General features: G+C 42.1%; 1 protein-coding gene across 1 annotated transcript; it reads left to right on the top strand.

Annotated features, from left to right (window-relative positions):
- Window positions 1-37,559: 37,559 nt before the first annotated feature.
- LOC131756848 (neurofilament heavy polypeptide-like) lies at window positions 37,560-38,972 on the top strand. Its single transcript, XM_059063933.2, has one exon. The coding sequence runs from the start codon at window positions 37,560-37,562 to the stop codon at window positions 38,367-38,369; it is 810 nt and encodes a 269-aa protein (XP_058919916.1). The 3' UTR covers window positions 38,370-38,972.
- Window positions 38,973-72,089: the final 33,117 nt, after the last annotated feature.

Genomic DNA, 72,089 nt, shown 5'->3' with positions numbered 1-72,089 from the left:
AAAAGCAAGAAACACTATATAACCCCCGGCTTTCTGTCTATAAGTGCCATGTTCACTCCATACCACGCTCAAGGATGGAAGAAAAACCACAGGGATATTTGTACTTCAGGGCAGTAGATCCCAATCATTTTAGTATGGAGAAATGTTTTTAAAGTCAAAAGATTTTCAAAGATCTGCACTTCAAAATAGGTATACGTTTTGGGGTTTGTTTTTTTTTTGTCGGTACACAGGCCTCTCACTGCTGTGGCCTCTCCCGCTGCGGAGCACAGGCTCCAGACGCGCAGGCTCAGCGGCCATGGCTCACGGGCCCAGCCGCTCCGCGGCATGTGGGATCCTCCCGGACCGGGGCACGAACCCGTGTCCCCTGCATCGGCAGGCGGACTCTCAACCACTGCGCCACCAGGGAAGCCCAGGTATACTTCTTATATTCACTTACTGAGAAAAAAATCAATGAAAATAATTATAATAATGTCAATAATGCTTTAAAATAAGTTTTTATATTATTAGCCAATAAAACAAATTGAAATTTTTGTGTTTATGTATGCTGGAGTAGGGGTAAAAGAGAGAGAGAGAGAAAGGATGTAATTGAACAGCCACCCTATTTTTTTTAATTTACTCTACATATAGTGGCTGGTATACTTAAAGATTCAGGATCCCTATGATTAAACCAAGATGTCCCAGAGAACCCTGGCCCTTAAGAAAAAAGCCACTCCAACACAGAAAACTGTTTCTAATTTCAGACATTTCTGAAGAGGTTAATTTTAGACTCTTCAAAAATGGCTTCATTTAGTAAAAATGTTTGGAGACCGCCTTGCCTAACCCATCTCTTCCTAAGTAGGAAACCTAGATTCGGGATTTTCTGGGTAGGGGAGGAAACTTGGGTTTAGTGCAAAGGGTTTAGTCAGGAAAACAGAAGCCACTCAAGATATTATAAACAGGAAGGGATTTCACAAATGAATCAGAGGCATACACAGTTTTCATTAGGGCTGAAAGAGTAAAAGTCAAGGAGGCCACTGCTGTTTTTTGGAAAACCCAGAAGTGCATGAATCACGAGGAAGCTGTCAGCAGCGATTACAGCTGCCTGCAGCAACAAGAGGATGCCCAGAGCACTGGCTAAACCAGCTACCTGCAACTGCTGTGCTTGTGCACCTGCCCACAGCTGCAGCCAGAGAATAAGGGCTTCTCCTCCCCTTCCTCTTCTGAATTTCATGGTAGAATATAACCTGGAATTACGCTGATAAGGATGCTGGGAAATGTAGTTCTCAAGTCTTCTTTCCTGTGATTATATAAGAGGGAAGGCTGATGTTGATTTGATAATAGATTACCCAGTAAAACCTACCTCTTTTCTCAACTCAAATCCATAAAACCCTTTTAACCCATGTTTATCTTCTAACCAACATTAGCAACAACCTCATGTGTGTCTGCCTAATATGAGGCATCTGCCTCTCACACGAATGTAGATGCACTCATCCTCTCCTGCAAAAGGAGAGACTCAAAGTTCCTTCAGGAACCATATCCATCTCTGAGTAGTGTTAATTCCTCTTCTAGTTTGGTCACAATCTTTCTTTGGTAGCCAGTAAACTAAGGATTAAACTATAAGATTAATCACAACTAACACATCTTATATAAAACTGTACAGAAAAGAGAGAAGAAATTGGTATATGAGACATCTGGATCTCATATATCTCAAAGCAAATGTCTGTATCTCAAATATGTACCTCAAAGCAAAAAAAAAAAAAAAAAAAAAAAAAAAAGATAAAACACATAACTAACACAGTCCTCAGTTTGCAAGTGTTGACAAGGCCATGAGCTTCCTTCTTCTACCACCCATTCCATGTTCCCTTTATAATCAATCAGCATCTAAGCCAGCCATATCTGTTTATCTGCTGGGATGACCAATCTTCATTCCTGAAGGTGCCCACATCGGGTTGCTACAGACATCCATTAAATTCTACCAGTAAAATATGTAATATACCCCAGTAAACCCCCTAGGCTCCAGACACTGTGCCATACCTCTCTATGTAACAGCAACCCCAATTCCCCTTCATAATCAGAGTCAATCCATACCTCTTTACGTAACAGCAACCCCAATTCCCCTTCATAATCAGAGTCAATCACCAATGATACACTAACTCTTTCCTTTGTCTCTTGGTTCAGTGGTGCAAGGAGCCCTAACTGGTCAGACTGTTGCCTCAGCTTCCAGTGATAATTAATGTCATGTCCCCTGGTGAAAGGATTCTTTATTTGGGAACTAAGAGTTCTAAAAAACCAGAGTCCAAAGGTGTGAAGTTGGGAAGCAAAAATTGGCTTTCTAGACCCATATGTTCTGGCAATGGGATAAATGGTATCATATACAGGTTGCTGTTTTTGAGTATTCAGTGCATCTTGCTTCTGAGTGAATGAGGGACATGATAAAACCAGCCAATCCCATGAATGCGACTCTTTCCCTCACTCTCTTTTTATTTATTATTTTGGCTACAAAATAAAATTCCTCAGTCAGAATAAAAATATTGTGTGTGATACAAAGACAGTGAATAATGCATTCAATAAGTCCACAGATGGTGGTGCTGGCAGAAACGTTGCTGACAGAGAAGGCAGACCCATATCCATATTACGCATCTATTCCAGGGAGAAAAAAATTGCTGTCCCCTCAATAATGGAAGGAGTCTAATACAATCAACTCATCACCAGGTGGCTAGCTGGTCCTCCTGGGGAATGTTGCCATATTGGAGCTCAGCTTTGGTCACTACCATGGACATGTTAACATGGTGGGCACTCAATAGTAGCAGCCAGAGCAGCCTTGATAAGAGAAAATCCATGTGGTTGAGCTTATGCATAACATCTATCCCTATTAATATGGTCACTTTGTTGATGAGCAAGTTGTGGAGTAGCTGGGGGAAGAAGCTGACAGCCATCACAGATCAGGTCATCTAGTCCCTGTGATTACTGAGAGTCTTCTCTGCAGCAGATGCCCTTTGTTGAGCAATCGCATGGGTAACAATTATCCTTAAGTCTATGCCCATTCCAAAACGTCCATCTACATACCTCTTCTCCAGAGTCCTCTGTCCCTAAACCTATAACCTTGATATCCCCAAGTCTCTGATCATCCAGCCAAAGTTTTTGCCACTGCCTAGTATAGACCATCCCTCTGGCTAGCTCTTTAAGTCCTTCCCAGAGGAAGGTTTTCCCTTCCCTACTGTCCTCTAGGGCCACCCCTGCAATGTGACAGCAATCCATTCCGTGTCTGGTATTGGAACATCACACAAAATCATCTATAAACCCAAGGCCCCAGGTTTTCCCTTCTCTAGTCAAATGACCATAAGCAGCTTCCCATGATACCACAGGTGTGGGATGAGGGGGAGGCAGCAATACAGAAGAAGATTCCATGGGAGTCCAAACCACTTGCTCGAGCAACTTACTCCTGCTCCCCAGGGCTTACTCAATTCCAGTCTCATCCATACCATTTCCACTTGATTATGGAATGCGACAGCACACGCCCAACATCATGGCTTGGTTAACCAGATAACACTCAATAGATGGTGGGCAGTTCAGGTTGCTTGGTCACATGTTGTCCAACAGTCAGAGATCCAGTCTTGGAAGCAAGCATGGAATTGTTTTCAACATGGTATGACTTTACTTTATAACCCTAGGGTCTTCACTGTGATTCTCTAATCAGAGTTTTCCCGAGGATCCAGAAAACATTCCTCTCTGTCCCAGACAACTTACTAGGTCTGATTTCATAAGGCTCAAATCACAGAGCACCTTGCACTACAGCCTGCACATGCTGCACAGCCTCCTCTTGCGGGGCTCCACTCAAAACTGGCAGTCTTACGGGTTATTTGATAAATGAGTCAAAGTATCACATTGAAATGTGTTATTCAGAGAAGCTGACTAACATTGCACTTCTCTGTTGTGAATGGAGATCCAAAATGCGGCAACTCATCTCTCATGTTCCAGAGGGGACAGCTCAACACCCCAGACCACTGAACTCCTATAAACTGCCCTAAAGTGATAAGCTCTGACTTTCCACGGGAGATATTTCCACCCTCGTGCACAATGTGCTGATGAAGACACCTAGAAAACTGCTACTCACCAAGGATGATCGGTAGGATGTCAACAATGTAGAAGACCAGCATGATGGCCTGTGGGTTAGTGAGATGATCAAGATTCCTGCAGACTCAATAGGACAGAGTCTGAGAATTGATACTGATGTGAGGTAAATGAAGGAAGGCAGACTGCTGTCCCTGTAGGTGAAAGAAACAGCCTCTGGTGGTCTTTGCTATTGACCAAAAACAACTGATAGATCAGTGGCTACATAGAAGGTACTAGAGACAAGATGGTTAGAAACACCAGAAAGGACAAGGCCAAAGCCATAAACAGAATGAAGATACCTGCTCCTGGAAAGAGACCATATCTAAAACTTTAGCTGAGCCTGGAGTTACCACACCTAATTAGGTTTAAAAGAATCCATTGTCTTTCCTCAAGATCTAGCTGTGTTCTATACAGGATAAATATACACATTGAATGGTGATGACATAAGAAGCACACTTTTGCATCTTTCGATGTTTTTTTGATACAACTAATTTTGTAATTTTCCAAAGGGAATATAGCTTTTGGTTTATTATTTGTATGGGAGAGACAATTCCATGGGCTTCTGTTTGGCTCTTCCTGTGATGATTGCCCTAAGTTAGGCAGCCAAAGAAGGGATTTCCCAGTGGCCAAATGTGTCTTCCAACTATGCATCTAGGAACTGGAGAAGTAACCACAGGGTGGTGTTGTGGATGCACTGCACTCAGTCTGAGATTGACTAAAGCCAAAAATCCACATATTATCTGACTTTATAAATCCTTACCCTGACTGGTGGACCACAGAACTATACTGGATCCCCAGGAGCAGCATCAATTGAGAACTAAAGTCTAGGAATTACAAAAAATACGGGTTTGGGGCTTCCCTGGTGGTGCAGTGGTTGAGAGTCCGCCTGCCGACGCAGGTGACACGAGTTCGTGCCCCGGCCCGGGAAGATCCCACATGCCGCGGAGCGGCTGGGCCTGTGAGCCCTGGCCGCTGAGCCTGCGCGTCCGGAGCCTGTGCTCCGCAGCGGGAGAGGCCACAACAGTGAGAGGCCCGTGTACCGCAAAAAAAAAAAAAAAAAAAATACGGGCTTTCTCACTTCTCAAGGGTAGAGTCTTTGAGAAATGGCTGCATGAGCCTTTGGGGAAAGGCCAGAAGGACTGCTTACAATGTATATACTTGTGGCAATACTGTAGGGTTCTTCCTCAAGAGGAGACACTTCCCTTTTTCATTCAAGCATCTTTGGGTCAACTACTTCCAGCCCGGAAGTTGTGTGAGAGAACTTTAATCACCATTTTTATGAAACAGATCAGAGCTCTCTGTTCACTCACACATATGGTTTCTCAGTTATTCAGATCAAATAAGACTCTAGGAGGCTTCCCATCTATTTCAGTCATAAGGATACCAAGATCAGTGACCTATTCCCCCAAATCTCTGCATGTAAAATCATTCTGATTATTGCTCTGGCCCTGCTGCTCACTACCATCACCAAGAATCTCTTTTCTTTGGTAGTTAAGCATTATCATTTGTCCTCTGTCATTCCAGGATTCCAAACCCCCATTTATTTAAGGGAGCTCATTTCAATCATGGCATCTGCCTGTACCATGCTTAGCCTGTAGAGAACAACAATTAAAGAATTTTTCAAAGATACCGTTGTTCCCCTCACTAATGCCATTCCCCATGTTTCAGTAAAAAGAATGTTATCTAGGCCCTCCTGATGAATGTGAGTAAGGGGGTCATGTATGATAAACCTAATCCAACATTTCTGCCTTGCTAAGCCTTTAGATTCATTCCTCTACATTTTACCCAGGAAAGTCTAACATCTCAACTTCACTTACAACAAGCTACAATTAAGTCCACATTTATGTCCACCAAGTAAGCAACTGTTAGAGTCAGTTTCAGTTGTTTGAGATAAAACTTCAAATACATTTTGATAAATTCAGCCCAATCCAATGCTATTTTATTTCCTCCTTGTATATAAATTTTAAGAACCTATTGGTAAAATCTTCTCTTGGTGAATATGCAATCTCCTCCAAGTTTGGATTGTGTCCTCTTATCCCTGGAGGCTGCTGAGATCCAACATTAGTTTGGATCTGGAGGCAGTAAGAGAGAGTGGGGGTGAGCCTTAAGGATAGTCAGCTTCTCCTACCTGCCTTAGTTCCTTTTATTGCAGGGTGTTTAAAAATGAGGAGACCAACCACCTGAAAGATAGAAAAAGGAACTGCTTCTGCTGACAAGGAAATTCAGGATGATTTGGGGTTCAAGGTCCAAATATTCAACAGACTCCATCCAAAAGTCCCATTCTAATTCTAAGGATCCCAGGCCTTCATTAAGCTTCCCTATGCACTGACAACCACTCATCCCATAGTTCTACAGCTTGCTATTTCCTTCTTAACATTCTATTACATCAGTCACTTTGTCGCCAGAAGCATTATGTCAAATAGACACTTAATTATGGACAAATACAAATGAAAATTTAACTAAGTTTTTAACTAAGTTTTTACATGAACTACTAGAATCCCAAGTTTCCCTGGTCATTTCTCATTTGAGTCTAACTAAACCAGACAACCTATCCCACATTCCATATGTGAAATTCTGTCTCCTGGATCCTAAAGCTTTACATCAAATAGGCTTTCATCAGTGTGCTGGTTCATTTTATGTGTTAAATTGGAGGATGCTTTTGGATGAGATTACAACTGAAATTGGCAAGCTTTAAGTAAACAGACCACCCTCCATAATCAGGAGGGGGGGGCCCTCATCCAATCGGTTGAAGGCCTAAATAAAACAAAAAGACCCAGCCTCCCTTGGCAAAAGTCAAATCTCCAGAAGACTACCTTTGGAATTTGTCTGCACCATCCTCCCTCCTGGGTCTGGAGGATGCCTGCCTTCATACTGGAACTGCACCATTGGCTCTATTAGTTTCCAGCCTGCCAGCCCACACTGCAGATTTTGGATTCACCAGCCTCCACAATCGTGTGAGCCAATTCCTTAGAATAAAATTTTCTCTCTTTCTATATACGTACACATCCTTTGGTTCTGTCTCTGTGGAGAACCCTGACGAATACAGTCAGGAAATCAGAAACTACTCAAGAGGAAAGAGATTTGATATAGACTTAGAAGTTTACACAACTGTTGTAAAGGTTGGGGATGAGTCAAAGGTCAAGGAGGCTGGTGCTGGTTTTCAGACAATCTAGAAGTACAAGAATCACAGAGAAGTCACTGCTAATGGTCTCAACTGCCTACAGCACCAAAGCAGGTGATTCTCAGGACAATGCCCAGAAGCCACTGATATGGCCCCATGTCTGCCATCTGCTGAGGCCCACACGATGTCTACAGCTGCCTTGGTAACTCATGACTTTTCTTTCCCTCTGGCTTCAAATCTTATACAAGTACCTCTCATCGGCCAAAGCCACCACAGAACCTGCTGAGAAGGGAGTCTGAGAAACGTAATTCCAAAGAATCAGAACCATGGGATCATGGTGGGGAGAAGGGGGTGGTCGTAGCTGTTCGTAAGGGGGCACAGATGCTGCTGAGTTGACAAGAGAAACAGAGAGCCTGTGCTGTGCCTACTGAAGACACAGGACCCCTGTGACAAAGCACAGCTCAGAACAGTTCCCAAACAAGCTACGGGAACACAGGAAGTCAGGGCTGAAGTCAGCTTAGCAGTCACGTGACCAGCTCCTAATTTGCAGGTGAGGAAAGCTAATGCTCAGAAAGGGGATGAGGCTTTCCTCGGGTCACGGCGCTAGCTCCTGGCAGACTCAAACTCTGAACCCAGAAATCATTTCACATTCTTTCCACCACTCAGTGGTTTGCATTTTGAGTTACTCTCTAAAGCCTCATCAAGTGCATAAGATGTTCTCTCTCAAACACCATGCTCCTGGGTTCACCATCCTTCATCCCAGCAAGCTGCCCCCCTACTCTGGATAATACACCCTCCCACCATGTGCACATTTACAAATCACACCCTGAAGATCTGCACCCAAGACACATGACTTTTAGTGGGAGATCTTATAGCACAGGGAACTATACTCAATATTTTAGAATAACCTACAAGGGAAAAGAATCTGAAAAAGAATGGAGATTTTACATATATATATATATTTATATACACACACATATATATATACACACATATATATACACACATTTATATAAATATATATATATCTCGTCTGAATCACTTTGCTGTACACCTGAAACTACCACAAGTATACTTCAATTAAAAAAAGAAAAGATTCAGACATCCAAATAGCTCTCCTTTTCCAGTTTTCTTCCTTATTTCTTCTTTCTTCTAGCCTCTGCTTTAGGACTCAAGTCTTCTGGTCACCAGAAAAGAACATTCTCTCTTCTAAAGTAAAACTCACTTTCCATTTATCTATAAAAACAAATCATGACTCGACAGCTGCCCTGGACTCTGCCCACAAAAATCTCCCTAAATCAGGCTTTCCTTCCTCTTGGTCTACAAGCATCCCAGTAAGAACCACAAGCCTTCCTCTGAGTCTCAAATCCTTTTTTTGGTCCCCTTACAAATCTGTTCCCACAGCTTCACCATCCTGGCTTGTAATCTCTGCCCAGATAAACATCAGCATAGCATATTATCATATCTAACACCCAATCATACTTCAATTTCTCCGGTTTCAGATTAGAATAATTTAATCCTTTTGCAGAGGAGAAATTTGGCAACATTTCTGCCCTTTGGTGATAAAAGCAGCATTGTGATTTTGCCAGGCCTACAGGAAGGATAAGAAGGCTCTGTTAAATCCTACTTTGCCAGGCACCTGTACCCACCAGCCCTCGGGAAGGTTCAAAGGAGCCTAAGGAACAGCAAACAGACAGGAAGCATAGTGATGGTCAGGGCCAGGTGCTGCAATGCAAGAGTAGCGCAGGCTTTCTGGAGAAAGCAGGGCTGGACCTCAAGCCCTGTATCTAAGAGCTAAGTGCTTACTATCTTCTCCCTGGACACATGGATGATCTTGCCTCAATGGCATATGTGCAGAGACAGGCAGAGTAGGAAATGCCCCAGGAAAGACTCAGACTCAACTTAGCAACCAGCTTCATAGCAGGAGGTCGTGGAAGACAGAACAGAGGACACAGCTGTCTGACGTGAACCCCGCCAACTGCTAAAGGCAGCCTAGAAACCCGGCCCCTCTGATTAGCTGCTCCTCTTCCTCAGGGCCAAAGGGGTGGCACCAGGAAGACCCTCACCACCCACAGAGCAAAGGTCAGGGGTCAGAGTGAATGGGCACCCCGAGTTTGGTCTTTGCTAGACATGCCTCCCTTCTCCCTACAACAAAAACCACCAAGTCTTCTCTCATGCCAGGTAGTTGCTGGATTAAGGTGACTTGGCTGAACTCAGGATGAGAATGGAGTGTCTGCCAACACTTGTTCCTGATTCCTCTCCAGAACTTGTCCATTTCCCAATAGAACAAACACCAAAATAGACAAAATTTCACAACTCTCTAACTGACAGGAAGGAAAAAAATGTCCCTGTTCTGTTTAAAATGGTTTAGCAGTAAGAGGCTCCAGAGAATTCTCGAAGAGATTGGCGCTGGCCATGCGTAGGCCAGAATGTACACGTTCCAATTATCTGACATCCTCTTCCAACACATCCAGGGCACTCTCTGCATCTCATTTGCATCAAGCTCATTTTAGCACATTTTTGATTACTATTTTATTATTCCCTTTTCAATCCCAAACTTTCAATAGCAGAGGTTTATTATCTTAAGTAGTTCTTAGGCTTATAAGCAACCTTTACTCCCTACTTCCCCTCCAGCCCTAGTTTCCACAAACTACCCTCCCTCCCCAGGCCACTGCACACACGTAAGTATTCCTCGTTACCACTCCTATTACTGGAGTGAGGTATTTCAGATAAAATCATCAAAACTTAGACAGAGCGGTCAGTCATAGAGGGTGAGCCTCAAACTTGCTGAGAAGATATTCTTTTCTTCACACTCACCATTCCTGATGTCAAGAGAATTAACTCTTTTATATAATCCTCAGTAAAACAATTCATGTGATCACTATCACAACAGTGAAACATGTCCTCAGATTTTGATGATTGGGTCAAAGGTAAAAAGCAGGAAAAAAGAAGACTAGGGCAGTAGAGAGAATAGGACAGGACAGGAGAGTAGAGGAAAAACGTGGAGCAAGACCAAGAGAAAGTACTGGAAGGGCCACGGGATCTCTCTTTAGTATCCCCCAAGGTTTAGTGTTCCACAGTCAGCCTGCTGATCCGCCCCTCGTAGACATAATAGGATCCTGGAGATCACACATCCCATATAGGAAGAGAGAACAAGGGACCTAGGTGCAGTCAAGTTGATGGCCACAGCCATGCAAATTTTAGTTTCCGAAACCCTACCCAGCTATCCATATCCCTGTGTCATTCCCATCTCCCGAACACGTCTAGAATTTTGAAGTTTCTCACTAACCTTTCCTGGGCTGGTTGACCCACGTGGAATTTTCCACTATGGTGGGAGAACTCCCCACTGAGAGAGAATTCCAAGTTCACACACAGAGTAAAAACCACCACGGGGAGAGGGCAATGGTTCCCGCTGCATCTTTCACACCCAGATTCTAGAACTGAGACTAGAGGAGTGAGCAGATGCTAGGCTTTGCCAGACAGGTAAAAGATAAGCTGTGAGGTGTCCCCTGCCAGAGGAGGCAAGGCCTTTGGTTAAATCATAACAGCACAGCTGATGCCATCTCAGGAGGAGGCTTGTCCCACTAATCCCTCCGGAGAAAACTGTCCATGTATGACGTTTCCACCTCATTAGAGCTTCAGTTCTTTTATTAAATAGTGAGCACATCAGATAGTTCTCTTTGGTGTGGAGGAGCAGAGTCCCTGTTCTTGGAGGGGGATGCTGTGTATCCTCCGGAGAAAGTCCAGTTGGCTGTGCTAATTGCTAACAGATTTCTCACACATGTTATTTCTTCATCTGCCCAGGAAGTACATGCTGCACCACAGGAGATGTGGGACAGAACTCTGTTGCTAGGAATCTAAATGATAGTGGCAATTAATTATTCACACCGGTAAAAGGAAGAAACTTAATGAGCAGCCCAACAATGAAACCTACTCCAGGAAGTTGAGTAAGATGAGGAAAGAGAAATCTCTGGTCACTTAGTCCCTCAACTGATCTTTAGGTGGGACGGGACCATGTTCTATGGCAGAACTAGAAAGGACCTGGTCTAAGTCCTTCATTTACAGATAATGAAACTGAGAGGTGGAAGAAGGAAGTCACTTGTCCCAAACACAAAGAAAGTGACGTGGCCGTGAGCTCTTACTATGTGCTGTGTTCTAAGCATTTTATATCTACGTGCTCTTTTAATACTAACAATTCTACAAAGTAGGTACCTTACAGTGAAACTGGGCTGACTGTCAGTTGCACAAATGGTGCAGGAATGCCCTGCTCATCTGGAAACTCACCTAAGAGAACCTTCCCCCAACTTAAATTTCTACAGCCAGCTTGCCTTTTCCCTGGACATTGCTACCTAAACCAGCACACACCAGACTCAAGAGGAACCAACCCGGAGTGAGCCCAGGCACAGATTTTTTAATATGCCTACAGAGTACTGAAACCATGAGACAGGAGATAAAAGAATCCAGTTAGATGAGAGACAAAGGAGGTAGCTCCATACTATAGTATGACATTCTAGATTCAGTGTTCTTTCGGCCTCTGTTGCCTACCCTTGAATGCCTGTGATCAGCAAACTCAAATTTCTTTTCTTAGGCAAGCTTGAGTGAGCTTCTGCTTCTCACAATCAGAATTTCCCTATCAAAGCTAGCATGCACATGTGTGTGTGGGGGCGCACGTGTGCACATGTTTGCTTGTACGTGTTCATAACCACACAATGAACTGAAGCATGTCAAGTAAAAGAGGTTCTACTGAGAATATGAGAAAAGACTTGACTGAGGACTTGGAAGGTAAAATGTCTGTCCCACTGGCAGTCACAGGGTATCTTCTGATCCAGAACCAACAATAATAATCAAAAGTAATGCCAATTAATACTAAAGTAACATCTGAGCTCTTCCTATGTGCTAGCTTCTAAGAATTTTACATGCATGTACTCATTTAACCCTAACAACTTTGTAACATAGGTACTATTGGTATCCCCATTTTATAAACAAAGAAACGAAAAGAGAGGTTTAAGTAACTAGTCCAATGTTCTACAGTAAGTGACAGAGCCAGGATTTGAACTCACAGAGTATAGCTTCCTAGCCTGTGGTCTAGGTGGTGGATGGGCAAGAAAGTCTCTAGGTTCCTCCTTCTCTTTAAGGGACCACAAGCCCAACAAGGGGCTTTCATAATTCCAGAAGGGAAAGGTGGGCCTCAGCAAACAGGTCAGCCTCCTAGGTACTAGGCAAGTAGAGGGTTTAGGATAAAAATTTTGCAAAAATAATTATTGCTTCAATTTGTTAGCCCTCGTGATTTAAACCACTGCCTCAGCCATCAAACGATTCTGACTGCATTTTGATTTTCACCTCAGTGTTAAGTCCCACAGATCAACAATGTAACTGCATCAGCCATGAGTGAGAGGCCATGCTCAGTCTGCATGGAGCCAGTGAGGATTAGTGGTTTGTGAGGAGGTGGATACTAGCAATATTTCATATCGGCCAGTATGACCAAGTATTTAGCCTTGTGAAAAACAAGATTAAAAATAAAGTTTGCAATTTTTAAAAACCCATATGTCATTTTAATTGTGAAGAATTAAATTATTTGGGTTGTTTCTCCATGCCAGGAACCCAAAATCAGCCTGCAAACTTATCTTGCAATTCAAACCAATTCACTACTTAGAGCCAGTCCACAATCATCTGTCTTACCTTCTCTTAATTCTTGAGTAGAAAAGATGTAACTCCTTCCCTCCCGACTGGCCTAAAGGGCTTATGTGGATCAGAAAAGAGGGATGGTTGCAAAAAGCAGAAGACACAAGACACAGAATGAAAGAAGCATCACTGTAGGTTATTGAAAAAAGAGTCATAGGCAGAGCTGGAAAGTCATACAAAATATAAACGGCCTAAAGAAAATAGATATTGGTTCAACGGAAGCTTCCCAAGTTTTGTCTTATGTTTGAAGACAGAAAAGGAAATACATCCAATTTATCCGAGTTCAGGGTCTGAAGCAGCTGGCTCACAGGCTTGATTCCTATGAAACCTGTTCAAAGGAATAACCTGTTTTCCTGCTCATTAGGGATTGCAAACCAGATAATTCAGTTTCAGCCACCCAACAATACTTTATAACCCAGAGAATATGAAGGAGAGATGGTGTTGGGAAAGCAAGATAGAAGAAGGAGCAACAGTCTCTTTTTGTGAAACAACACAGAACACATCATTTTTGACTTCAACAAGAAATAAAAGAGAATAAAGAATCTGGAAACCCAGAGCTTATAAATCTTTTTCCATTTCCTTCCTGTCCTTCATCTATTCCAAGGTGTTTTGAGAAACCAGGGCAATTACTAAAGATTATCTAGATCCCTAAAGTTTGCTCAGAGTCTATATTCATGAGGAAAAAATTCTAGGAAGGGGAGAGAGAGAAGACAGAGCATGCACAAAGATTCTAGAAAGGAGAACAAGTCAAAGTTTAGGACCATCAGCCATGTGACAAATACAGCACTGACCCTTACAGAGCAAGTTTTTAGTGACCCCCAGGGAACTAATTTAAAAACATTTATTTAATATGTCCAAAGTCCACACATATCTCCTCATTTTCCTCTATGTTTGTTCCTATCCATGTAACATATAGATATCTTATGCTTTCATAATACTTTTTGATTTACAAAGCACTTCCGCATTCATTAGGTCTCTTGGTCCTCCAAGCAATCCTATCGGCAGACACCATTACAGATGGCAACGCTGAGTTTCACAAAGACTGAAACTTTTGCCCAAGATGTGACAGAGCTCTATCTGGCTCTATCTGTCCATATATTAACTCCCTCCCTTCTCTCTGCTGCTTTAGCTGCCAGAATCCATCAACTCCTTTTAAAATAATCAAATGCAACATTTCATCTGGGTAACTAGTCCCTCTTTTTCTCTCAATCCATATGCTCCAAGTAGAGTTGACTCCATCCCAAGTGTTCTGACTCAGATCTGTCCTATTGAGTATCACATGCCCTTGGGATGGGGGAATAACCCAATGAGAACTAATAAGATGCAATCATATTTGGTTTGGTCTGCTGTAAACAAGAGATGATCTCTTTTCCACTGGACTTAACACCTCACAAGATGGAGGCCTGGTGCTTCTAACAACTATCATATGGAACCTGATATTGGAACCAACTCTGAAGGTGAGGAAGGCTGAGGGATGGTGGGCAACCAGATCCACATGGCACTTTATGAGCCCCTGGATCAAACCACATGTGATGGGCAACCCTCCATCTTTTCAGTTAGGTTAAACAACACATTTCTTTTCTTTTCTTAAGCTAGGTTGAACTGGGTTTTCTCTCATTTGTCCTAACTGATACATTACCCAATGCATTGGGTATATCCCTCCCCAAAATATTCCTCAAGACAAAGAGGAGGATCTTCCCAGATAGAAGACAAGTACATAAAAGGTCACATAGCCAGGACTCCAAGCTAAATACTCTCTCACCAGCTACTGAGCTATTTTCCCTGGCATCACAGTATCTGGTACTTAATTAAGACTGTTTTGTTATTGTTCTTGTTTATAATTTTGGATACGTTATCTTTCCAAATAGATTCTTAGGATGGAAACGTGTTCCTATACTACACCTGTAGCCCTCACAATGCCCTGAACAATATGTACATAGCACACATTGTTTTTTTTAATTTTATATATAGTATACAGCACACATTATAAATACTCAAAACCTTTTTACTGAATTGGCAAAAGGAAATACAAATGAGGGTAGGGATGACATAGCAGCAGTCAGATAGCCAAATGATAAAAGAATGAAGAGATGATAAAGTTAATTTCTATGATGTCCTTAATGTTGGCCTTATGATTCAATATAAACTTTAAGAACTTTTTTTCAAAAAAAAAGCAGCACATAGTTTAAAGGTGGGCCTCTATATTTAAAACTGAGAAACCAATAGAATATAGCAGAGTTCTAACCTCACAGTAGGCTTTCAACAAACTTTCATGAAATCTAATCAAGAGTCAGGCCCCAACCCAAGTTACTATGTCATGAAATATTCCCAGAAGGGCTTTCTTAATGATAATAAATAATCCAAAACATTTTTTCATGGTTTATTTTTTCATGTTTTATTCATATGTTAAAGAATAACAAAAATTGTAACAACTATTTTGTCAAATATCTACTATGTGCAAGACATTGCCAGACACAGAGAGATATTTTTCATATATTTACCCAGTCCTTTAAAAAATCTGCAAAGTATGTAGTACTATTGACTTTTTAAAAAAATTTTAAAAAGAGTACCTTAAAGAAGGTAAGTGGGAGTTCTGTTTGGGGAACTAGAAAACCAAATAAACCTCCTTACCAAAAATCACATAAAACTTGTAACCAGGGATGTGTCTCTGTGTGTTGAGTGTGCATTTGCCACTCTCAAGCTCTAGGAACCATGAAAATGTTTTCTGGCCTGTTAATGCCCCTAAAACACCTGAAAGAAAAAAAAAAAAAACTTTCTAAAGGGACATGCCCTCAACTCCAGCCATCTAGGATTCAAACAGAAAAAGCACTGCTGAATTAGCTTATAATCCAAAATTGTAAAACAAATTAAAAATGTCTCCTCAATAAACAAAAGTCAGTACATAAAACATATACCAGGTTAGACTCCAATATCTTCAATTGATGGACCTATCAGGGAAACTGCAAGATAAATATTTTAGATGGTTAATACAGACGGAATGGAAAATTATAAAAAAGAAAAAAGACCTATAAATGAATAACAGAAAAGTCTGAAAAAGAACAAAGTGGAACATCTTAATTTAGTCACTTAAATGAAAGGAAATAAAAGGTATAAAGATTTTGTTTCTGAAGCTTGATGGTGAGTTCCCAAACATTCATTACAGTATTCTCTATATGTTTTGTGTCTCTAAACAAAATAGTTAATTTTGAAAAGTAAAAAATTAAACAAACTCAGTGAATAGGTTAAACAGATTAGTTATACCTGAAGAAAGAATAATGAACATGAAAGTAATTGTAAGGAAATTAACCCAAAATTAAGTTTAGAGAACTAAAGAGATAAAAAAAATTTAAGATTGTGTTGAAGGGTATGGATGACAGAATGAAAAGGCCCAACATATGTCTAATAGGAGTTCCAGAAAGAGAAAATAGAGAGAAATGGGAAGTGTATTAGCTTTAAAGATAACAGCACAGGATTTCCAAGTATTGAAGAAAAACATAATTCAGGATGCAAAATTATTTATGAGCAAAATAAGTAAAAATAAATCCACACCTAGATACCCATTGTGAAACTCCACAACACCAAAGAATAGATCTTAAAAGCATCCAGAGAGAAAACCTAGGGTACCTTCAAATGATAATTAGACAATAAGAGATTTCTCAACAGCAACAACAGAAACAAGAAGACAAAGGAATAATATCTTTGAAACATTCAAAGGAAATAATGTCAACCTTGAATTCTTTACCAATCTAGATCACCATTCATAAATCATAGTGAGATAAAGACCATTTCAGGCACACTACATCAGACAGCTTTCCACTAACAGATACTTGCTCAGAGCACCAATAAAAAATGTACTTTAGGAAGGATTCTTAACCCAAAAGAAAAGGTTGAAATACATGAAAGAATAATGACCAAATAAAATTGTTTAAAATGTGGTTAATCTAGATAAGCATTAATTGTAAAATCAATAATAACAATGATAATTGGTGAGTATAAAACCAGACAAATCTTAAATATTGAACAATAAAAGGTAAAAAGAGAGAGGACAAATAGATTATAAGATTCTTGTGCTGCTCAGGAGAAGAATAGATCTTTGTTAAGCCAAATATACATGCTAAAATGTTAGGTGTGACCTTTAAAAAATGAAAGCAGAAGGCATGAATTTCAAATAGTAGAAGAGGGAAAATGAATAAAAATAACAATATAAGGCAGTGAGAAAAGGGAAAAAAGCAAGTAACAGTTGAGCAGTGAGTTAGACTAGTATTTCTCAAACTTTAATAGAGAGGAATCATCTGCAGTTCTTGTTAAAAGGCAAATTCTAATTAGTAGTTTGGGGCAAGGTCTAAGAATATGAATTTTGCATAAGCTCCTGGATGATGCTGATTGATTGGTCTATAGACCACACTTTGAAAAGCAAGTTGGGAGATTATATTATTCCCCAAAATGTGCTGCTCATCTCTGGGCTGGATTATACTTTCTCCACCCCACTGATGGTCAGGCTTGCTCATGTATGTTGCTTTGGTCATGAAATAGGCAGAAGTGATATGTGTTATTTCCTAGGAGAGGCTTAAAGAGCCTTCATGTGCCTTTCCACAATTTCTTTTCCTTCTGCAATCAAAGTAGCAAAAATCAGATAGATGTAACTCAATCAGCCTGGGTCTGGGAATAAAGACACACTGAACAAACTCAAGCTTGCTGCCTGGGTGAGGTAGCACGGGTGAGAAGTAGAAAAGCTTCACTGATGTAACACACTGTGATTTGGGGCTATTTGCTACTGCAATGGAACCCAGCATATTCTGATTAATACAAGCTGTGCTGTATACTATAGGTGTGTTACACTGAGTTTAAAGAATCACCTTCCATCACTTATTTGACTCGGGACTTTGGTCAAGATATTTAACTTTTCTGGACCTCAGCTACTTCATCCACAAAATGGAAATAAAATTTACTTGCCTGAAGATAGGATAAAAACACATAAAACACACAGAAATAGTCTGCTTATGAATGAACTAGGTCCCAACAACCGCTCCCAAAAAGAAGAAAATGGACAGGAGAGGACGAGAGAAGAAAGATGAGGAGGAGGAGGAAAGGGAGGAGAAAGACAAGTCTAAATGACTTGTTCAAGATAATATACCTAATAAGGTAGTGGAATGATACACCAACCCAGGCAGTTTCACTCCAAAACCTATTCCTTTTCTACTCTGCCACGCTGATGAGGCCAATCTGAATGAACAGATTTCGTCACTTTGAATAGTGTTTAGTTTGGAAGGGCTGCCCCCAGCCCTGACCCTCTATCTCTTTAAGAGCTCACCTTCATTCATCCCCAACCTATTTTCTCCCCATCCAGTTTGACCGCTTCTTCACCCTTCCTAATCCCAGAAATCAGAAGCAGATGCCATGGCTTTGGCAAAAGAGTCAGAGTGAATACCACTATGAATTTTAATGGACGAGGGCAGATGGAAATCAAAGGCAAGAGCATCCTCAGAACGCCACTTTCTTATACTTTGCGTCTGAAAATCTGCTGTCTCCACTGAGGAAATCATCTAATTACACCTTCAGCTTATTAGTCAACAAATTAATAATATTTGTCAAGTGCTTTCTCGGAACCTACAGTTGTGCTCACAGTTGCATGGTCTGGGAACAGGAAGAAATTAGACAGTGATGCTGATAATACTGGATGGGAAAACACTGCACATGATGAAAATTTAGAAATGGAAAACAAAACCCTAAGCCTTTAAATATATAAAGAAGAGATTGAACTTGAAAAATATGCAAACTGTATGTAAACTAAGATGCATCAGCTTGGGAAAAGTTATTCCAAAGCACAAATATTCATTGAGAAGAAAAAACAGATAGGCTATGTAAAATAAATAGCTAGCGGGAAGCAGCCACATGGCACAGGGAGATCAGCTAGGTGGTTTGTGACCACCTAGAGGGGTGGGGTAGGGAAGGTGGGAGGGAGGGAGACGCAAGAGGGAAGAGATATGGGAACATATGTATATGTATAACTGATTCACTTTGTTGTAAAGCAGAAACTAAAACACCATTGTAAAGCAACTATACTCCAATAAAGATGTTAAAAATAAATAAATAAAGTCATTTGTGGAAAAAAATAGGCTGAAAGGGACTAAGGAATGAATGAATGTTGGTGATAAATAGGAATAAGATATGAAATCTCAATGTGCTAATCCAACAAAAAGGGCCATTTGTTTTTGATTATGTAAGAAAAGGGCCTGCATCCCAGAAAAAAACAGATCATCATTTATCTTTAAACAACTGATTAAACTGTACCTAGAATACTGCATACTGCATTTGTAGTAGCTTGGAAACTATTAATTAATAAGACAGTGGAGGTTGTTCTGAGTAGGATGATCCGGACAGTGAATGGGTAGGCAACTCAGAGCCACAACTAACACTTGCTCGGTGCCCAGTGTGGGCAGCTCTGTCTTGAGTCAAAAGGTATAAAGGGTTTCCAGTCTAGTTTGGTTTCAGCCCTGACTGGACTCAAAGGAAAGAGCATACATTAACTTTACTATTTTTAGCCCTGGACAGGAGTAGAAAGCTTCCAAAGAAGCATAAATCACACACACGTTTTTCTGATTTACTTTTAATCTCAGGAGCTGGCTACCTCCATCACGAGAGCCAAACCTGTGACACTGGCCTTCATCTCCGCTGCCTTTGTCAAGCGGGCTCAGAAATATCAAGTGAGTGATTAGAAAGAGAGCCCCTTTACTTTGAGAATCAACAGCATGGTGTGTTTGCAAGGCTGTCTAACAGCTCTCCCCCAGTCTCTCTGCTGTTACTAGAATCTGCTCTTTCAAATCAAACTGCTCCTCCACCAAGGCCCTGCCTCTTTTCCCTAAATGCTACAGGGAAAGGTAAAAAGTTTCATGATGCCTCTAACCGACAGCACAGTACCATTTATAGTGGAAATTTTCCTCACAGCCTCTACCCAAAGTGCAACCTGGGACATTAGCCACGACTATCCTCAAACTAAGACAATGAAGGGAGGTACCCGTCGGGGGCCTAATGAAATCTCCATACAAATAGGGGGATAGTGGTACACCTGGGAATGCAAAGGGAAAAAAAAATGCACAGACACAAGATGGAGAAGTGGCTCTGTGTAGGAATGAGTGAGAAAGACAGCCTAGAAATCAGCAGGGATCACAATCTGAGCAAGAAATAGCCACGTGTGGGCACCAGAGTTTAAACGGTCTGGAACACGGGTCAGTTCTAAGCTTAGCAATATAGAAGAGTTAATACAGCTAATACTTTTTTCACACCACGCACTGTACTAAGTGCAATGCAGACATCAATTCACCTGATCTTTAGACCACAAATGGATTATCATCATTCCCATTTTAGAGATGAGGAAATGCCACAGAGAAAGATAAACAAGGTGGTGGAAGGTCACAGGGCTAGAACTTCTGCAGAAGTGAGATTTGAACCCCGGTGGTCTGACCAATGACACATGCGTGAACACTGCATTCCGCGGCCTGCGGCACTTGTGAGCACAACATGGTGACTAAAGGAAGAGCCACGGAGATGAAGGAAAGAAGTTTTTAAAGTAAGGGTTACCAGGTTAATTTTTTTTAAGTCAGTCTATTTATGCTGGGGGAAAGAAAAAGGAGGAAGGAGTACTCCCTGGAGGAGAAAGAGAAGGAAGAAGGAACAAGGTGCATTTTTTATTCATTTGCAACCCTTGCATTCCAGCAATCTGCTTGAAACAGGCACATGGGTTTTTACACAATTACTTGGGAAGTTTAAATGAGTTGTTCCAACTGACAGATTAACAAGGTAGGCTTGTACTTACTTGAGCATGTCAGAAATAATAAATAAATCCATTTTCCTATACTGTTTTATGTTTTGTAGGCAAAAGGCATTTGGGGAGGGATGTATGTCACAAAAAGTAATAATGCCAAGAAAAAAAGGAACCTTGAATAGAAGCACTTCTGGCTTCCACATGATTATCTTCTCTTTCTGAATGTCCACTTCCTGAGCCGTGACCAGGGCCTCAAAAGACATCTAATAGACATCACCATGTATCAGATGTTATGCGAGTTGCTCAAGACACATGATTCCTCCCCAGATGAGGCCACAATCTCACAGTTCAGAAAAGAAAAATGTAGAAATAAGAGAAACATAAGGTAGAAATAACAAATTCCAAAAAGTGGGGGGGTGGGAATTGGCTGCATAAATTTAAAGGACAGAAAAATTATATCTGATTGGAGGACTTTGAAGAGGTTTTGAAGGGAAAACTGAGATTGGATTGAACCCTAGGGGGGACTGTGACCAGGAAAAGGCATTCCAGGAAAGGGGATCAGCGTGAATGAAGGTACAGTAATAGAAAATAACAATGCATATTTGAAAAATATTGAGGGCCATAATCTGGCCAGAATATAGGATGCTTACAGGGTAGAAATGGCCAACAGAGGTGAAAAAGTGAGTTGAAACCATACTGTAGAAGATCTTAAAATTTTAACTTTTGACAAAGATAGCTATTAAGGTTCCCATGCAGGAGAGTAGCAAGGTCAGAGGAAAGATGCTGCAGAAAAATCACTATGCTAGTAGCAGTACTAAGCATGGATTGAGTAAGAAAGAGACCTGAAGTAGGGGGCTGAGAAATGTTCACCCCTAAGCTATGAACTATGCCCTCACTCATAGATGACACCATTTTCAAGGCCTGCCTTTGCTCATGTAAGGGTTAAGGCAAGAGAATATACATGAATCCACGTGTCCCACGTGGAAAACACCAAGTCCATATGAAGTAACATATGAAGCTGGCACCACACTGCCAGCCTGCGGGGCAGTCTCTGCCATCTGTCCTTAAAATTAAAGGCTTCCTCCTCACCCTTTGGTTATGGTTCTTGAACTCAGATAATCTTTTCCGATTCTGTTTCTGACCCTCTGCTAAAGTTTCAGTATCTCTCCCCATTTGTACCTTATTTGGTTGCAGACTGGTACTTTTGACAAGACTCCTAGACTCTTTATTCCAATATTGCCCTGGGATGGTGCTTTCAGATCTATCATGGTCCCATACTCTGCAGCCAAGGGGCATTCCAGCCCCATCCTTATTCAGGCCATGATCTGAAAGCTCTCAGGTCTGGAGCCCCACTGATCGTGAAAGATTAATAGACACTGTTGCCAAAAAGGAGAAGTACTTTCCAAGTATCTCCATCTCCCAGGCTTTATGAAAAGGACTGAAATCATCCTAGTGATAGTAACCAGGGTCATGAGTTCCTAAGATTCACAAACAGGAAGACTCTTGCAAGTCATCTAGCCCCATCTTCCTCAGTTTATACAGAACAAAGTATATATTAAGAGGCTTATTCATAGTCACACCAAGTGTCAACCAGAACTAACATCTCCTAACTCAATCCAATAGATATTTGTTAGCAGTTAGAATGTATAAAGCGTTATCAATCTAGATTATAGACACAATCAAGACCACAATGACTGCGTAATTTTTATCCACATCCTATAGCACTTTATTATATGACCCTGCATTGCTCATTAATTGCTTCATTCAATCATCTTGGCTTTCCAAATGGATTAAAATTCTTGGAGGGCAGGCATTAGATTGTCTCCTTGCATTTTCAGCTGCCTGGCATGGTGCTAGACACAAGGTAGACCCCCAACAATCACCTAATGTGTTGGCTGATTACAAAGAAGTGGTGAATTTTTGCACCCTCTGTATTTAAATATATGATGTTGTATATCATCAGTGTTCTCTTAGGAGGGAAAGATTATGAACTGGTTTTTTACTTTTTTTTAATGTTCGTAATTTAGATATTAATATTTTAATGAAGTAAATGAGAACTAATATCCTCATCTACCACCAGCAATTAAGGAAACCTGGGGTGACTCCTATATCTGTAGATGAGAAAAACAGCTCTTGAATCATATCTCAGCAACAATGTCTGATCCTTTATTAATACACATTTCCTTTGCTGAATTAAACATGGTGTCTCCCCTGTCTCTTTCTCCGTATTCCCATTCTTTACCTATAACAAATAAAACTGCAGGTGTAGAGGAGTCCCCTTAATCTAGAAATTGGTACCTCGAGCAAAGTGGAAGTTATTTCCCCTTTAACATCCACAGAATAATGGCCTCAATGAGATTTCCCCAAAGTTGGGGAGAACCAATGGAAGAATTGTTCAATTCTGTAAAACCCATTATGAATTAGGACACTGATGAGTAGTGGTCTGAACTTTTTCTTCCAGTTCTAAACATGGAAGTTTGAAAAATCCTGTAGTTGAATATAGTAATTTTTAAAGAAATTTTGGAGCAAAAGGATTATTAATAAATATTAGTACTAATCATATTTACTACTCTTACAATTGTATTCCATTTTTACTCAAATTGCTCTGGAAACCTTCATAGTTAAATATAAAAAACAAATAAAAAAACAAAAGCATCCTAGCACCTTCAGCATTTGAAAGTAGAATTTGCTGGGCTGTAAACCAGTGAGTTATTTGTCATGCAGCTTAATTCTGTCATGAAATTGCTCATCAGCCTTTCTGTCACTTTGCTCTTGCCCCATATCTTTTTATGAGAACATTAACATGGTTATTACAGAGCAGAGACTCATGGCTGCAAACATACTTACCATTTACGTATATTTTTGTCCAAAAAAAAAAATTGTTGCCACCAAGAGTCCCAGACTCCTAGTTAACCATAATCCTGGTTTCTGACATGGAGGGCTTGAGGCTGCTGTACCATCTGGATGACAGTATCAGGTAGCCAGGGCCGGGATCAGCTTCCTCTTGCTCTGACCATTCATTGTACAGGGGGCAAGCTGTGAGCTCTTCCTCCTACAGAAGGGGCAGCTGAGGCTTCTTTTGCAGAGCTGGAAAAAACACAGGCTGTATTTTAAATGGTTCCTTTAACAGTCCCTAGATGGAAAAACAGACGTTAGAAAATAATTCCCCAAAGGCCTTCAGGGTTGGAATCTCTTCCCAGAAATTGAAGCAGTAAGGACCCCAGAAAGCCTCCTCTTACACCTGTGCAATCAGCAGTCCAAAGCAACTCACTAATGAACAGCTGTAGGACTGGGTAATTCTTTCCAACACCTTTAAGAGGGCCTTCACCAGGGCTGCCAAGCATCTTCTTATCTTAGTAACTTATCCTGTGGCCCAGGAGGAAGCTATTGTCCTGCAAAGACATGTCTTATACCACAAAATATGGGCTTTGACCTGGGACAGTTCTGAATTTGAATTTTGGCCCCACTTACTCTGTAGCTCTCGAGTCACTTGTCTTTTCTGAGCCTCTAGATTCATTGCTGTTATTGTTTGTCAAGTTGTTGTAAAGATTAATGTCTGAAAATTACTTAAAAATGATGGTAACTATTTATGACTATCCTTATTACCACTGCTGCTATTGACTTTCCATCAGAACCAAGTTTGGTGTTCAAATGCATTAACTGTACTCTAGTATGATTCCTTCTTTCATCTAGATTTCTGAGCTCTCTTAGTTTATCTACAACTTAACTCTCCTATTCTCTATATTTTAATCTAGGCTGCCTCAGATCCTCTTTGGAAGTAGAGTAGACATTATAAGTAAATGTTTCGTTATCTTGTCCAAAAAGTAAAGAGGGTCTCTAATATACCTGATGGTTCAATTCTTCCTTTTTGAGTCCAACTAAGGTAAACTAGGTGGTATCAGAGAAATCAGTCTTCGAGAACCACCTCCTTCTCCCCAGTTAGTCATGAGCCCAGAGATCTGTAATATAAACTCCACTTTGCCTAACAGCCAGACATCTGGATCAGTTATTCTCATGTTTATTTATTAAACCTGATAGCTCTGAACTTGGATGAAAATGGGCAGAATGAAACAAGACTCATTAGTCATTCTTGTGTTTAGTGATCTGCAAGCACGCTACTCAGATGACTGAAAATATTTTCACTTTCCATCTGTATATCTTTCAGACTATACAGGTCTACCCTAAAGTAGAATAATAATGATGACGATAATGGCAGTAATAAACCAATACAGACATGTCAGGAATTATCAGAATTACCAAACTCATCAGAGCAAGAGTCCACAATAGACAGGCTGTCTCCTCTGTCATACTTCTCTTCTGCTGCCACCCAGCCACTCATGGGGACAGTTCAGGAGCATCATAGTGGGGAAAAGCCTAACAGGAAGCTGGAGAAACTCTGAGCTCGCCCTTGCATGGGAGCACTCTGAGTGCTCCCTGTCTCTCCTGTGAGTGGCTGTGAGATGTCTAGGCAATCAGAAGTCGATTGTCATCAAGAAGAAAATTCCTGTAAGAGTCACTTAAGTTGTGTCACTCAGGAGGAGAAATCAGTACCAACAATCTCACTGACATGCTGATTTGGAAGTCTCCAATCCCCTCACCACTCACACTAAGCAGCTATGTTACTGCATTTACTTACGTAGTAAAAGAAAATGGAAAATGCAGTCCCACCACTGAGCAAGCTACACCCTCACCCCAAAGCCTGCTGGCTCTTCACTTACTCCTTGACACTCTCTCTAGTCATAAAAAGCAGCCACAAAATGTTTCAGCAGATAAGTCTAGATGAATTTTACAATTCCTTTTTCTTTTAATGTAAATGAATTCTCTTCTGTCCTCTCTTCAACTATCTCACTCTCCAAATGCAAACTGAGTTCCCTTTTTTTTTTTTTTAACTAAGCTTTCTTTTCATAAGGACTCACAAAAGGTGATGCTTTGCAGATGGGACCTGGTATTCTTTCCTAGTTCTGACCCGAGTCCAGGAGACAGAAATTAGTATCAGTAATAATAATAGGCCACAGATGCAGGCTGCTTAGCATGGATGGTCTGGCAGTTATCCAGATAAGCAGACCTGATCTGGGAGAAGAAGATGTTACGTGCTGCTGTATATTCTGTTCTCATGAAGAACTACTTCCTTGTAGGTCAATGTCTGCAAATTTGCCTTCTCCTCAAATTACTCAACCTCTCCATGCATACAGGAAATTAGGTTGTTTGGATTTTTTGCTTTTTTTTTTTTTTTTTTTAACTTTTTGGTAGTAGATCTGTCTGTGGACTAACTCTTGAGAAAGCTCCGAACAGATCATATATTTAAGACTATCCTTTAGATACGGCAGAAGCACAATCTGGAATGGATGGTCATCCTAATCAATCCTAGTAGCTCTGAACTCAGAAGAAAATGGGCAGAAGGAAGCAGGAAAATAAAGATAAAAATAAAGGAAAATGATAGTGCATTTCATAGTTTATAAAAGAAATACTGAGTTTGGCTCAGCTCCTACTGAACTCACTGTCAATCAGCACAATAAACCAAACAAAAAATATTTACACACACAAATGTTTAAGGAAAAAGACACACTGATGAAACTTTAAGAACCAATTTTAGCCAAGTCTCCAAAGAAATCCAAGGTCACAGTGTTCTCTGGCTGACTACCTGACCCAACCCTAGGGCAGAGAGTATAGTGCAGGGCAATCACTGGAGCTACAGGAAACAAGACACTGACTAGCAAAAGACATTGACTCTTAAATCATTATCTCTGTAAGAGATTTCAGAAATTATCAAATCCAACCTCCCTCACTTTGTAGAAGAGGAAACTGAGGCTCCAGTTGTTTGAGACTCTGACCTGAGAATACTCAAGTTAGTAGCAGAAATGTACAGCAGCAGACAAGAACTCAGGTGCATGACCCTCAGTCCAGGGCCTTCTCACATCAAGTACCAGAGAATCAGAAAGGGCAGGAGGAAAGTATAGATGGCTAGTGATACCACCAAAGACTGAGCCCCACAATCAAATCCCTGGGATGCATGCGCAGCCAGTGTCTTCCTTAACAAGGAGAAAGAGGGCCAAATAGTACTGTACAGGTGGTAGAAATCTTTGTTTTCTATTTTGGTAATTAATCTTTAATATTATTATATTGGATTCTGAGAATGTCGTCTGTGGCTCTGAAAATGTCTGGAATCTTTCTTTAGGGACAACATAGTTCCACTTTTGCAAATGTTCCACAGCACATGTTCAGAAAGCGTTTTCTCTGTTTTCGGAGTACGGTACACTATAAATTGATGCAGCTATATCAGTTAGGTCTACCTTGTTAATTATGTTTACTAGGTCTTCTACATCTTTACTTACTCATTTGTCTATTTAATTTGTCAGTGAACTGAGGAAAAGTTATTAAAGTCTACTTGTACTAATGTGTTTTGGTCTATTTCTCCTTGACAGTTTTTGCTCTATTTATTTTGATACTATGTTATTTGATTGAATGACTACTTAATCTTCACTAAGAATAGTGTCTTCATGATTTTAACATGTCCTACAACACCAACCAGAGGAGTTCAAGGTTCTTCCCATATAAATAAGAGAACAATAGTTGGAAAATTCAGTGATATTGGAGAACTGAGCCTGACTTGGACCTACCTCTTTTATAAAGCCATCCCCTAACTACCAGGCCAAAGTGACCTTCCCTCCACTGAAACCACAAAGCATTTGAATTACACCTCTCTCATGGCTCTTAAAACCCCCTGCCTTATGATAGTTTAAGAGCAAGTTTAAAAACTTACCCTAAGGCTAGAAACTTCTTTACCTTTGTGGTCCTCATAGCACTTAGTATATTTCATTGCTTTGAGTCTAACAGATGTTTAATAAGGAGCTGATGAACTGCACTGATTAATCAAAATAATAGTTTCTATAGCCTCTAAAACATGCTCCATGAATACAGGGTTCTCCAGAGAAACAGAACCCACAGACATATAGTTATACAGATACAGATACTAGTACACATTATTCCAAGAAAGGAGATTTCTTATAAAGAATTGGCTCACACAATTATGGAAGCTGAGAATTCAGCAAGCTGGAAACCCAGGAAGGTGGTTATACAGTTCTAACCTGAATCCAAATCTGAAGACAGAAGAAGATCAATGTCCCAGCTTGAAGACAGTCAGACAGAACAAGTTCTTCCTTACTCAGGCTTTTGTTCTATTCAGACCTTCGAGGGATTGGATGAGACCATGCTGGGAAGGATAATCTGCTTTACTCAGTCTACCAATTGCAGTGTTAATCTGGCAGAAGACCACAGACTTCCCAAACGGCAAGAAACTCCCCAAGTACCTGGGTGGGGCAAAAGAAAAAACAGAGACAAAAGAATAGGGACACGACCTGCACCTCTGGAAGGGAGCTGTGAAGGAGGAAAAGTTTCCACACACTAAGAAGCTCCTTCACTGGTGGAGATGGGGGGTGGCGGGGGGGAGAAGCTTCAGGGCCACAGAGGAGAGCACAGCCACAGGGGTGCAGAGGGCAAAGCAGAGAGATTCCCACACAGAGGATCGGTGCCGACCGGCACTCCAGCCCGAGAGGCTTGTCTGCTCACCCGCCAGGGCAGGTTGGGGCTGGGAGCTGAGGCTCAGGCTTCGGATATCAGATCCCAGGGAAAGGACTGGGGTTGGCCATGTGAACACAGCCTGAAGGGGGCTAGTGCACCACAGCTACACGGGAGGGAGTCCAGGAAAAAGTCTGGACCTGTCTAAGAGGCAAGAGACCATTGTTTCGGGGAGCGCGAGGAGAGGGGATTCAGAGCACCACCTAAACAAGCTCCAGAGACAGGCGAGAGCCGCAGCTATCAGCGCGCACCCCAAGACGAGCATGAGACGCTAAGGCTGCTGCTGCAGCCACTAAGAAGCCTGTGTGCAAGCACAGGTCACTATCCATACCTCCCCTTCCGGGAGCCTCTGCAGCCCGCCACTGCCAGGGTCCTGTGATCCAGGGACAACTTCCCCGGGAGAATACACAGCGTGCCTCAGGCTGGTGCAACATCACGCTGGTCTCTGCTGCCACAGGCTCACCCTGGATTCTGTACCCCTCCCTCTCCCCAGCCTGAGTGAGCCAGAGCCCCCTAATCAGCTGCTATTTTAACCCCGTCCTGTCTGAGCAAAGAACAGACACCCTCAGGTGACCTACACGCAAAAGTGGGGCCAAATCCATGCTGAACCCCAGGAACTATTTGAACAAAGAAGAGAAAGGGAAATCTCTCCGTGCAGCCTCAGGAGCAACAGATTAAATCTCCACAATCAACTTGATGTACCCTGCATCTGTGGAATACCTGAATACACAACGAATCATCCCAAAATTGAGGCAGTGGACTTTGGGAGAAACTATAGGCCTGGGGTTTGCATTCTGCATCTAATTTGTTTCTGGTTTTAGGTTTATCTTAGTTTAGTACTTAGAGTTCATTATCATTAGTAGATTTGTTTATTGATTGGTTGCTCTCTTCTTTTTTTTAATATATAGATATGTATTTTTTTTCCTTTTTCTCTTTTTGTGAGTGTGTATGTATATGCTTCACTGTGTGATGTTTGCCTGTATAGCTTTGCTTTAACCATCTGTCCTAGGGTTCTGTATGACCATTTTTGATTTTGTTTTGTTCTTTTTAGTATAGTTTTTAGTGCTGATTATCATTGATGGATGTGTTTTTTGGTTTGGTTGCTCTGTTCTTCTTTTGTTCTTTACCGTTTATTACTTTTTAATCTTTTTATTTTTAATAAATTTTTTATTTTTTATTTAAATAACTTTATTTTCTCTCTTTCTCTCTCTCTCTCTCTCTCTCTCTCTCTCTCTCTCTCTCTCTCTCTCCCTCTCCCTCTCCCTCTCTCCCTCCCTCCCTCCCTCCCTCTCTCCCTCTCTCTCTCTCTCTTTCTTTCTTTCTTTTTCTCCCTTATCTTCTGAGCCATGTGGCTGACATGGTCGTGGTGCTCCAGCCAAGTGTCAGGCCTGAGCCTCTGAGGTGGGAGAGCCCAGTTCAGGACATTGGTCCACCAGAGACCTCCCGGCTCCACATAGTATCAAATGGCGAAAACTCTCCCAGAGATCTCCACCTCAATGCTAAGATGCAGCTCACTCAATGATCAGCAAGCTACAGTGTTGGGCATCCTATGCCAAACAACTAGCAAGACTGGCACAACCCCACCCATTAGCAGAGAGGTTGCCTAAAATCACAAGGTCACAGACACCCCAAAACACACCACTGTACATGGTCTTGCCCAACAGAAAGACAAGATTCAGCCTAATCCACCAGAACACAGGCACTAGTCCCCTCCACTAGAAAGCCTACACAACCCACTGAACGAACCTTAGCCACTGGGGGCAGACACCAAAAACAACGGGAACTATAAACATGCAGCCTACGAAAAGGAGACACCAAACACAGTAAGTTAAGCAAAATGAAAAGACAGAGAAACACACAGCAGATGAAGGAACAAGGTAAAAACTCACCAGACCAAACAAATGAAGAGGAAATAGGCAGTCTACCAAAAAAGAATTCAGAGTAATGATAGTAAAGGTGATCCAAAATGTTTGAAACAGAATGGAGAAAAAACAAGAAACATTTAACAAGGACCTAGATGAACTAGAGAGCAAACAAACAATGATGAACAACACAATAAATGAAATTAAAATCTCTCTAGAAGGAATAAATAGCAGAATAACTGAGGCAGAAGAATGGATAAGTGACTTGGAAGATAAAATAGTGGAAATAACTACCACAGAGCAGAATGAAGAAAAAAGAATGAAAAGAATTGGTGACAGTCTCAGAGACCTATGGGACAACATTAAATGCACAAATATACAAATTATAGAGGTACCAAAAGAAGAAGAGAAAAAAAAAAAAAAAAAGGACTGAGAAAATATTTGAAGAGATTCTACTTGAAAACTTCCCTACTTTGGGAAAGGAAATAGGCAATCAAGTCCAGGAAGCGCAGAGAGTCCCATACAGGATAAATCTAAGGAGAAACACACCAAGACACATATTAATCAAGCTATCAAAAATTAACTACAAAGAAAAAATATTAAAAGCAGCAAGGGAAAAGCAACAAATAACATACAAGGGAATCCCCATAAGGTTACCAGCTGATCTTTCAACAGAAAATTTGCAAGCCAGAAGGGACTGGCAGGACATATTTAAAGTGATGAAAGGAAGAAACCTACACCAAGATTAGTCTACCAAGCAAGGACCCTATTCAGATTCAACAGAGAAAGTGAAACCTTTACAGACAAGCAAAAGCTAAGAGAATTCAGCACCACCAAACCAGCTTTACAACAAATGTTAAAGGAACTTCTTTAAGTGGGAAACACAAGAAAAGGACCTATAAAAACAAACCGAAAACAATTAAGAAAATGGTAATATCAACATACATATCAATAGTTACCTTAAATGTAAATGGATTAAATGCTCCAACCAAAAGACACAGGCTCACTGAATGGATACAAAAACAAGACACATATATATGCTGTCTACAAGAGACCCACTTCAGACCTAGGGACACATACAGACTGAAAGTGAGGGGATGGAAAAAGATATTCCATGCAAATGGAAATCAAAAGAAAGCTGGAGTGGCAATTCTATCAGACAAAATAGACTTTAAAATAAAGACTATTACAAGAGACAAAGAAGGATACTACATAATGATCAAAGGATTGATCCAAGAAGAAGATATAACAATTGTAAATATTTATGCATCCAACATAGGAGCACCTCAATACATAAGACAAATGCTAACAGCCATAAAAGGGGAAACTGACAGTAACACAATCATAGTAGGGGACTTTAACACCCCACTTTCACCAATGGACAGATCATCCAAAATGAAAATAAATAAGGAAACACAAGCTTTAAATGATACATTCAACAAGATGGACTGAACTGATATTTATAGAACATTCCATCCAAAAACAACAAAATACACTTTCTTCTCAAGTGCTCATGAAACATTCTACAGGATACATCATATCTTGGGTCACAAATCAAGCCTTGGTAAGATTAAGAAAATTGAAATCTTATCAAGTATCTTTTCCAACCACAACACTATGAGACCCAATATCAATTACAGGAAAAGACCTGTAGAAAATACAAACACATGGAGGCTAAACAATACACTACTTAATAACTAAGAGATCACTGAAGAAATCAAAGAGGAAATTTAAAAATACCTAGAAACAAGGGACAATGAAAACACGACAACCCAAAACCTATGGGATGCAGCAAAAGCAGCTCTAAGAGGGAAGTCTACAGCAATACAATCCTACAACAAGAAACATCTCAAATAAACAACCTAACCTTACATCTAAAGCATTTAGAGAAAGAAGAACAAAAAATCCCCTAAGTTAGCAGAAGGAAAGAAATCATAAAGATCAGATCAGAAATAAATGGAAAAGAAATGAAGGAAATGATAGCAAAGATCAATAAAACTAAAAGCTGGTTCTTTGAGAAGATAAGCAAAATTGATAAACCATTAGTCAGACTCATCAAGAAAAAAGGGAGAAGACTCAAATCAATATAATTAGAAGTGAAAAAGGAGAAGTAACAACTGACACTGCAGAAATACAAAGGATTATGAGAGATTACTACAAGCAACTATATGCTAATAAAATGGACAACATGGAAGAAATGGACAAACTCTTAGAAAAGCACAACCTTCCGAGACTGAACCAGGAAGGAAGAGAAAATATAAAAAGACCCATCGGGCTTCCCTGGTGGCACAGTGGTTGAGAATCTGCCTGCCAATGCAGGGGACATGGGTTCGAGCCTAGGTCTGGGAAGGATCCACATGCCGTGGAGCAACTAGGCCCGTGAGCCACAGCTACTGAGCCTGCGCATCTGGAGCTTGTGCTCCTCAACAAGAGAGGCCACAACAGTGAGAGGCCCGCGCACTGCGATGAAGAGTAGCCCCCACTCACCGCAACTAGAGAAAGCCCTCGCATAGAAAACTAAGACCCAACACAGCCAAAAATAAATAAATAAAAAATACAATAAAAAAAGAAAAGACCCATCACAAGCACTGAAATTGAGACTGTGATTACAAATAAATCTTCCAACAAACAAAAGCCCAGGAGCAGCTGGCTTCACAGGAGAATTCTACCAAAATTTAGAGAAGAGCTAACACCTATCCTTCTCAAACTCTTCCAAAATATAGCACAGGGAGGAACACTCTCAAACTCATTCTATGAGGCCATCATCACCCTGATACCAAAACCAGATGAAGATGTAACAAAGAAAGAAAACCACAGGCCAATATCACTGATGAACACAGAAAAAAATCCTCAACAAAATACCAGCAAACAGAATCCAGCAGCACATTAAAAGGATCATACACCATGATCAAGTGGGGTTTATCCCAGGAATGCAAGGATTCTTCAATATATGCAAATCAATTAATGTGATACACCATATTTACAAATTGAAGGAGAAAAACCGTATTATCATCTCAATAGATGCAGAAAAAGCTTTTGACAAAATCCAACACCCATTAATGATAAAAACCCTCCAGAAAGTAGGCATAGAGGGAACTTACCTCAGCATAATAAAGGCCATATATGACAAACCCACAGCCAATATCGTTCTCAATAGTGAAAAACTGAAACCATTTCCTCTAAGATCAGGAACAACACAAGGTTGTCCACTCTCAACACTATTATTCGACATAGTTATGGAAGTTTTAGCCACAGCAATCAGAGAAGAAATAAAAGGAATCCAAATCGGAAAAGAAGAAGTAAAGCTGTCACTGTTTGCAGATGACATGATACTATACATACAGAATTCTAAAGATGCTACCAGAAAACTATTAGAGCTAATCAATGAATTTGGTAAAGTAGCAGGATACAAAATTAATGCACAGAAATCTCTTGCATTTCTATACACTAATGATGAAAAATCTGAAAGAGAAATTAAGGAAACACTCCCATTTACCATTGCAACAAAAAGAATAAAATACCTAGGAATAAACCTACCTAAGGAGACAAAAGACCTCTATGCAGAAAACTATATGACACTGATGAAAGAAATTTAAAATGATACAAACAGATGGAAAGATATACCATGTTCCTGGATTGGAAGAATAAACATTGTGAAAATGACTCTACTACCCAAAGCAATCTAGAGATTCAATGCAATCCCTATCAAACTACCAATGGCATTTTTCACAGAACTAGAACAAAAAATTTCACAATTTGTTTGGAAACACAAAAGATCCCAAATAGCCAAAGAAATCTTGAGAAAGAAAAACAGACCTGGAGGAATCAGGCTCCCAGGCTTCAGACTATACTACAAAGATACAGCAATCAAGACAGTATGGTACTGGCACAAAAACAGAAATACAGATCAATGGAACCGTTTAGAAAGCCAGAGATAAACCCACGCACATATGGTCACCTTATTTTTGATAACGGAGGCAAGAATATACAATGGCGAAAAGACAGCCTCTTCAATAAGTGGTGCTGGGAAAACTGGATAGCTACATGTAAAAGAATGAAATTAGAACACTTCCTAACACCATACACAAAAATAAACTCAAAATGGATTAAAGACCTAAATGTAAGGCCAGACACTATCAAACTCTTAGAGGAAAACATAGGCAGAACACTCCATGACATAAATCACAAGATCCTTTTTGACTCACCTCCTAGAGAAATGGAAATAAAAACAAAAATAAACAAGTGGGACCTAATGAAACTTAAAAGCTTTTGCACAGCAAAGGAAACCATAAACAAGAAGAAAAGACAACCCTCAGAATGGGAGAAAATATTTGCAAATGAAGCAACTGACAAAGGATTAATCTCCAAAATTTACAAGCAGCTCATGCAGCTCAATATCAAAAAAACAAACAACCCAATCCAAAAATGGGTGGAAGACTTAAACAGACATTTCTCCATAGAAGATATACAGATTGCCAACAAACACATGAAAGGATGCTCAACATCACCAATCATGAGAGAAATGCAAATGAAAACTACAATGAGATATCATCTGACACCTGTCAGAATGGCTATCATCACAAAATGTACAAACAATACATGCTGGAGAGGATGTGGAGAAAAGCAAACCCTCATGTACTGCTGGTGGGAATGTAAACTGATATAGCCACTATGGAGAACAGTATGGAGGTTCCTTAAAAAACTAAAAGTAGAACTACCATACGACCCAGCAATCCCACTCCTGGGCCTATACCCTGAGAAAACTATAATTCAAAAAGCGTCATGTACCAAAATGTTCATTGCAGCTCTATTTACAATAGCCAGGATATGGAAGCAATCTAAGTGTTCATCGACAGATGAATGGATAAAGAAGATGTGGCACATATATACAATGCAATATTACTCAGCCATAAAAAGAAACGAAACTGAGTTATTTGTAATGAGGTGGATGGACCTAGAGTCTGTCATACAAAATGAAGTCAGAAAGAGAAAAACAAATACTATATGCTAACACATATATATGGAAGCTAAAAAACAAAAACAAAAACAAAAAATGGTTCTGAAGAACTTAGGGGCGGAACAGGAATAAAGACACAGACATAGAGAATGGACTTGAGGACATGGGGAGGGGGAAGGGTAAGCTGGGACGAAGTGAGAGGGTGGCATTGACATATATGCACTACCAAACGTAAAACAGATAGCTAGTGGCAGGCAGCCACATAGCACAGGGAGATCAGCTCGATGCTTTGTGACCACCTAGAGGGGTGGGATTGGGAGGATGGGAGGGAGACGCAAGAGGGAGGGGATATGGGGATATATATATATGTATAGCTGATTCACTTTGTTATAACGCAGAAACTAACACACCATTGTAAAGCAATTATACTCCAATAATGATGTTAATAAATAAATAAATAATGGGATATTGTTATGGTTTGTTTCTTTCTAGTGGTACAAGGGCCAAATAGATAAAAGTTTGGGGTTTTTTTTTAAATGACTATTAACAGAACATCTTATCCTCTTGCTTTAATTTTTTAAAAAAATGCTAGAGGTAAGACTGGCAGGAGGTGCTTATTTTGTTAACTCTAAAAGTACCCTTAACTACAGAAAGGACAGCCCAGAAAGGCCCTTCACTCTGGTAGTGAGACCAGTGCAAGGTCATGTTCTGATTAGTACTGAAGCTAGAGAGAATATGCTGATCTATGTCTAAGGTCTACAGCTTCAAAACTTGCTTCAAATTATATTTTCATGAAATGGAGAAATAAGCAATCCACATCTGTCCACATCTAGTCACTTTTTAAAACAGCATCATAGTTTGGTATTCAGAACAATGTCAAATGAACTGTAAACTTTAATTATGCTGAAGCAGCTGGGCTGGGAACTCTTGGTGTCCAGGTCAGTGTTCCAAGATCTTGTATGACATGGTGGAAGCTGCTGAAATTCCAGGTATAGCTTCTAGATAAAAAATAATTCGTTTTTACAACAGTATTTCTCAATAGATCTCTGGCTAACGGACAGCTTTCGTGGTTGTCACTGTTGTTGTAGTTTTAATGTTCAGCCCACTATAATCCTACTGCACATGGTCAGTGGGTATCTTGCACTAAATGCAACTGACCATGGGTGTAACACAACCCCTGTATTGGTCTAGGCTCTATTAAATGAGACAAGGTCAGTGATCACCTGCATGGATTTCACAGCAACATCAAACTGCTATAAAATGTCTAAATGCTCTCAATCTCTGTATTTTTCTTACCAGAGACTAGAAACAGTTCGCATATTGGCCCTGGGCTACAGAAGTCACTTTTGGAAGCACTGTATAGACGTGCCTTGACCATCTGAGTCACTTTCAGTGGCCGTGAATATACCATGAGGTGAGACGAAGAAAGAAAAAGAGGCCACTGAGTAGAGACAGAGGGAAGGTTCTCTGGGAGAGGAAAAATGGCTGAATCAATACTTTCTGTCAGCACAGCCAAGCAGAATTCCAGTTCTGTGAAAAGAGGGCCCCTCTCCCAGGCCTCCCATAAGCAAACGCCAGCTCCAGCCTGCAGCAATCACACTCCAAGTGTCTGCAAACATAGGGTCCCATGGCCAAATCCATGAGGAACTCAAACATATGTGAAATGGTTTTAGGCTCACTGCCTTTTTCCCCAAGCTGGCTTGGCCTGTCCCCAAAAGAGAGTCAGAAATCACTCAGCCATAGAGATGTGTTTGAAAGCACTTCAGGGGAGCCTCCATCCTTCCCAAAAAAGCTGAGGGCTTTAGGGGAGAAAAAAAAAAAAAACCTCTAAATTCATTTAATCCTCCTGAAGACAATTTTTTCTACATTTTATCATTTCTGAAATTGGTATGCATGTTATAGCCAATGTGTACACTTAGTACAGCAGTGTTCCATTTTTTTGCTCCTACTGTTTTTAAATTGATATTTTATATTGAATGGTATTTTTGAAATGGAGGAAATTAGGTATATAATTTCATTGTAAATCAAAAGCCTATGATATTTTATTTTGCTTAAGCAGACTTGTTTTAGGGAATTATACATCAAGAAAATGAATGAAGGCACTGGTCAGCCCATCTGACAGATTTCAATAATATGAATGTATTTATTGAGATCCTGCCATTTGTCAGGTATGTAACAGCTTCACCTGTATTAACTCATTTAAACCTTATATGACCTTCTGTGGTTGGTGGTCATCTTACAGATGAGGAAAATGAGGCATAAGAGAGGTTAAAATTTTTTTCCCAAGATCATACAGCTAGAAAATGTTGGAGCCAAGGTTCAAACCAATGGTTCAAACTGATGTTGATTTTGGACTTCTCAATAAAATCACCTAATCAGCTTACTGATAAAGCAAAGATGAAGTTCATCACTTACTATAATAAGGAAGAATACACCCTTGACAAGAGTCTTATTTTCTAGGAGGGATATTTATGAGGTTTGGGAGTCTGGTTTAAGGCAAGTATTTCAATGCAGGAGCCAGATTCAGATTGGCCCAACTTTCTGAAGTTGAAGGAAGAAGCAAAGTCCCCAGAGAAGGCCAAAAGCCCTGTCAAGGAGGAGGCAAAATCCCCAGAGAAGGTCAAGTCTCCTGTGAAGGAGGAGGCCAAGGCTCCTGCAAAGGAGGTCCCAAAGAAGGAAGAGGCAAAGTCCCCCGTGAAGGAGGAAGAGAAACCCCAGGAGGTGAAAGCCAAAGAGCCCCCAAAGAAGACAGAGGAAGAGAAAGCTCCAGCCACACTGAAAACTGAGGAGAAGGACAGCAAGAAAGATGAGGTGCCCAAGAAGGAGGCTTCAAAGCCCGGGGTCCAGGAGAAGAAGGACCCTGCTGTGGAAAAGCCCAAAGAACCCAAAGCTGAAGCCAAGAAGGAAGAGGCTGAAGATAAGATAAAAGCAACCACCCCAGAGAAGGAGGCTGCTGCCAAGGGGAAGGAAGAAGCCAAACCCAAAGAGAAGACTGAGGTGGCCAAGAAGGAACCAGATGATGCCAAGGCCAAAGAACCCAGCAAAGCAGCAGAGAAAGAGCCGGAAAAGCCAAAGAAGGAAGAGACGCCAGCGGCACCTGAGAAAAAAGATGCCAAGGAGGGCAAGCCCACAGAGGCCAAGAAGCCTGAGGAGAAACCCAAAGCAGAGGCCCAAGCCAAGGAGGAGCCCAGCAAGGAGGCCTCCACACCAGGCAAAGCCAAGGCAGAAAAGGCTGAGAAATCCTCTAGCACAGACCAGAAAGACAGCAGGCCTCCAGAGAAGGCCACAGAAGACAAGGCCACCAAGGGAGAGAAGTAAGGCAGGGAGAAAGGAACATCCAGAGCAGCCAAAGAAACTCAGGAGGGTCTGGGAGCTCAAGGGTTGTGTAACGAATTTTCATTTTTTCTCGCTTTTCTTGAAGAAGAAACTCTGCTTAGACTATGGGCCCTCCTTCACCAAACAGGAATTTCTATTAGCAATGTGTTAGCAAGAGAGGGTCCTCCCAACCCCCGGCCCCACACCCCAAACCCTCCCTAGGCGATGAACAATTATATTATGATAGCTTATGTAGCCGAATGTGATATATGCCGAATGCCACATGTAAACACTTGACTATAAAAACTGCCCCCTCCTCTCCAAATAAGTGCATTTATTTCCTGTATGTGCAACTGACAGATGACCGCAATAATGAATGAGCAGTTAGAAACACATTATGCTTGAGATGTCTTAACCTATTCCTGAATGCCTTCTGTTTTCCAAAGGAGTGGTCAAGCCCTTGCCCAAAGCTCTCTATCCTGGAAGAGCTGGAGCAGGTGGGGCTGGGCGCTGGCCACTGAACCATGCCAGGGCGCACTTTTCCACTGGAGTCCACTTTCAATTGCTTCTGTGCAATAAAACCAAGTGTTTATAAAAAAAAAAAAAAAAAAAGAGTTGGTTGACACAGCAAGGAAATGGTTCCAAGAGTCTTAAAGCATCAACAGTGGCTCGATGAGTCTGATAAAGTGATTTATATTGTCCTGAAAGGGGGTTATTTCCTCTGATGAGAGATGGTTGAATCATCTTTTTTTCATATAAATGGATTTTCAGGAAGTTCTTTAACCAAATCATAATTATTTGCAACATCATGTTCCTGGGTAAAAGTCTCCAGAAATCAGGTGATTTTAACGCAGACAGTGAGCTGTGTGGCTGCAGATGGTCTGTGTTCTCACCAGGTGGTTACCATCTGGTATGGACTGAAATGTGTCCCCTCCAAATCCATATGTTGAAGCCCTACCCTCCCACCCACCACCACCACAAAGTGACTGTATCTGGAGATAGGGTTTTTAGGGGGAATTTAGATTAAATGAGGTAATATGGGTGGGGTCCTAACCAGATAAGATTGGTGGCCCTAGAAGAGGAAAACAAAGAGATATTGTTTTCTCTCCCTCTTCCCCCCCTTTGTCTCTTTCCCTCTTTCCCTCTCCCTCCCTCCCCCTCCCCCTCTCTCCACCCTCTCCCCTCTTCCCCCTCTCTCCCCCTCCCTCTTCCCCTCTCCCCCTCCCTCTCCCTCTCCCTCTCCCTCCCCCCTCTCTCCCTCCCCCCTCTCTCCCCCCTCCCTCTCCCCCTCTCTCCCCCTCCCCCTCTCTCCCCCTCTCTCCCCTCCCCCTCTCTCCCCCTCTCTCCCCTCCCCCTCTCTCCCCTCCCCCTCTCTCCCCTCCCCCTCTCTCCCCTCTCTCCCCTCCCCCTCTCTCCCCTCCCCCTCTCTCCCCTCCCCCTCTCTCCCCCTCTCTCCCCTCCCCCTCTCTCCCCTCCCCCTCTCTCCCCCTCTCTCCCCTCCCCCTCTCTCCCCCTCTCTCCCCTCCCCCTCTCTCCCCCTCTCTCCCCCTCTCTCCCCCTCCCCCTCTCTCCCCCTCTCCCCCCTCCCCCTCCCCCTCTCTCTCCCTCTCTCCCCCTCTCTCCCCCCTCCCCCTCTCTCTCCCTCTCTCCCCCTCTCTCCCCCCTCCCCCTCTCCCCCCTCCCCCTCCCCCTCTCTCTCCCTCTCTCCCCCTCTCTCCCCCCTCCCCCTCTCTCTCCCCCCTCCCCCTCTCTCTCCCTCTCTCCCCCTCTCTCCCCCCTCCCCCTCTCTCTCCCTCTCTCCCCCTCTCTCCCCCCTCCCCCTCTCCCCCCCTCCCTCTTTCTATGTGCACTGAAGAAAGGCCATGTGAGCACACAGAGAGAAGCCAGCTATCTGCAAGCCAAGAAGAGAGATCTAACCCAATCATGCTGGCACTCTGATCTGACTTCCAGCCTCCAGAAATGTGAGAAAATAAATTTCTGTTGTTTAAGCCATCCAGTCTATAGTGGTTTGTTATGGTCACCCAAGCTAGCTAATGCACCATCCATACTCATAAACATTCACTTATACAGCCTCAGCTTCCCTTGCCAAGTGGCTGCAAGAATTCAATGAAATCACGTATGTCAATATGCCTTGTAAGCTGTGGAGCACTGTATGAACATTTGCTCACAACACTGTTAATAGTAAAGGTCCCTGTGGTTCCTGACTTCTTGAAGGCTCAACACTTGGGCCAGAGCTTAATGACATGGCTGAGTAAAGCAACTGAGTCTAGCAGTTCTCTGAGACAAGACTCACCTTGGGTTAATTACGAAGCTTAGCAAAGGGATCGAAGAACAACTTGGCACCAGGAAAATCCACATTCTCTGTATTCCTGACAAAATGAACACTCAGCTGTGAATTTACTGACTCTCCCTTAAGAAGTTCTAATTTGCCTTCTTGGTGCCTAGTAATTAGACAATTATTTAACTGTTTCTTTTTTTAATGACTCTCTGCTGTTGTTTGAAGACTTCTGTCTATTGTTTGTAATAAAAACCTCTGTCACATTTTTGCCTCATTATCCTTAACAAATAGTACATTCCCCAGCCCCAATCCCTGGTTCCCTTAGTGCTCCCTCCCCCAGCACCTCCCAGTCTACAGTGCCCAGAGTTTCAAAGACCAGCTGTTATCATTTTGTTGACTGAGAATTTTAGAAACTTCTGTCACAGGAACAAGGCTCCATGGGGGCTGTTGAATTAAATATCAATTCTTCAAACAGGAATTCGCTCAAAGAACAAAAGCAGCAGGAAGACAAGTGACAAATACAGGCAAGTGCTGCAGTTCTCCCACTCAGTGACTGGCAAACTGGCCCTCTCTCCCTTCCCTGGCACCCTGAGACTGGAATTCCTAGGCCTGTGGCCACATTTGGCCATGGAGAGTCATACAACTCTTCCTAGGGCTGGAGACCAAGCCCAGCCCAGCCCCAGGGTCACTCATTCTTTCATCAGAACATGAGTACATTCAAAGCAGACGACCCTTTTCACCATCTCTCGCAGTTGGCCTCATCTGAGCGTTTCAAAGGTTTTCCATTGAGCCACTCTTTCTTCAGAAGGGAGAAGAGGGAAAATAAAGTCAAAGAATGAACATTTGCTGAGCCCTATGATTTGTCATATCTGCCTCCCATGGAGTCACGGACAGAGCACAGCAGTATAGAGACTAGATCCTTGCTAGTCAAAGCATGGCCAAGGTTGGCTTCACGAGTGTGAGACCTATGCCGCCACACAGGGCCCTTCACTCACGATGGTCACACTTGGTTTGATCCTCTGCTGTTTTGTACTTTTTTTTTTTTTTTTTTTTTTGCGATACGCGGGCCTCTCACTGTTGTGGCCTCTCCCGTTGCGGAGCACAGGCTCCGGACGTGCAGGCTCAGCGGCCATGGCTCACGGGCCCAGCCGCTCCACGGCATGTGGGATCTTCCTGCACCGGGTCACGAACCCTTGTCCCCTGCATCCGCAGGCGGATTCTCAACCACTGTGCCACCAGGGAAGCCCCTCCTCTGCTGTTTTGAAATGCTTAATAATTTTACCTTTCAACTTGTGTTTTGTAAATGAAATCCAATGGTACATGGAGCATGCTCACAAGCTGAGGAGATATGGGCAACATGAATATTTACTGTTCCCAGATGCACCTTCGCATATGGCATTTGAGGTACCCATAAGCACTGAGTTCCAGTGGGCCCACAACGTGGGAGTTCAACAAGGCTCAAAGCAAGTACAAGGTGAGCATGTTAAGTCCATGACTGAGCAAGCCAGAATGCCGGCAGCCCCAAGAAACCATACCTTCCTTCGCACCAGGATCTACTTTGGAAATGGCAATCTAAGAAACACAAATTACCAAGGAACCGTATCTTCATATCTTTTCTTACATCACATCCCTGTGTTAACCAGCTGAAAATGATGATGCGGAAGGACAAGGAAAGACAGAAGGTAGGGGAACCCATAGCTCCTCGTCTGTCCAGTCCTTCCTCATCAGGAGAGGAAAGCAGAGAACACTGTGGACTGTGAGTGCATCAAAAAGTGAAATGGGGCTTTCCTGGCGGCGCAGTGGTTGAGAGTCCACCTGCCGATGAAGGGGACACGGGTTCGTGCCCCGGTCCGGGAAGATCCCACATGCCGCGGAGCGGCTGGGCCCGTGAGCCATGGCCACTGAGCCTGTGCATCCGGAGCCTGTGCTCCGCAATGGGAGAGGCCACAACAGTGAGAGGCCCGCATACCGCACACACACACAAAAAGAAGTGAAGTGGCAACAGTTGACTTAGGTGAGAACAAAATACAGATGGATGCATGAGCAATGGAGCTGAACTGTGTAATTTTGGTGATTCCACATATGAGTTAAACGCTCTTATATTTGTATTTAAAAGTGACATTGCACAATTTAAAGCTAAATGGCAAATTTCATGCTAATATTTTAAAACTTTAGTTTTCCTTTACATAGTGCTACATTAAATAACAAAACACACCATGACAAGCTGAAAGTGAGACCCTGGAAGAAGGAAAAAGCTCTATATTTTAGTACCTTTAACAACACTTTCTTCCTGCTGTTTCAGCAAAGGGCCCCGAGTTACCATGCGGCACAAAGCCCTCGGTGCTCAACCTGCGGGCAGGCAGCAGTGAATGACCTGGGAGCTGGTTAGAAACACGGCATCCCTGACCCCTCATCAGATCCTCATTTAAATACAAACCCCAGGTGACTTGCATGCAATGTGCTCATTAAAGCTTGAGAAGCCCAGGATTAGAGAATCTTTTCAGTGATTCACAGGTGTCCACTATGGAGCTGTGAGGTGGATCCATATTATCCCTCACTGACAGATGTAGCAACAGCTTAGAGAGGTTAGTGGACTTGCCCAAGGCGGTAAGTTCCCAGCTAATAAGTGGCAAAACAGAAATTAGAAGCAAATCTGTCTAGTTCCAAATCTAAGCTCTTTTCATTTACACCAACAGTTTCCAAGAAGAGTGAGCGTCAGAAATAAACTGGGGAATTTTTAAAATGCAGATCCCTGGGCCCCACCCCAGACATACCCCATCAAAATCTCTCGGCTGAGGCTTGAAAATCTGTATGTTTAAAACAGTGGTTCTCAAATGTGGCTGCACAACAGCACTACCTGGGGAACTTTTTAAAAAATCCTGACCGCCAGGCCACAGCACAGGTCAGCTAAATTGGAATCTCTGGGGGTGGAACCCGGTCATCAAAATTTTAAACCAGTTGAGAACCCCTGTTTTAAAATACTTCCAGGTGATCCTAATGTTCTCCAGGGTCTGGGCAGCCGGCTTCATACTTGCACATGCTCTTACTCACAAGGCTTCCCCGGGGCTTCTGGGCACACAGGTTAGGAAGAAGCAACTAACAACCAAACAAACACAAATGTGGGATTTCAGGAAACTAATTTTATTTCTAGAGCCAAACCAGTCAACCAGCTCTGTATGTGAAAAAACGCAGTTAGTACTCAGAATCACTGGTGTCTATTTTGTTACTAAAACTCTAAAAGTTTTAGCAGTCTTAAAGTCTTAGCAGCCAAAAGCAAGAACTCTGCACTAAGTATTTACATGTGTTTCTAAATAAACATTTGTATCTTTGGGAATAATGACATTCACTCATCATTATTCTGGAACTCTTGTCAGGTGCCTATGACAGGAGAGATAGGTGCTGTCTGTAACAGGGTGGCTGGGGAGCCAGGGACCCAAGCCCCTCTCGTGTGCAGGAAGGAGGCTGTCAGGAGCAAGTGGGGGAGGCCAGTGGCCTCCCTTGATCTGTTGGCAGAGAACCTCAGGAGCTCAGGATTAAAACGTCCCCAGAGGTCAAGAATTCAAACCCTTTCAAAATCTGACCCTGCCTACAGCATCTGGCCCAACACAAAGTTTCTCAAAGCTTATCTGGGGACCGCCACCTGGGTGCCTGGCTTCAACTGCAGCCAACTTCTAACCCCAGCCCAAACCTACCACAGCAGCATCACCTGTGGATGGCCGTTTTTAAAACCAAATTTCCCAAGTGATTCATATGCTTGTTAAAGTTTGAAAACAGCTGTTCTGATAGTGCCACCAGATAGTTCTATCCAGCGCTAGACGGCTGCAAATCCACCAAGCTAGCGCCACCCTGGGGATGTTTTGGTGATTAACTGCCTTCGTCCCCTTGAACAACACATACCTTCATAGCACTATATTTCCTATCTATCCTCTAAAGTTCATTGAAGAGTGTTCTACACATACCCTAGTAATGTAGAGAATTAGCCACGAAAAGGGTCTCCGACGTTATATAATCAAATATGCCCAATCCAGGGGTCACTTCCACGTAAGTCAAGACCAGTTCCCCTTACCGAATCTAAATAGATCCAATTGGCCTACTTTGTAAGGTTTCACTGGCACACACAAAGTTCTTGGCATTGAACTAAAACCTGCTCCCCTAACTGCAGAACAAATGGTCCCACATCTGCCCTCAAAGACTGCCCAGAACAAATCTTCCCTCTTCCACAGGACAGTCTTTTATACCCACAAATATACACCACATCTCTCCCAAACCATTTTGTTCTTTAAGCTAAATAATCCCATGTCCTATAAATGTTTCTTTTTATTAAATTCTCCTAAAATTATGTGTGTATGTGGTCTTAACATAATACATATTTTTAGTTCATGTGAATGGAATTGTGCAGTATCTCGTTGTTTCTCATTTTCTCATCAAACAGGAGGCCTTAAGAGCTATGTGAGTCTCTATGCACACCTCTTAGTTTTTTCCCTGTTGCCATCGTTTCTCCTCACCCTCTCCCCACCTTTCCTGCACCCCTGACTCTTCCTGACATCCGTGCACTCCTCTTTTTCACATGCACTCCCTTTCATCCATGTACCCTTTAAACCAAGGCACCCAGAACCGAACTTCATCTCACCCAGTGTAAACACCCAGGATACTGGAGATACATTTTAGAGGGTATATGATCCTAGATTCTCACAATAGTTACCCATCAGTAGGATCTTCAGTCGTGATGACAACCCCTCATTTAGATCATTTACCAATGATGGACATATCCCTCCTTCTCAGGCTGAATAAGCCTATAACATGGGAAACACTGTCTCCTAAATAAGACGCTGCACCCTATCTCCATGTGTTCCTTTTGCTTACAGAAATGCTTGTGGGGTTGTTAAAGGTAATCTTATTAAAAGGGACTCAGAATATTCAACAGAAACCTTCGAGAGCATCTAGCATGAAGTGCCTGAGGAGGTGGCAGCAAACTCTAAACATTTTATGAAGGAAAAAACCGAGGTCCAGAGGGCTTCAGCGACTTGCCCAGGGACACGACCGAATTACAGCCTCAGAGCTGAGTCAGGAGCCCGAGGTGTCCCAACTCTCCCAGGCCAGCTCCTCCAGCCTCCAGACGGGCCCTGCGCCCCGCAGCGCAGCACTGGGCTGTGAGCCGGTGCCCACAGCTGCCGTCCCCTCCCCCATCCTCTGATTCTCTGAAAGCAGAGCACACAAACCCAGTCTGTATTGGAGGTTCAGAGCTACAAAGCCTGCATTATTTAACACCGGCTTTAGCTATCTGAGATGGAGAATAAATAGCACTATAATAAAATCCATAAAATATACCAAATTGGATTTTTTTTTTCAGGGATGGCTCCAAGCACAAGTCGGTAATCAGAAGGTTTTCTGAAAGACTGGAAATAGTGTTTGCTGTGTTGAAATTTCCCTGAACCTTAAGAACATCCCTGTTCCCCATCATCTACTAGCTGAATACTTAGGCAGAGAGACGTGTGTTACTCTAAGTCAAGAGGAAGAAGGACATTTTCAAAAGGCCTGATAAGGAATGTCTTCTCCTCAGCTTTAGGATCCATGGCCACCTGAGGGTAAGAAGGTCTTTAGCCCTCAACACCTCCCAACACTCCCAGGGCAGCAGCCGTCAAGGTGGCAGAAGAAGTGGTAGATGCCCTTGCCAGCAAGCTGAGGAAGCTGGCAATGACGGCGAGTGGCAGGGGGGGTTGCCATCCTTTTACAGATATTTGGGTTTGCAGGGCTGCTAAGTGTGAAGCCTCCCTGTTCCTCATAAGGACTTGACCACAATTTGAATATGTCACCAGGTGATGCCTCCCTTAAAGCTTAAGAGCTGAAGGAGCCCTGTTGTCCATCAGTGTACTGAGAGGTAGCAATTAGCACACGCCCCCCCCATCATGATTTCCCTATTACTAAAGTACGTTAAAAGAAAGCCTCCAAGTTCAAGAAGGTTTCATGAGCATACTCAGTTACCTCTCTGCCAGCCCAAGTTCTTAATGAAACGACTAAATGATATTGTTTAAAGAATGAAATCATAACAGTGATAGCATGAAAGAAAGAGAGCAATCAGGGCATCAGAAAGTTTGAGGAGATCCTGGAAGACAGAAGGTGGGATGGGAGGGGTTTCACCACCCAAACACCAGAGAAAAGAGGTGCTCCTCCCAGGACAAGATGGAGACAGCCTAGCAACTTAGTGTCAATGAACATCATTAATCATTAGAGAAATGCAAATCAAAACTACAATGAGATATCATCTCACACCTGTCAGAACGGCCATCATCAAAAAATCTAGAAACAATAAATGCTGGAGAGGGTGTGGAGAAAAGGGAACACTCTTGCACGGCTGGTGGGAATGTAAATTGATACAGCCACTATGGAGAACAGTATGGAGGTTCCTTAAAAAACTACACTGATGCAGGGGACACGGGTTCGTGCCCCGGTCTGGGAAGATCCCACGTGCCGCGGAGCGGCTGGGCCCGTGAGCCATGGCCGCTGAGCCTGCGCGTCCGGAGCCTGTGCTCCGCAGTGGGAGAGGCCACAGCAGTGAGAGGCCCGCATACCACAAAAAAAGAAAAAAAAAAAAAAACTACAAATAGAACTACCATACGACCCAGCAATCCCACTCCTGGGCATATACCCTGAGAAAACCATAATTCAAAAAGAGTCATGGACCACAATGTTCATTGCAGCTCTATTTACAATAGCCAGGACATGGAAGCAACCTAAGCGTCCATCGACAGATGAATGGATAAAGAAGATGTGGCACATATATACAATGGAATATTACTCTGCCATACAAAGAAAGGAAATTGAGTTATTTGTAGTGAGGTGGATGGACCTAGAGTCTGTCATACAGAGTGAAGTAAGTCAGAAGGAGAAAAACAAATACCGTATGCTAACACATATAGATGGAATCTAAGAACAAAAAAAGGTCATGAAGAACCTAGGGGTAAGATGGGAATAAAGACACAGACCTACTAGAGCATGGACTTGAGGATACGGGGTGGGGGAAGGGTAAGCTGGGACGAAGTGAGAGAGTGGCAGGGATATATATATACACTACCAAATGTAAATTAGATAGTTAGTGGGAAGCAGCCGCAAAGCACAGGGAGATCAGCTCGGTGCTTTGTGACCACCTAGAGGGGTGGGATAGGGAGGGTGGGAGGGAGGGAGAAGAGATATGGGAATGTGTGTATGTGTATAGCTGATTCACTTTGTTATAGAGAAGAAACTAACACACCACTGTAAAGCAATTATACTCCAATAAAGATGTTTAAAAAAAAATGAATAGCAGAGAGCGGGGAGGGGCTCTGAGGCAATCAGGCAAGTTAACTGAAGAACTCTTTTTGAATCCACTGAGCTGGCAAAGTGCTTCCTCTGCTCCCAGGTATACAGAACACAAAGGGCAGAACCTTTGTCTGCTGGGAGGAAGCTTTACAAGTATTCCCACAAAAATGGGTAATTATCTAGATAAGGGTTGATGCGTGGGTGTTTCGGCAGAGAGAAGGAGTACAAAGTTTCATGCATGTCTGTACTCCACATAGACCCTAAAGGAAAGGAGGAGGAGGAGAAGGAGGAATAAGAAAAGGAGGATGGGAGAAGGGAAGAGGTCTCCTTCAGAATGCCCTCCCTTCTAACTTCAGCCGCTGTGGCACCCACAGACGAAGTGCCTGCTTCACCTCAAGATGCCCAGCACACGGCCCAAACACTCACACACTTCCCTCTCATGAGAGAAGTTCCTGTTGACAGACACCAGCCACCCACAGAGGAAACCATATCAGGAATACACACTAATTAATCTAATTAATCCAGCCCTTTATCATGTGTCTTAAGCCATAACCAGGACTCAGACATCTGAGTGAAACCTAGAGAGAATGTAGCTCCACCATGGTGATGAAACCAATTAAGTGACTCAAAACAGGTATCCCAGGGAGCACACATCAACTTAAAAAGATCTAATTAGTATGTTCTGTGACAGCAGAAAGGGTTTCACATTTCTATAAAAGAAGACAGATGTTGATCCAAAAGATGAAGAAAAAGGACCCAAACGATGGAAAACGTGGAAGGAAAAGTTAAGTGATATGGAGGTTAGAGTCAAGAAGTCCAACATCTATTTAACAAAAGTTCCAGAAGGAGAAAACTGTTAAAATGGATGTGGGTAAATAAAATATAATGAAACAAAATTTCCCAAAGCTTGAGACAGACAAGAATCTTCAGACTAAAAAATTCTACCAAGTGCCAAGTAGGATTAATAACAGAGCTTGATGAAATTTCAGAATCCCAAGGATAAAGAAAAAAAATCTTAAAAGTTTGCCAAGAGAAAATAATCATTTAGAAAAAAGGATTAAACAGTATTTTCAGTGTTTACCTTATCAACCACTTATATAGCACTTATCCCAGGCTGTTTTCTAGGCACTTTAAAAATAATAACTCCTTTAGTATTAAAGTATCACAATTCTTCTCTTCAAATAAGCCTGAGTAGTAGGACACAATCAGATAATATCTTTAAAGCTGTAAAAAAAATGATTTTTAAGGCCAGAGTCCCATACATATTTAATATGTATGGGCAAAATAAAGGCATTTTCTGACACTGAGGGTTCAGAAAATTCATGTGCCCTATGTGAAAAAAAAAATACACTAAAAGCTATCCCCCCCAAATTAGAAAGAGATAATAAAGGCAATATAAGGTACAAGAAACTGTGGTAGCCGAAGATGACCTAGAAGAAATGAAGAAAGCTGAAAAGAAACTTAGCAACGATCCAGTGGACCTTGATGCTTGGGATATCCTCTTCTGAGCACTGGTGATTTACTGACACAGGATAAAACTGACTTCTTTATGACCAGGCACTAAGCTTGGTGTGACAATGGATAATCTATGCACAATCAGAACATTGCAAACGCTGTTTGGGGGCCTAATTTTCCTAATAAACCTATAGTCAAAGCAAGAAAAAATGTCATTACAGAATAAAATACAAATGCAAATTTAAAAATACTAATGTAACAAAAACTGAAGAGAGGAACAGGGGAAGGGAGAGTGGGAAAAAATATAAGTGAAATAAATACCACATCCTTCATGTCCGGGAATCAGCAAATATAATCTAACATTAATAAATCAAGAAAAGGAAGTATTAGTGATTATTTAAGATTATAATAATTATAACAACTAAAAATCAGAAACTTTAAAAAGTAGTTACTGGGAGTATTTGGGAACTCTCTGTACTTTCTGCTCAATTTTTCTGTAAACCTAAAACTACCCTAAAATATAGTCTGTTAATTAAGAAAAAAAAGTTACTTGTGTGTATTAGGTATGTGTCTTGGTGAACATCTCCATTATGATTAACAATAATATGTTTAACCTTAGACTAAATTATCAACATATCAAAACAGGATGGAGTTTCTTGACAACTATATTTGATCTTTATTATGGCTTTTTATATATGTATCTTAAACCCATAAACTCTTTGAAAGCTCATCTGTGTATTTCCTATAGTAATTAACACAGAATTTTTATTACTATGCTCATTTAAATAAGTTGTTAGTAAAAATTTTAACGAAATGCAAGTACAAAGGCACAAATAATGATGTTCCTTACTGATTTTCAACTCTCACCCATCACTTCATGTGTGCACCGTCTAGTTAGGACGGTTTTGGCTGGGAACCAAGGTCGTTTTTGTGCCATCTGCTGCCTGTCTCGCCCTCCTTTAACCACGGCTCCCTGGTTCTGGACTGGTTTCCCAAACCTGTAGCCCTTTCCTGGGCCCTGCTGGCGATAGCTGCATCCTTCTACACACCTGACGTTCTGCTGCTTGTCCTGAATGTGATGGCTCTGTGTTGTCAGGTCTCTGAATGTCCTTCCTTACAGTGGACAGACCAGCCACCTACACTCTTCAGTGTATTCTGCATTTCTTGGTTATGAAATCCTATTCTGCAACTACTTTTGACTGATGCTGTGCCCACTTCCGAATGTGAGATGAAAGAAAAAAAAAATGGAAATAAAGGGGTAGAGAGTTGAAAATTAGGAGAGTATTTTTCAAGAGAAATTTGATCAAGGATATCTAACCCAGGTGGTCTGACGCCGCCTCCTCCAATCAAGCCAAGAGAAAGGAGCTCAAACAGAAGCTCTCAGAGAATTTAACGGGTTCTCTCTGCAGCTGGGTGGGCATAGGAATGGTGAATAATTCATGCCTGTGAAATCCAAAAGGTAAGAAAAGTTATGGCTGGCCTCTCACAACATGAGAAGAGAGAGCTTCTCATACCGAGATCCCGGCACTTCCAGTATTTGTGAGGGAAGTACACATGTGAGTGTTCCTGAGCCAGGTGTGAGCTACTCCTGAGCCTGCATGGAATCCTCACGGATCCTGAACAAGAGCCCCTGATAGGGGTAAGGGGGCCCAGCCAAGAGAGGCTGGGCAGGTGGCGAGCCGTAGGCCAGGGGCCTGAGCTGGAATACGAGTGCATTTGGATGTGTCAAGGAAACCTCAGGAGAAAGAACCCCTATGATGGTGGGGGGGCAGGAAAAGGTACTGGGGGCATTTCCAAAAGCCTATCAGGATGGCTAATGAGATAGAGTCAGCTGCAAACCTTTGTCAATCCCAAAAAGCACAGATACCAGCTCATAGCAATATTTATTAAGTGGAAAATTTTCTACCTGTAGTAGGCAGATTTCTAAGATGGCCTCCATGATTCCTGCCCCCTGGTAGCCACACTTTTGTGTGACCCCCTTTTCCTTGACTGGAAAGAACCTGTGCCTTGCTTCTAAACAACAGAATAAGCGAAGGTGAAGAGATTTTGTAAATGTGATTAACGTCCCTAATCATCTGACTTTAAGTAACCAAAAGGGAGACTCTCCTGGGTTGGCCTGACCTAATAATGTGAGCCCTTTTAAAGAGCATCTAGAGGTCAGAGATGCTCTCTCCTGTTGGCCTTGAAGAAGCAAGCCACAGTGAGCTTTACAGGTGCAAGGAAATGAAGTCTGCCTGCAAGCACATGAGCTTGGAAGAGGATCTTGAGCTTCAGATGAGATCCCAGCCCAACGGCTGGATCGCAGCCTTGTGAGATGCTGAGCAAAGGACCCAGCTGTGCCCACACCCCTGACGCACAGGAACTGGGAGATCATGAATGGGTGCCACTTTAAACCACTAAACTTGTAGCAGTTTGTTTCATAGCAATAGAAAACTAATACATCACCCTACACACACTACTCCATGAAGGTCCAAACTATGGTTAAGTAGATGAGGGAGGATGGGTTAAATTATTAGATGGGGAAAAGAAGGAAAAGTGCTGATCACACCCTCTGTCCCTTTGCAAGCGGTCAGGCTGCAGCTTGACTAACTGGAAGAGGATATACATAACAATTAAAGATTTTGTTATTACCTGGGATTGCATTTGTGTGTGGGGGGGTGTTTGTGTGTGTGTGCGTGTGTGTGTGTGTAAGTGGCCTAGCTGTCCTGGTTATCAAGAAAGGGAAGGGAAGGACACAACTAGCCCCACAGTGTGGGGATTAATGGGCAGGGAGCAATGCTGCTTTCAGATTATACCCCGAGAATCTCTCTTGGTCGGCATAAGAGTAATTCTTATTCTATCATTTCATTACTCTGAGATCTCTACATACCAAATTGGAACTGTCTGTGCCTGATACTGTGTCTTTCATCTGAGCAGACTGTCTAGTGACCCACACTGCCAGCAACCATTAAGGAGAAACTCCAAGCTTCTCAATCCCCTCAAAAGAGTTCCTTCACCCTCTTTCTGTTCCATCTTCAACCTTGTCCCTGAATTTTCCCAGCTCTGGATTACTTCCTAACCTTATTTCCTTTTTCTAGCCCTACAGTGTTTCTTTGGACTTAATCATAGATATGTCCTCCTGGTTAGCTTTAGTCCTCTTTCTTCATTAAGGTCTCTCTCTGGGTCCATATACTTATGTCTACTCTTACCTAATCACGTGAGCCCTTTTAAAAAGCATCTAGAGGTCAGAGATGCTCTCTCCTGCTGGCCTTGAAGAAGCAAGAGACGGTGAGCTTTACAGATGCAAGGAAATGAGTTCTGCCTGCAAGCACATGATTTTGGCGGAGGATCCCAAGCCTCAGATGAGGTCCCAGCCCAACAGCTAGATCACAGCCTTGTGCCTGACCAAGCCCTGGCCCCTATGACCCAACCTTGGCACTGGTCCAGTTGATTGGTATCCTCACCAAGACCATCACAACCCCCCAGAGACTTTTCATTTGTGATTGTGTAGGTGCATTTTTTCTTCTGGGCCCATCGTGAATCTACAACTAAAGGGGCCAGCCCAGCCCAAGAGAACATCTAGAGGTCTGAGATGCTCTCTCCTGCTGGCCTTGAAGAAGCAAGCCACGGTGAGCTTCACGGGTGCAAGGAAATGAATTCTGCCTGCAAGTACATGAGCTTGGAAGAGGAACCTGAGGCTCAGATGAGACCCCAGAGTGTCATACATACTGAGGGTTTCAAAGGGCCTTGGAGGTAACTCCAGGACAGACCTACAGCGTAACAGATGGTGCGAGACAATGCACCCTACTATGAACACAGGCCCAAATCCCACTGCTGTAGCTGAGGAATGAGAGGAGCTGAGAGCCATCGCCATCGCCAGTCCTAAACTTGAACTCTGAGAGTTCAAGGGTCTTCTCCTTGTGATAACTACTCTAGCCCCACACCCAGAAGAGTGCCCAGCGTTTGGTTCATGTTCCATAAATGTCTATCAAAGGGATGAATGGCTGAAGAAATTCATTAACCCCACCAGCCCCATATTAGTTCCAAAATGACCCGGCAAGTATACAGTTTTGTCTAACAAATGGATACACACTTAGCCCCCCACTCTCTCTCCTTTCGCCTCTCTCCTTCCCTCTGCCGTTTTTTCTATCTGCTTCAGTTTTGTCCACCTCTGTGTCCATGTCCCCAACTCTCTCTGCCCCTCACGTCTCTAGCTGACCCTTCTTGGACTCCTCTAATCCTACTCTCCCGATTTTTCTTCTCTCCCCATCTCATGCCTCTATTTTACCCCACCCCCTCTCATTTCCTGTTACGCCTTTCTTCACCTTGACTTTCTCTCTTTGCACCTCCTCCTCCTACCCCCTCATCTGTCCCATCCATTTCATCTCTCCTTCAGCATACCACCTGCCTGGCCATAATACTAGTTTGAAGTACATTTTATTTGTGATGTCTAGTGATTAAAGTTTTATGTTCCTTGTTCTTAATTAACTTATCATTCATCCTGTGCCCATATATTGCTGTTGTATATTTCAAACAATAGATATACTGCTGATAAAGCTATTTGTAAATCAGTGTTCTGTAAACGGAATCACATTTCAAATGTACTAGAAGAACTTGCCAAATAAAAGAATCCTTTGATGAAAAATTAAACAATTCTCAATAATACCAATTTTTTGTAAATCTGAGGTTTCAGATAATGGCCATGTGAAATAAAATGAACTCATTTTAATGCCACCAACCACAATCATGCCGACCCAGTTTGGGTTATCTCCTCAAGATAGATATTAGATCTCAAAAAAGTCTGTAGAAGGGACAAAATAATTTCTCTGGGAGGCTCTTCTTTATGAAAATGGAAGTATTGGAAGATGAAAAATGAGTGAGAACATGTTCAAAGCCTGCAAATTTATAAAAGGTAAAAATACAAAGAGTGTTCATTTATTATATATATGCATGTATTGTTACTATTATATTATATTCCAGGCACTCGGGTAGGTATTGAGGATAAAAACTTCATTAAGAAATAGTGACTGCCCTCAAGGACTCACATGTAATAGGAGACAGAGACACATAAATAAGTAATTTCAAAACAATGTGTAAGTATTACAAATAATAGTAGCATGCATTAAAAAACAAAAAGGCTCAGCAGTGGCACCAAGTGGGGAAAACTTCACAAGAGCAGAAACTGGGTGTGTTTTGTTTGCTGTTTTATTGTGAGTGCTAGCACAGAGCCCCACTTATCTTAGAAGCAGTTCTTGTTAAACTGTTGCATGATCCACTTTGCTGTGGTGGGAGTTGAAGGGGGCAAATGACAAAAGGTGTCATTGAGGAGAAGGTAGTAAACCAGGCCTTCAAGGAAAATAGATGTTCTCTAGAAAGACAAGGATGGAATCAGCATTGGGTAGAAGAAGCCATGCATTTAAAGTACAGAGGTGAGAGAGAACACAAACTTCAAGAACTAAATTTTGAGCAAGCACAACTCATTCACAAAGGCCCTCTCTCACATTATCAGTGGAAAGATAATTTAATTCTTTCATGTGCAGTTCAACATTTTGTTTTTTCTCTTGATGCCTTTCTCTGTTCTTACCATTGAGTTTCTTCCTGTCCCTCTCATGCCTCTTTGCCCTAATTGGTCCCTCAAGGGTCTACTAATTCTTCCCACTGCCAGCCCTCTCCTTTGTATACTCCTTAGTTACTGTCTTATCACAACTGTTTGAGGTAGTTCCCTACCAGGTATATGTTAAGGCAAAAATGTGCTTTCATTCTAAATACATACTGGATTGCCCCATAGGACCTGTTAGATATGGTATACTACTATGTGGGTTTCCCTAGGTACCATGAACTTACATGCAAAATTTTCCAGGACAATGCTTATTTCAAACACTCTCAAAGTCCCTGAAGTCTGAATATTTCATCTCCTATCTCTGTCTCCCAGTCCGATCTCACAGCATGAAGCATCAAAAAATTCTTTTGTCAGACCATTTGTCACACACAATTTTTGCTTCAGAAAATCCAAAGACTAGATTGAAGGAGTCTTGTCTCCTATGGCAGTTTGTGTGTCCTAACATTTGCTACAACAGCTTCCCTACTGCGAGGCTGCTCTAGAATGGGAGGTGCGTGTCTGTAACAACTGTGAGCCTACTGGCTGAAAACTGGAGGTCACAGTGCCCTTAGGAAGGGCGGGAAAGGTGACAGAGAGGCTGAGGCAGGACACATAGCACATGGGCTTTGCGGCCAGACAAGCCTAAATCCAAATCCCATCTCTACCACTTAATGAGCTAAGGAACTGCCTTCCACTGAGTTGGTCTTGGCCCATCTAAGTCCTCTTCCTCCTCCACCTGGGGGTGAAATTGAGCCAGGAGGTTCTCTCCTAGCAGCTGGAGTGTGTCACCCAACAGTATGTAATGCAACACGTGCCAATGGCCTTCCCCACCCCAAGGCTGCCTCCTGCTCACAGACACACAGGCTGCTCTGCCACCTGCACTTGCAGGCATGACCCACACCCGAACCCTTGTCTCCTCTGATTAGTCTCCCATTGACTCAACCCTGCTCCAGGGTCTCCGAGCAATAATACCCCAAAGCGAACCTCTGACCCACACAGCCCCTGCAGCATGGGCAGGGGTCCTTACCTGGGGGTCATGAGCTAGGCAGGGGCTCTTTGCAAAGCTTAGATTTGCATCCTGGCCTCCCAGTTCTCCTGTCCCTCACCTCAGGTATGCTGCATGACGTTACGGAGGTTCATCCACACAGATGCACCCAGGCCGGTTGAGGACATTACTCCTCTACAGCCACACAACTGCAAGGGAGGGGTCCTTTCCTAAATCACACACACACTAGATGCACCAGCAGTGGCCCTTCTTCTGACTAAGTCAATGTCCTCCAGGCAGCTGCCCGTGCTCTCCTTTGCTTGCTTGCCCTCCCCCATCACATCCCCACTGTCTTCTTGCACATCTTTCTCTTCCATTTTTTCTCTCAACTCCCCTTTGATTCCCTTCACATGCCTTGGTCACTGTATGAAAATATGAAGGCTGCACATTTCATCATGAGTTATACCAGATCCTCTCAATTCTGACTCCTCATGACCCCAAAGCAGCTGCCTGAAGCCAAGGCACAGGAAGGACGGCACAGCAATGTGTGGGCAGCATTATCTAAGAGCTAAAATACGTACCCCATTTACATGGCAATTTGCATTTGTGTATAAATTATACATCAATATGTATCCTCCCAAGAGAGTGAGTTACTAAAATAATTTTGCTACTTTCAAACTTGCCACTGCTCAATTTTTCTTCTCTCCCCTTTGCAACAACACCCACGCATATCTACTCATTCCTCAGGAGAAAGAGAGTGAGGGAAAAGAGGGGAAGGAAGAAAGAATAGGATAAGAGTGAAGTAGAGGAGAAAATGGAACACACAGGGGATAAAGATCAGAAAAGGAAAATACTGATGAAATAATAAACATTTTTGAGCAATTAAATAAAGGCTACCACTGTAATGAGCTTATAATGATGCTTAAACACAATCTAATCCAACTCAAAGAAAGCAAAATAAATATAAAATCAAATATATGCACCCTCTCCATAATTTCCTACTTATGTCAGATAAAATTAGAGCCTGGGCTTCCCTGGTGGCGCAGTGGTTGAGAGTCCACCTGCCGATGCAGGGGACGCGGGTTCGTGCCCCCGTCCGGGAGGATCCCACATGCTGTGGAGCAGCTGGGCCCGTGAGCCATGGCCGCTGAGCCTGCGCGTCCGGAGCCTGTGCTCCGCAACGGGAGAGGCCACAACAGTGAGAGGCCCACGTACAGCAAAAGAAAAAACAAAAAAAGAAAGAAAAAAAAATTATTAGAGCTTAAGTTCTACAGACAGCTTCTCTAATAGGTCACTTTGACATGCATATGCATAGACTCAGCCTTTTACCAGTAAGCAAATGTCACAAAATACTTGAACTACAACTGTTTTGTGCCCACATTAAACTGGCTTTCTATGTGACACTGGAAAAGGATCAAGCAAGACACAGTGTGTCACAGACAATGCTAGTCCTATAAACCAAATTCACTGAGAACTTCTCTCCCTGACCCCAGTCCATCCTACCCCAGCTCAGATCTCCAGGCAGCAGTGTATTCACTGTAGAAGTCCTACTTCCCTGACCAATCACTTTCTTTCTCCTAGGAATCTGAACTTGGAATTCAGAGATGTTGGGCAGCTTTTGGACTCTTCACCCTAACTCAGGAGCTGCATTTGCCCTTAGGATACAGCCAACTTCCACAGGCAGAAAGAAACACAAATAACAATGGCAGTGAGAAAGAAACGCAGTAGCAGGGAGAGCTGGAGGCTGACATCACGTCTGTGCCTAGGTTTGATGGATTCCTAGTAGCTCCAGGCTGCAATCCTATTTTCTGCCCTTGAAAACTCTGGGACACCTGTGTGTCCTTACACTAAACTCGCCCCTTCTGTTCCAGCCAGTTTGCATAGGTTTCTGTTATTTGCACCAAAAGAACCTTGACTTAGACTATTTAATAAAATTAATCCGGAGGCATTTCCAATTTGATTTTGAATTTCTAATTTTTTAAATATATTTGATGTGTTTCTGACTAATAAGATTTCTTTTCTTTTCCTATTAAATAAATCTGAACTCTTCAGGATACAGTCCATTTGTTTGAGGAACTTTCCTTAACAGCGTTATATTTTTGGCCATAAAAATATCGGATACTGTAGGGACATGTATCACTTTGCGTTGCACAAAAGATTATGACTTTGTGAATTGCACATCTTGGAAAATAAAATACAGTGAAGTTCAATAAAATTCTCACCCGCGGGTCTCACTTCTTCATTTCCACCCTCAAAATACCAATACCTTATTAGATGTGAACAAACATTGGAAATGTGCTAATTCAGTTAATAAATGCATGGAAAGAGCAAAGGCACAAATAATGAAAAAAAGTGGCAAGAAGGAGGCAATAATTAAAAAAAGGAATACATCTGATAAATCCTGCAGGGCAGGCGGCAGGCTTGATAAGTAATTTATTACAATAGAAAAGAAAGTGGAACGTGGCTGAGGAACAGAACCGAGAAGAGGAACGTGGGCCAGCCAGAACGTTCTCTCAGCCATACTTGTGTGGAACACTCAGAGTTTAATATCAGAACCCCATTGTACATTCTTTCTAGTTGGTTGTATTACCACAGGCCAAAGCTAATGTATGATAAAATGCACATCCATAGCGTTGCACAATACTGAACCAGTAATTCTCAACTAATTTTTTTACATTTCAACAAAGAAATATGTTGCAAGTTCATAATAGTAACTTATATAATAATTCATGCACTATCCATCCCTATGATAGGAACAGACTGGGAGCTACACATGTGAACAAGAGACACCAGCCCTGCCTTTAGATGATACAGGTTTTAGCTCAGTCCTCTGTTCATGCTCTACTTTCTCCACTCACAGCTACTAATATAACTCATGTTGGATTGAAAAACATAAAACCATGATTATTATTTTTAATATTCAGTCGCTACTCTATGCCAGGGACTGTATTGGGTGCTTTCTGTATATATTACATATAATTTTCTTTGTAACTCTGCAGGGTAGGTATTACATTACCTGTTTTACAGATAGGCGAATGGAGGTTCAAAGAAATTAAGTAACTCGCCCATATCACACAGTAGGTAAATGAGGGAGCCAGGACTGAAGCCAAGTCTCTCTTAAGCCAGAGTCTACATATTTCTATTTCATCTGGACTCAACATAAACTACAACAAACTGTCTCTGAACAATGAAAAGAAAGGCATTTTCTCAGTCACTCAGTTGCTTATTCATTCATTGTACCGATTTTGTACTGGGTGTCCACTACCATAGCGTGTGACATCAAAGGGCACCACTCACAATGCACCCCATGAGCCACTTCCTCCAGGCGTGACAATGTGGCCGGTGCTCTGGAGCTACACAACTTACAGACCTCAGCTACCATCGAACAAGGTATCCTGAATGACGCAAAACTAAGGAAGAAGCGCACCGTCGACTGTGGGGTTAAAGAAAACCCTCACTAACCTTAAAACAAAAGAAACTGTAGTAACTCCTCAAGAAAGGGAAAAACACAGTGGACATTCCAAAGGGAGCATCCAGCTTCCCCAAGGGCCGCTTGAGGAGACTAATCAAGGAGCCCTTTAAATGTAACCAGGAGCAATCTGCCAGCAGCACAGGTGGCCTGACAGGGCCCACTGCTGCCAAATACATTCAAAGACACCGCAAGGAAGCAAGGCAAATGGGAAAAGCTCTTTACATTTTTTAATCTTCTGTGTTGATTTATCTTCCCCTGTGCTATGAGTGGAAGTAAGGCATTCTCCTGCCTCCCCCCAGTTTCACCTCCTCCCCAACTTACACACACACACACACACACACACACACACACACACACACATACACACACCAACTTAAATTTATAATTCATTGGTGTTCCTCTTCATTCAGGTTTCAGTGACTCAATTTTAGGCAATGTAAATCTGTGTTCTCTTGCTACCTGCCCTGGCTCAATAATCACTTGTCAGTGTACTGACTATACGTGAATATACATGAAATTAAAGGACATTTGAAAAGACCTGTGGTTCTAAGACTAGACATTAGAAAATATTAAAAAGTAATGACTCCATATTTAGACACCAAGTAAACTTGCCTTTATGTTATTTCTTTGGCTCATGAAAATCTGATAATGCACTTATGCCTCTAAAGTTAGGTATATTAGGTCAGGGATCCAATTTTGGTTTTCTTTTCACATATCTAACATGATCTATTGCTACAGTTCCATAAAAATATTAAATTGATGCCAATCACATATATATATATGAATACACACACACACAAAGTCCCCCACCCAGAGATAAACTGCATCTGTTCTTCATTCCCCTCCTTCCATTGGTATCTAAGTTACTGAGGAAGAAATATATTAATTTTTTGCTCTAGTAGTCAGAAGATTAGAAGCATTAAAACAGATGCACCACAGTCATGTTTATTTGAGGGTTTTTTTTTTTTTAATCTAAAGACCAAAAGGAAGCAAATCTAACTGGTAGATACATAAATCAGGGCTACATTCTCAAATAGATTATTTTCTAGCTGCTGACTTTCCTCTCTTGCTCTATCTAACACCTCATATTTGCAAATACAGGGTCTGTTTCATAATGAATCTCCGGAAGTCCTCCCTGTCACTCAGTCATCCAGGGAGCAGTCCTCCATGGCATGGCACGTCCCTTCACAGGCGGCTACACCTGTTCAGAAGACATCAGAGATTCCCCAGTGGGGAATAAAACCACAAAACAGAAGGCTTTAAAGTCAAATAAAGATTTCAGTGAGAAAGGTTGTTTTAGTTAGGGGAGGAAGAGAGCTCAGAGAAGACTGACTAGACTCAGACAACGAGTGTCCTCTTCAGTACAAAGGGAAATGCAGGTAAGTGGTGCCTCAGAGCAAACCAATCCTGCCCAGTCCTTAGAAACCTGAGCTTCAAAAAATACAGGTTCCTGGGTGCCACCCAAAAACTGTTGCTGAATCAAAACCTCTGGGTATGGAGCCTAGGAATCTGTACATTTTCAAAGTGCACCAGATGATGGAGTTTATTCCAGTTTCAAACCATGGCCTTTTAAGACACACAAATTCATACTGTCTTGTCCTACTAGAAGCTGACGAAGATCCTGAAGGGGAGACAAGTCACTGGGACCCTTGAGACCCTGTTTAGGGTGGGGAACTGAGAGGCAGAGCAACAGCAGTTCTCAGTGAGCAAACCGTAACAGGAGATGGATATAATTTAGACATGAGTTCACAGCTCTGGAATTAAGTGGCAAGAAGAGGAATGGAAGGGAAAACGTAGATGCAGAAGGTATTAGACAGGAAAACTTAATAGACTGTGTGGACTGGTTGAACAGGAGGTATGTTCAGACATAGTGATTCTGAGCTCTGGATGTGTGTCCCAGAACCAGCATTTTCTGTCCACCTCCACAACCTCCACTCTTGTCCTTATCTGCACTATTGCAATAGCCTCCAGACCAGTGTCCCTATGTCCACTTCGGCCCATTCCCTGCCCATCCATTCTCTTGCTCATAGATCATGGTCACCTAAAACTACACATCTGATCGTGTTATCCCCTTACTTAACATGGCCTCAAGGCCCTTCTTGATCTGACTCAGCCTCATCCCTTTCCACTCTCCCTTCCATGTCACTTCTCTACTCACATCATTTTCTTTGACTTGCACAGTTTCTTCCCACCACCACCCCCACTTCCAAGACTTTTAGTAAGGCTGGGTTTTATGCCTGGGATGTTCTCATCCAACCCTGATTCATTTCTCAGATCTCAGGTCAAATATCAGTTCTGCAGGGAAGATGTCCACCACCCCGAGTCTGTCAGGTCCCTTGTTATACATTCTCATGGCTCCCTGTACTTTTCCTATGTAGCTCTTCTCATTCATGTAGTGAAGTATATTTTTGTGATTACATGATTAATGTCTAACTCTCCCACTGGAAATGCAAACTCCACTAATGCAGAGACCATATCTTTCAGTCCCTAATCTACCCAACCCCTAGAACAGTGTCTGAACTATAGTTAATACTTGTATTTACTAGGAAAAAAAAGAAAGCCAATGCTTGGATGGCTGGGAGAATAAGAGTACCACTGAAAAGACAGGGAAACCAGGAAAGAAGAAAATGAAGCACTTGATTTCAAGTACTGATAATATTTGACGGCAGCAAATGCAGGTGGATTTAAGTCAAGATAATAATAATAATAATTACAATGACATTTGACGTTAACAGATAATTGATAATGTATGTTGTGCTCTAGGGCTGAAAATAAAAACTTGGAACATATAATCATTTAAGTGGTAGTTAATTCCTGAGAAATCCAAATGAAAAAGTACACATAAACAATATCAGAGAACCAAATATTGAATCTTGAGGAACACCCATGGTTAGCAGGTGGGAGGGCCAAGTGAGAGAAGGATGGACCAGATGGACACGACCAACCAGGATGGTATAGTGAAATGGAGAGCACAGGGAGGGGTTTGCCAGATCTGAACTGTCAGTGAAGTTAAATGCAGCAGAGAAGACAGGATGGTGAGGATTGAACAGGCTACTGGTATTGGCACAAATTTGCTCCTTGAAAAGCTGAGCACTTGAAACTCTCATGGAGCTTGGGTAAGAGAAGTTGGGAGGTAGATAAAAAGCCTATTTTCCAACACCTCCACATGTACATCTGAAAATGTAACCCCATCCTTAGAATAGGTCATTGTGCCCCGCAGTAGGCAGATTAAAGGCTCTTGAGATGGAGCCCCTTCTCACTGTTCTACTCCCACTCAGATACTTGAGCTCTGTTTCCACTTTGTTCAACATCATCTTTCCCGAAAGCTTGCCGACCTAGCACACACTGTGTGGTCAGGTGTGATGATTCACCATGCCTTCCCATCGCCTTCTGGATGGTGGCATCTTGCTCTTATTGAAGAGATATTGGAGAAGGCATCAATGGTGAAGGAGCCGGCCCAAATCTGCTCCAAATTAGAACCCAAATTGGTTCTAATCTGAACCAACTACTTGACACATCCTCAATGAATGTTTACGAATCCTATGGTTGATGTTATGGCCTTTGATCTGTCTTCAATGTACACATTTTTTATTTCAGCAGGGCAAAATTTGTTGTGTTATAAGTATCTGTGAAACTTTAAATGTGAATGCAAAAATCCAAATATATGGCAGCATCCCTTCTTGAGATGCTAATTGGCAAACATAAAGGAAGACTGTGGTTTGGGGAAAACCACAGAAAATGTCAGTTGATGGAAGCTGGGAGTTTCTACTGGTCCATAACAACCCTGATGCCTTACAGTGTGTAAATCAGATAAAGGTCAAAGAAGTCACTAAATTTAAGCTTTCCCATAAAACGATAAGGTAATACTGGAAATCAACATATGTACCCCATCATCGAACTTAGAGCACAGGAAAAAAAAACAAGAGTTAAATAAACAGAACTGATCAATTTGCATCCAGAAGTGACCACTTAGAAAGCTACTTTCTTCTAATATTGATTAGCAGACAGATGAAAATCTAAAGAAAAGAGTTTTACCAAACTGTTGCTCCCCACCCATTTGCCAGTTCACTTGGCAAATGTGCCCACCTGTGGACAAACCCATCCTTGGTTCCCCAGGACCAGTGGCATAATCAGTGATCAGAATGTTCACATGTGAACTTAGAGACCCGTGATGAAGCGTAACAAGAAGTTAAACTCCTCCAGCCCCTTGCTTTGACATCATCAGCCTTGTGTTCTCTGCCCGCCTGTGCACCCAAAGGATAGATTTGCTCATTATAAGCAGCCCCAGATATATGAAGAATGGCTTTAATTGTCTGCAATTTCATGATGAGCCATCAGTGTATAATCTAAAAGTGGAAGGAAGCAGACGGTAGTCCCACTCTCTCTTCAGTACATTCAGACCACATCTGACATCCATAATCCACCCTCAGAGCCATACTTTATTAGGGATGTAGACAACCTGAAGTAAGTCTAAACCTCAGTAGACAGAAGGCCTCACACAATGTCATGTGAAAACACGTTGAAGAAATTGAGGCTATTCTTCTCAGAGAAGAGTAAGATGGGGTAGGATGCAAGGTAGGGAGATAGGGGGGTAACAGTGCATTGTTGAGCTGTCCACCGATGTCATTGATTTTTCCATCTTCCCCACTATACTGTGAGCATCCCAAGTGCAATGACCATTTTTCATCGTACTGGGGCTCCAGGGCAGGTCTGGGCCCATAAAAGATACTCAATAAATATTTGGCTTTTAAAAAAAGTGAATGAATGATAATTGCCTTCTAATTTTCAAAGAAATGCGATGTGGAATTTGTTCTCTGCGGTCCCAAATAATAGGATCAGGAACAATGAGTAGAGAAGGTATAAGGAGAAAGCTTTCATATCAGTATAAAGAATATCTTCCTACAGAGCTCTTTAGAGAATGAACACTTCTTCCTCGGAAGTATCGAACAGAGACCAGCCAAGTTTGGGGCAGTGACAATGATGCAGAGCAGATTCAAGCATCAAGTGAGTTTACTTAGGTCATGGCTCTCAACCCTGGCTGCACAGTAAAAACACTTAGGGTTTTGTTTTTGTTTTAACACAGATGCTTAGGCACAATCCCAAGAAACTTGGTTTCCGTTGGTCTAGGACATCAGTATGTTAAAATACTCCCCAGATTATTCTACTGTGCAACTCTAGTTGAGAATCATTAGTCTAGATGAAAATGTAAGGTTCCTTCCAAACTTAGATTCTATGATTCTACATCTCAGGAAATGGGAGCTTCCACTCAAAATACTCCAATTTTGACTGACTGCCTAGCTCATTAGATGTTCTCTAATGCTGATTAAACTAATGAGGCATCTAAGGCAATATTCCAAACAGAAGGACAGAAAATTGGCAAGAGACAGAGAGAGAAAGAGACAGAGAGAGAGACAGAGAGAGAGAGAGCACAAGCTGTATTAAAGCACATATCTTAATTTGTAGTTTGTGAATTCTAAATAATTGAATTTGCACTTTATCAAAATTTCAGAAAGTACTGGCTGTCCAAACACAAAAAGTTCTTCTCCTGATGTTTCCTGATATGGAACCATCAGCAGTTGGATCAGCAGTAGGTGTGGATTTAATCAGAGACCTCAAAATTCTCAAATCTCAAAATGCTATCTGACCTTTCAGCCTGAAGACTGAAAATACCCCAAGTGAATGGGAGAGTACATATGGTTGTTAGAATGCAAGTAGGTGACAATCAGATCATTTCATATGCTGCTTTTCACCCTGAACTATTTTAGTAAAATTCTGCTCTTTGGTAAATGAATAATTCACTTATATTTCAAATGTATTTTAGATGTAGCATATTTGAAAGCAGGATAAGATATATTTAAATAATATGTTATCACTTTTTAATAGGTTGAGAAGTGGTTTGGGGCATTGCTCGAGATAGAAGCGGCCAGTCAGCTGCGCACCTAGTAAAACAGAGATGGGATGGCCACTCGACCCTTTTCTTCAATCCGATAGCTGGAGGCAAATTCCACTGGATAGCTTTTACAGTTTGAGATTTCCAGTTTCAGGTTTCCTTTAACTTACCTTCCCAGATCCTGATTTTGCTACCTAAGTCCGTTCAGTACTTAGTTGCCACTACCTGTTGTTCCATATGATTGAGGATTCAATTCATTTACATTTACATTCATAGACGAGACCATAATTCTAGAATAAATGTATCATATCATTAAAACATAAAAGTCTTAAAAACATACTTAGACAAATATTATTAATTTCCAACAAAGAAAGTTGCAGGGTGGGAAGGCACAATGCCAGGTCTATAATAAGTGTTCAAAGATACTAGAATGCAGTGACTAAAGGTCAGTTTTTCAAGCAGAGACAGGTATGTGATATCTACCATTCAAGTAACACAGATAGTGCTTTTACACAGTATGTTTAAAGAGAATGGTTAGGGATGATTACTATATTCTTGGTAAAAAGCTTCAGAAATTGAAAACGTTATTACTTTCAAGGATAAAAACCCCACCTGGTACTAAGATTCATGGCAAAATAATTTTATCTATACAAACATTGTCTCTTTTTATACTGCTTCTTGTAAAGTAAGTACTATAATATAAGAGGAATTGGGTAAGTGAGGTTTTCGATTTTAAATAGGATGATAAGGGAAGGCCCCACTGAGAAGGTGACATTTGAGCAAAGACCCTAAGAAAGTGAGGGAACTATGAACATCTGGAGCGAGAAAGTTCCAAGCAGAGTGAACAACAAGTGAAAATCTCGTGAGGCAAGAATGGCTGGAGTATTGGAAGCCAGGGTGGTCACTGACACACATAGTTAGAGAGGAGGGGGCTACTGAGGCTATTAGGACATTAGCTCAGAAACAGGTGTGAAGGGACTTCCCTGGTAGTCCAGGGGTAAAGAATCCGCCTTCCAGTGCAGGGGACGCAGGTTCAATCCCCAGTCGTAAGATCCCACATGCTGCAGGGCAACTAAGCCCACGCCACTATTGAGCCCATATGCCTCAACCAGAGATCCTGCGTGCTGCAAACTACAGAGCCCATGTGCTCTGCAGCCTGCATGCCACAACTAGAGACAGAAAACCCACATGCCACAACTAGAGAGACGTCCATGCATGGCGAGGAAAAAAAAGATCCCACGTGCCACAACGAAGACCCAACTCAGCCAAAAATAAAAATTAATTAATAAATTAATTAAATATTTAACAACAACAACAAAAGAAACAGGTGTGAAGAACCTTGTAGTAAGAGCTTCATAAGGACTCTGGCTGTTACTCTGAGTGAAATGTGGATCTATTCAAGGTTTTGACCAGAGGAGTAACATAATTTGACTTTGTTTTTTTTTTTTTTTTTTTTTTTTTGTGGTACGCGGGCCTCTCACTGCTGTGGCCTCTCCCGTTGCGGAGCACAGGCTCCGGACGTGCAGGCTCAGCGGCCATGGCTCACGGGCCCAGCCGCTCCGCGGCATGTGGGATCCTCCCGCACCGGGGCACGAACCCGTGTCCCCTGCATCGGCAGGCAGACTCTCAACCACTGCGCCACCAGGGAAGCCCTGACTTTGGTTTTTAAAGGATCACTCTGACTGCCACGTTGAAACTCCACTACAGGGGGCCAGGGCAGAAGCATGGAGGAATCATTCAGGAATGACGCTGTAATAAGCCAGGTGAAAGAGGATGGTATATGGGACCAGGGTGATAGCAGGAGAGGTGATAAGAGGTGGTCAGATTCTGGACATTTGAGCATTTTGAAAATAAAACCAGTAAACTATACACTGAAAGTAGAATGTCAGATAAAAGGTAAGTTAAGAATGACTTCAAGCACTTGGGGCCAAGCAACTGAAAGGGAGGAACTGCCCTTTATTGATAAGGAAAAATTAGGAGGATCATTAGGGGGAGAACAGAAGTTCAATATGAGACATACTAATTATTTAACATGCCTATTAAAATTCAAGTAGAGAGTTGGGTAAGCATACGATTATATGCATTTCAAGTCCATGGGAGAGTTGCAGGCCAAAGATAAAAATCTGGGAGTCTTCAGCAGCAGATGATGTTTAAATCCATGAGTCTGGATGGGCCTGGGTGTAGGCAGAACAGGGGAGACATCCAAGGACTGAACCCTAGAGGATCCAATATTTAGAAGTCAAGAAGATCAGGCTGCACCAACCAAAGTGACTGAGATGGAGTGGCCATTGAGGTGTGAGGAAACCAGAAGAGTGTGATGATCCAAAGGAAGAAACTGTTTCAAGAATATAAGAGTATAAGCAAACATGCTAAATGCTGTGACAGAGCAATTAGAATCAGGACTGGGAACTGTTTCTACCAATGGGGAAGGCACTGATGGTCACTATGCGTAGTTTGGCGGGAGTGGAGGAGATAAAAAGCCTGAGTGGAGTGGATATAAGACAGGAGGAAAGGGAAGGGGATCAAGATGGTGGAGTAAGAGGACATGGGGCTCACCTCCACCAACAAAAATACATCTACATGTGGAAACTGGCACAAGAACTCCTACACAGCCAAGGCTGCAAGGAAGATTCCCACGTAATTGGGTAGGATGGGGGAAAAAGCACTGAATCAAGACCCATGCTCCTAGGAGGGAACTAAGAGGAAATGGAAGACCACACAGATGGACTCTCATCCTGGAGAATGAGCAGGTCAGGCCACAGACAGGGCGTCCCAGTCCTGGGGTCATATGCAGAGGAGACAAGACCCCTTGGCTGCTTAGAGAACAGCTAGGCCAGAGAGAAGGGCTGGAGAAGCCTAGACTCCACTCACAAGGAACGACAGGTGCTGGCTTGCGACCAGACAGGGCAGAGAGAGGTCTGCCCTGGTGAATGCCACCTCACTGCACTCCCCAACCCAAGCCGAGTGAACACCCCAGCCCTGCTCACTCCACGCCACAGCTTGGCCCTGGATCTACGGCAGCCAGGTCCTGGGAAAAGACTTGGTCTAGGGATGCTGAGGTGACCCGGGGGCCTGAGGTGTGGTCCAGGTGGGACAGTGGCAGCCATTGTTAGCACTTACTCAAACAGCACCCCAGAAGCAGCCCAGACTTCTGACAGCAGCTCAGTCACTCGAACCCCTGCAACCAACACATCGAGATCCCCAGTCCCTGCTGAGCAAACACTCTGACCCAGCCCACTCCACGCCATTACCTTGCACTAGATCTGGGACAACCACACAGAGGAAAAAACATGACCTTGGACTGCATCTGAACAGAGGCACAGATGCCTTCACAGGTAGTGCATCAGACCTCTGAAAGCACACAATCCCCACTTATTACAGCTACTCCTCTCCTTTGGGGCAAAGGCCCCAGTGCAGGGAGAAGAAAAAAAGACACTTAAAGAGAACACAGTCAGCTGGAGCCTGACCCTCAGGGCATCAGCTCCATCAACTTGGGGAGCAGACCTCAACCCTGACAGGGCAGTGACGGCCACTGAGCAGAGAGGAAGTCCTGCCTCACGCTCTGCACAGGCTCTAGCTCTTCCAACACCAGTCACACCCCCTATCAAGGTGATAGCAGCCAGAACACCCTGAGGAAAGACACGGCTGGTAAACACAATAAATCCAGTCATCACACCAAAGACATCAACAGAAGGAATCTCACACATAAAAACACCCCTTCAAGACCACAGTAGATTAACTGTTTCACCTAAATTCATAAAGACAGAGGAAGTTAAATAAAATGAAAGGGCACAGGAACTACTCCCAACTGAAAGAGCAAGAGAAAACCTCTGAAAAAATAAATAATGAAACACAGAAAATCAGTCTATCAGACACTGAGTTCCAAAGTTGGTAATAAAAATGCTAACTGAATTAAGAAAGAGAATCAATCTAAACATAGATCATTTTAAAAAGGAACTAGAAACTATAAAGAGAACTCAATCAAAAATAGATAATTCAATTCCTGAGATAAAAAGTACTCTAGAAGCAATGAACAGCTGACTAAATGACACAGAAGAATGCATAAGTGATCTGGAAGATAGAATAATGGGAATCACCCAATGAGAAGAGCAGACAGAAAGACAAATTTTTAAAAAACAACATACGAGATCTATGGGATAATATAAAACATGCCAACATATGCATGATAGGGGTTCCAGAAGAAGAGAGAGAAGGGGATCAAAAAATGTATTTGAAGAAATTATGGCTGAAAACTTCCCAAACCTAAAGAAGGAAACAGATATAAAAGTACAGAAAGAACAGAGGGTCCCCAACAAGATGAACCCAAACAGATCCACACTAAGACATATCATAATCCAAATAGCAGAAGTCAATGATAAAGAGAGAATTTTAAAAGCAGCAAGAGAAATACAGAGAGTCATATACAAGGGAACCCCCATAAGGCTATCAGCAGATTTCTCTGCAGACACTTTGCAGGCCAGAAGGGAGTGGCGTGATATATTCAAAGTCCCGAAAAGGAAAACCTGCAACCTAGGATTCTCTACCCAGCAAGATACCATTTAGAACAAAAGGAGGGGACTTCCCTGGTGGTCCGGTGGTTAAGAATCCCCTTCTAATGCAAGGGATGTGGGTTTGATACCTGGTCGGGAACTAAGATCCCACATGCCGTGGGGCAACTAAGCCCACATGCTACAACTACTGAGACCATGTGCTCTAGAGCCTGCACGACACAACTAAAGAAGCCCTCACACCACAACTAGAGAGAAGCCCACGCACTGCAACAAAGAGCCCACATGCTGCAACAAAGAGCCAGCACAGCCAAAAAATAAATAAATAATAAATTAAAAATTTATAAATAAAATAAATATACTTTAAAAAGCAAAAGAACATATTAAAAAAAGAATAAAAGGAGAAATAAAGAATTTCTCAGATAAGCAAAAACTAAAACAATTCAACAATATAAAAACTACCCTAGGGCTTCCCTGGTGGCGCAGTGGTTGGGAGTCCGCCTGCCGATGCAGGGGATGCGGGTTCGTGCCCCGGTCCGGGAGGATCCCACGTGCCGCGGAGCGGCTGGGCCCGTGGGCCATGGCCGCTGGGCCTGCGCGTCCGGAGCCTGTGCTCCGCGGCGGGAGAGGCCACAGCAGTGAGAGGCCCGCATACCACAAAAAAAAAAACAAAAACAAAAAAAAAACTACCCTAAAAGAAATGTTGAAGGGTTTCCTCTAAATGGAAAAGAAGTGAGACTCTAATTCTCTATTTAAAAGAGAGAGAGAGAGAGAGAGAGAGAGAATCCCAATTGGAAAGGCAAATATATAGTAATGACTGAAAATCACTTAAATAAGACAGCATGTAGATTAAAAAACAAACAAACAAAAAAGTAAAAGCAACTCTAACTACAATAAACAGTAAAGGGATAAGCATGAAGATGTAAAATATGACATCAAAATCACAAAATGTCAGAGAGAAGAGTAAAAACTGTAGATCTTTGAAAATGTGGTTGAACTTAAATGATTATCAGTTTAAAGTAAGTAGATATAATTATAGGTCAACATATATGAACCTCATGGTAACCTCAAATCAAAAACTGACAAGAGATACACAAAAACCAAAAAGAAAGGAACTCAAGGAGACTACAAAAGAAAATCATCAAACCACAATGGGAAAAACAAAAAGAAGAATAAATGAACAAAGAAGAACTATAAAAACAACTGGAAAACAAGGAATAAAGTGGCAATAAGTACATACCTATCAATAATTACTTTACATGACAATGTATTAAATGCTCTGATCAAACGACATACGGTGGCTCATTGGATTAAAAAAAAAAAAAAACCCTTCAATATACTGCCTACAAGAGACTCAATTCAGGGTGAAAGACACACACAGACTGAGATTGAGGGGATTGGAAAAAGATATTTCATGCAAATGGAAATGACAAGAAAGGGGTAGCAATATTCATATCAGACAAAATAGACTTTAAAACAAAGCCTATAACAGAAGACAAAGAAGGGCATTATATAATAATAAAGAGATCAATACGAGAAAAGGGTATTACACTCATTAACATACACATACCCAATTCAAGAGCACCTAAATATATAAAGCAAATACTAACAGACATAAAGGAAAAAACTGACAATAATACAATAATAGTAAGAGACTTCAATACCCCTCTGACATCAATGGACAGATCAACTAGACAGCAAATCAATAAGGCAACAGAGGTCCTAAATGACACAACAGACCAGTGGACTTAATTGATATCTACAGGACACTACATCCAAAACCAGAATATACATTCTGGTTTTAAAAGAATATACATTCTTTTAAAGTGTACAGGTAATATTCTCCAGGATATATCAACATACTTGATCCCAAAACAAGCCTCAACAAATTTAGGAGGACAGAAATTATTTCAAGCATCTTTTCTGATTACAACAGTATGAAACTAGATATCAAATACAGGAAGAAAAACAGGAGAAGAACAAACACGTAAAGACTAAACAACATGCTACTAAAAAAACCCAACGGGTCAATGATGAAATCAAAGAGAAAATCAGATAATACCTCAAGACAAATGACAATGAAAACACAACCTTACAAAATCTATGGGGTGCAGCAAAAGCAGTTCTAAGAGGGAATTTCATAGCAATACAGGCCTTCCTCAAGAAACAAGACAGATCTCAAATACACAACCTGACCTACTACCTAAAAGAATTAGAAGAAGAAAAACAAAGCCCAAAGTCAGCAGAAAGAAGGAAATAAT

Source organism: Kogia breviceps, chromosome 5 (assembly GCF_026419965.1).
Source record: "Kogia breviceps isolate mKogBre1 chromosome 5, mKogBre1 haplotype 1, whole genome shotgun sequence".
Taxonomy (NCBI): domain Eukaryota; kingdom Metazoa; phylum Chordata; class Mammalia; order Artiodactyla; family Physeteridae; genus Kogia; species Kogia breviceps.
The sequence above is the reverse complement of the archived record's forward strand: the minus strand, read 5'-3'. Positions and strand labels throughout refer to the sequence as shown.

Coding starts and splice junctions, on each gene's coding strand:
- LOC131756848 (XM_059063933.2), top strand. CDS start 37,560: ATGCAGGAGCCAGATTCAGATTGGCCCAACTTTCTGAAGTTGAAGGAA.